The sequence below is a fragment of the Chenopodium album genome, chromosome 7 (genome assembly GCF_948465745.1).
Source record: "Chenopodium album chromosome 7, dcCheAlbu1.1, whole genome shotgun sequence".
In the NCBI taxonomy this organism is placed as follows: Eukaryota; Viridiplantae; Streptophyta; class Magnoliopsida; order Caryophyllales; family Amaranthaceae; genus Chenopodium; species Chenopodium album.
In genome coordinates this window covers 9,065,985-9,138,073 of record NC_137840.1, presented here as the reverse complement: position 1 = coordinate 9,138,073, position 72,089 = coordinate 9,065,985, and the positions used below count along the sequence as shown (strand labels likewise).

Genomic DNA, 72,089 nt, shown 5'->3' with positions numbered 1-72,089 from the left:
AAACCAGACCACAAACAGCACCAAAACTGACCTTAAGCGTTTTATTAAAAACCCAATTTTGTTACTTCATAAAGGACTCCGGAAAACCTGTTTAAATTGCTTGAGAACCGGCAGAAGGAACCAGAAATCGGACACGAAAAACGCACGAGAAGCAGCCTGAAATGAACCCCGAACTGCACCAGAATTCCGCCGAAATCCGCCGATATTTCGCCTAGAAATGAGTCGCCGCCAAAAGCCCTCTGAACGTCCTTAATCCAGCGTTACTTCGCCGTGAAACGCTGCCGGGAAATAACGTGGAAGCAGCCTACCGTTTACGCCTCTAAACGAGAGGATTTTTTTTAAATTGTTATTATTATTATTATTATTATTATTATTATTATTATTTCTCAAAAACAAAAGTCATACAACCTACAATAAATTAGTGGGAAGTCGAGATACAATCTAGTCCCCCACTCCTCTAGCTATAGAAAAGCCTACCCTAGTGAAAATATAAGATGTCGCACGAGCCCCAATTATTATTATTATTATTATTATTATTATTATTATTATTATTATTATTATTATTATTATTAGGAAAAATTGTTAAAAATAATACAAACTTTGAGCGATCCGCTAAAAACAAGTCAAACTTTTAATTATTTCTAAATAATACAAACTTTAAGGGATATCTGCTTTAAATAAGTTATTTTACCTAAAACTTATTTAACCTGTTATTTTTTTTATTTATCTTATAAATTTGTTGGCGGATAATCCTCAAAGTTTGTATTATTCAAAAATAATTAAAAATTTGACTTGTTTTTAGAGGATTGCTCAAAATTTGTATTATTTTTGACAAATTTTCCTTGTTATTATTATTATTATTATTATTATTATTATTATTATTATTATTATTATTATTATTATTATTATTACTACTACAACTACTACTACTATTACTATTACTATTATCTCATTATTATTACTATTACTATTATCTCATTATTATTACTATTATTATTATTATTATTATTATTATTATTATTATTATTATTATTATTATTATAATAATAATAATAATAATAATTATTATTATTATTATTATTATTATTATTATTATTATTATTATTATTATTATTATTATTATTATTATTATTATTACTACTACTACTACTACTATTACTATTAGTATTACTATTATCTCATTATTATTATTATTATCGCATTATTATTATTATTATTATTATTATTATTATTATTATTAATTTTTTTATTATTATTATTAAATATTAATTATTATAACTATTATTATTACTAGATGAAGCCCGTGCGATGCACGTTTTGTTTGTTTTTTGTAAATATTTTTTTTTTTATTAATGTGTTGAAATTTGTTATATATTTAGATAAAATTCCCATTATTAAAAGATAATATATAATAATTAATTAATTTAACCTTAAAAATTTCATTCGCCAATTTTGCCTCTGTGGCATTTGAATTATTTAATTCTAAAAGAAATTAATAATATCTTATTTAATTGGCTACGACAAAAATTTATAATCCTACATGGCGCGCTAAGGAAATTAAATCCTACATGGATCTTCAAAAACTCGGGAATATATATATATATATATATATATATATATATATATATATATATTAGATTATTATATATATTAGATTATTAAATATTATTTGTTTATTTATTATTATTATTATTATTAAAAATATTAATTTTTAATAATACTATTATTATTAATATTTATCATTTATTTTTGTTATTATTAAATATTAATTTTTAATATTATTATTATTAAATATTAATTATTTGTTATTATGATTAAATATTAATGATTATAATAATTCAATATTAAGTATTATTTTTAAGCAGAGTAGGGCAGAGCAGATTGAAGTAGAGCAGAGTATAGTATAGTAGAGCAGATTTCAGTAGATCAGAGCAGAGCAGATTTCAGCAGAACAAAGCAGCTCTAAAGAACGGGGCCATAGACTTCCTTATCTCTTGACATTTTTCAGTCCTAGTGTCCATATCTTTTTGCTTACCTATTTCCTTACAATATTCAGTCCCATTGACAATTTTAAGGTGCTAATGTAGGCAGCCTCCATTGGATGAAGTAATAGTTATCGTATTTAAAATCAGATATTTTCCCTCCTCAATTTATCAAAATAAGTTCATAGCCAAATCATAGAAGGTACCAAATAATATACAAACTTAGTGGTTTAAGGATAGGGAGTGTAACACCCCAATAATTCTCCCTTTTTCAAACCACTTACTTTAAATAAAATAGTGGAGAACCATTGACATGTTACCGCCACGTGTTAAAACGTTAAGGCTTTATCAAAGTATCGCAGCGGAAAAATCAAACTTAAGTATTTAAAATAACACAATTTAGAAAACGAATAAGTCAAAGCTTACAAATTGGAACCATATAAGGCCCTTATTTAAAACCAAACCAATATTAAAAATCCAAAACATAAACGAAATAGCAAAGCATAAATAAGTTCAACACAAGAATCGAATACTCTCAATCACACCAATCCCTTGACAATGCGTTTGTCAAATCCCTTAACTTCACATCATCAAGCTAACCTGTGCATACTGCTCCCCAATAATACAAGTGTAATAATTGGATCATCACAGGGTCATTGAAAGGCGAAGGCCATGACCAAAAGAAAACACACACAAAAGCACGCAATCAGCAAAGCTGAGTACATACAAGCTACAACGTACCAAACCTAGCATGCTCAATTAATTAAAGTAATTAAACATACAACACGAATTCATTAATCAAGTCTCCACACTTAGACAATTCAATTGACTCAACATACTTACTAACCAATTCCAAACACTTGACTCATCATATTCAATTTAATAAATTTAATTTAGTTTGGAGTAAGCAATAGACCAGGTTGTCCAATCCAGGTCCCAAATGACCATTTGAAATAAAAGTTTAGCGCGATGCAAGAATGGGCGCGACTCCATTCTCACAAAGTTAGTCTAGGATCCCATCTAACTTTCATTATAAAATAAAATGTAAATACCAAAAGAGAAGAGGACATGTTGATCAAACAAGCCTCGAAAAGCCACGGGCTACCACCGTGTACCCCAACCCATAATTGTCAATACTCTAGAAGTGCACGCTTTCCAGAGTTTTATTGCTCATCCATGTTTCACTTTACGTGATTACAATTTTAATTAATAGCCGACTCAATCAAGAAGACCATACATAACAATCATACATCAATTCGTTTTTAATCTTATTTAAGACAATGGTGATCACATCACAAATTAACCTTTAATTCCATTAAACTTCCAAATTATCCAAAATTGTTGAACATAGTCAACTCACCTAGCCATTTCGGCTTAATCCACCTTTACTCAACATACTAACAAGTTATGATTGAGTAATAAATAAATAATAATAACCTTGTGGAATAATTAATAAATTCATTCCACTTAAACCATTCAATTCCAATCCTTTAATAAACCAAATGTGGTTAACAAACCAATCCAATAAAATTATGCTTGTATCAACATTCCATACAAACATTTTATCCAATATAATTCAACATGTTTGCATCCATAATTCCATACAAACATAATCAATTCACCAAAACATGTTTCATAAACATAAGCACATGAATTAAATCAATGTGTAACCAAACAATTTCCATCCAAGTGTTCCCTAATCATGAAACTAAGTTCTTTCCTTTTGGTACCTAAACATGATACTACTTATAACGAAGTAGACATGTACGTACCTCATACAAACAATCCTTTTGAGCCACTTTTAATCACTTAAAATTCTCCTAGGGAATAATCACTTCCTAGAAAACAACCAACAATTAATATTACTATCCCAAGTAATTTCCAACAATATAATATGATGAAAAACTTATTAAAATAAATAAAACATATATTTATATGCTTAATTAACTTTAAAAATAATTAATTTTATTAATCAAACTCAAGGATAAAATTTTAAAAATAAAAAAACTTCGTTAAAAATGAAAAACTGCCCGAAAATCATATTTAGAGGCAGAATTTGGCCACGAGAGGGTGGTGCTCACTACCAAAGGTAGTGAGTCTTTCTTAAAACATAGTTTCCACATGGAAAACACTACTTTTTTGTCAAAATCGGATGAGTTCAGAACCTGATCGGGATTAAAACGAGATTAATATTAACGAACCGAAATCTAAACATTAAAACACGAATTTACGTGTTCAAAATAATCTGGAAACTGATTAGTAATATAATCACCAAAATTTCAAAACATCATTACTATAAAAGCCCTAAATCAATTGTTCATAAAAACCCTAAAATCATGATTTTCAATAAATTGAAACCCTAGGTTTATAATTCATAAAATATGAAATTTATAACATAAATATAATCTGAAATTTATAATCTTTATACCATTAAAATATAATTTAATACTAAAAATATAATCTTTATACTAAAATCAAAACCCAAAACAATTAAAATAACATTAAGCAAAATAATGAAACAAAGGAGGATGAAAATAAGACTAACCTTTTTGTGTGGGGAAATTTTGGGGATGTATGGGGTATTTATAGGAGAGAGAGTGGTGTAGGGTTAGTTTTAAGATTGGGCCTCATAAAATTAATGGGCCAATTAAGAAAAGAAAGTGGGTTTGGTTTGTTTGCTGGATATAAATTAGTGAAGAAAGGTTCATAAAAAGTTCTTTGTAATAAAATCGTTCATCAAACCCAAAAATAATTTGAAACTTTTGAAATTAAATCCGAAAAAAATACAAATAAATATTATGAATAAAATATAATTTCATTACTAATATATTTAAAAATACGGGGGATTACAGGGAGACTGAGATGGAGTGATCTCGTTAGCAGGTTGCATAGCTGCCATAAGAGTTCCATAAGACAAAAGAATATATTGGTAATAAACATTTACATTCAAGCACATATATCCAAATTCAAGTAATCAGACAAGCACCCTGCAAAATGTGGTTTACATTCGAATACACCCTGCAAAATTGGTTTATAGAACCATGCAGGGCATGAACTGTGACAAGAAATAACATTATGCTTAATCCCCAATTTACACTCTTAATCCCAAAATATTCATAGAAAATTAGATAAACCTTAAATTTAAATAGTGAATCATAAAATAGTAGGAAAAAGTTTAATTGAACCAGATTTATAGCAAAAAAAAAACAGTTAAAATTGAAATCATAATAATAGAAAAGTTCTTCAAAACCCACAAATTTCAGATGAAGAGTAAAACCCTAACTGTGAATATGTTTTCAAGGTTTCAATTTCTCGCTGTCGCCACTGATCTACCTACCCCCAGAAAACTGAAAAAGGGATTAAAAAAAGATTATTAAATATTAAACTTTATGATAAACTGACTTTCCAATTTAGGTTAATCAACCTGATTAGTGGAATCTCACTTACATTTTTACAATCAACATAACACTTCCGAAGGTAAAGTTCTTTGTTATAGTGGGCATGCACAACTCACCAAACAAGAAAAGTGTGACGAATTGATGAGCTCACAAAATTCATCACATTATGGTAAAGTATACAGCCAATTAAATCATCAACTATTTCTAAATCAACCATATCATCCAAAATTCCCTAATATAAACCAATCAATGAAAGAGAAATTATTGAATCAAGCACAAATTAAGTAAAGTACATATATCCTTTTTTTTAAAAAAAAAAAAAAAAAAAGTAAAGTACTAATATAGATGAGAATATTGACCAATTAAAGAACCCAGCGTCCCAGCCCATAGAAGTATCATCAACATATATGATTAAGAGCAGGAGCTTAAAGTGAAACCAATTACCAGACATCAATTGAGCACTAGATGAAGCGGAATTTGCAAACATGGGGTTCTTAAAAAAAATTTCAATTTTTACATCATAATTTCTTGCCTTAAATTGATACTAGCCTTCCAATAAGATGTTTTGTCATCTCACCCCTTAATTTCTAGATTAACTAACATATTAAGTTGGTTGGTGAAGAATATAAAAAAGTAAAAAAGCAAGAGAAGAAGACGAATAAAATGAGGAGAGGTTAAGTTGTCAAAAAAAATAATGGTGGATCTAATAATAACAAGTATAGTATGATGATTGATTATAACTTTAAACATAGAAAAAAAATGTAGGATCTATAAAGTCTCAAATTCTGCAACAATCGTGTTAAATTCCAACTAAAAGAAAAAAAAAACAAAAAAAAAAACATGAATTTCAGAATAAACAAGACTCAAATCCATCAAAACAAACACACAAAATATATAAATTCACTCAAAATAAACAAAATTACACACAAACACAAATAAAAACAAGATCCATTGGTAGATCGGCAGCAAAACCCTAAGGAAAACATAAATTTCACTTCAATAAAAGACCTAAAAATAAAAAATCATACACAGAACCAGAAATTTCACTTCAAATTCACATCAAAATATTCAAAGCTTTAGATACTTAAAATACAAATGTAGAAAAATCACCATAAATCTAAATATGCACTCAATTAAAATCCAGAAAATTCAACAAAAAATTAGAAGAGTGAGAAATTGGTACCTCGGCAGCGAGAAACTCAAGGACAGCCGAAAGATAGACAAGAGAACCAGAACCGGCCCTCTAAGCATCAATTTTTTTTTCATTTTCATATCTTGTAATCACTATATGAAAATCATCTTCCACTGCTGAGAGTTCAACAAAATATTTCATCAAAAAACAAATCAAAACCCTAAAAATCATGAAAATGTGCAAAAAAAAAAAACTAACATAATAGAGAGGCAATTGTCAAGAGGATGCGGTGGAAGCATGGGGAAGACGGGGTAAGCGACGGAGGCGGAATAACGGGAGCATGTGCAAAATATTTCAGTTAAATTCCTAGATTCGAATTTGACCCAAATTTGTAAAATCCCAACCAAAATTCAAAGTCGCCTAAAACATTGATTCTCCAGTGATCATTGGACTTCCACCATGAAAGATTCAGCGAAAATTCATCAATGATCTGAACTTTCTCTCTCCTTCCACAGCTACGACATTTTGTAGGAACGACAAGCCGCAACCGATCAATCTTGGTTCTTCAGATGTGGCTCTACTCTTGAATTTTTAGATCACACCATTGGGGTTGGAAATGATGTTAAGTTTCTTTATTAGAATTTAGAAGGTGAAGATTCATTTGTTGGCAACACAAGTCTCATTTGTCAACATCATTGATCAGGGAAGAGAAGAAAAGAGAAAAAACACAAAGTGGCTAATTTCAAGGTAAAAAATCAATGTTGCATAAATCATCAAAAGAAAGAAATAGAAGGGCATAAGGTTACAAGAAGAAGACATTTAGTTTTCTTGAAATTAAAAAAAAAAAAAAAAACACACACACACACACATGTCCCCCACACATGAGGGCACTGTTCATAAGGAAAACAAAAGAAACATTTAAAGGTTGAGGATTAATAATAAAAATAGTAACCATTGTTATGAGTACTCAAAAGTAAAACAAAAACCAACATTCTCTAATTTAGGTGAAGCAAATCCTAGGACTCCCATAAGCTCATACATGACTCCATCTGAAAATGTCAACACTGTTTACCATTAAGGTAAACGTGGAAAACCAATACAAATACAAAATTAAGATTTGCAAAAATATGCTAAGTACGATAAGTGCAAGATAAGTAAACTCAATTTATTAGCAAACATGCTTTTAAAACCAATTACAATAATTCCAAACTCATAATTCAAAGTCAATTCTCAAACTTCTCAATATATTTCCAATAATTCAATCATAGTGATTAATAAATGAATTCCTCTTTTTAAAATTCTAATTCCTCTCCAAAGTATGCACACCCCCAAGTTAGTATCTTTATATTGAAAGGCTATCCTTGAGGAAAGACTCGGTCACACAAAGTCCAAAGTTTTATCTACCAAATCCGCATAGTGGGATTAATATAATCATGCTTGTAAATCTGTAATAATTCAATAGCTCAATAGTTCAATAATTCCTCTTTAAGTCAATAATTCAATCCTTTATAATAATTCAACTCAACACTCCTTTTATTTTAAAATATAACATGCTTAATCATGATAAATAAATCAAACCATTCAAAACATGATATTAAAAACCCATTCTCAAACATAATTATTTTAAACATGAATCCTCAAGATTATTTCATAAATCATAATTTAATTATCCTTGAGGAAAGACTCGGTCACACAAAGTCCAAAGTTTTATCTACCAAACTCATAAATCATAATTTAATTCAATCATCATTAAAATCACACAAAACATGCTTATCCAATCCAATCAATTTCAAAGGTATCTAGCCACCTAAACATATCTACAAATAAGTTTAACTTTAATCAAAATAAGGTCATCAAATAATCACAACAATTAAAATAAACCCCCAATAATGAGTACTTGAACCGTATAAAATTCTTTTCATCAGCTTGAATAATAAATTGATTTTATTTAATTTTTAACCCTCATAGTAGTAGTAGTAGTAGTAGTAGTAGTAGTAGTAGTAGTAGTAGTAGTAGTAGTAGTAGTAGTAGTAGTCGTCATTGGCATCATTAATGATATAATTAACTGATTTCTTAACCATGGTTAGCTTTTAAAATATAAAAAAAAAATTCGATATGACTAAGAAGCCCCTAATTACTACCCTCAACCATTTACAAAAAAGTAAAATTATTTTATAAAAAAAAAAAAAATTAAAAACCCAAACTCCTCCCTGAACCCCTAACCACCGGCAGCCCTCTCCTTGCCGACGTCCAGGCACCCATCTCCCAGTTAGAGATGCCCGGCCTTCCCCACCCCGGCTGGCGACGTAGCCTCCCCCTCCCCTACCTAAAACCACCAAAAAAAACCCCCAAACCCCCAAATCCCCAACCCGAAACCCCTAAAAACCCCTCCCCTACCACTTTAAACTCCGAATGAAGACCTTCCCCACCCTCGAAACTTCGCCGCTCAAGGTGGGTGGGAAAGGTCGGATTTGGGTTTTAACATGGTGGGGGAGAGTTTATTGAGGTTTCGGGTTGGGTATTTGGGGATTTCAGGCGGTGGGTTTAGTGTGTGGGGGGAGAAGGAGGGGGGATGGGTCACTGGTGCAAGAAAAGGTCGTCTGGGCGCCGGCGGGGCGAGGGCGGGGGTTGGGCTATCGAAATGGTGGCGCGCTTGGCCCCACTGGTAGAAGGAGGAGCTGCTGGTGGCTAGGTGGGGTAAGGGAGGAGTTTGGTTTTTTATTTTTGTAATTATTTTTTAAAAAAAATTATTTAAATGATTTTATTTTATAAGGTTAGATTGGTCATTAGTGTTGCAGTTAACTAGGGTTAGCCAAATAATTACGTAAAATCAACAATAATGTTACCAATGCATTAGTAAAGCTAATTAAGGTTTACCGTTGACAATAAATTTTTAAAAATTTTACCACTTAGGGACAATTAAAAAGTTGGAGTTCACCAAAGAGAATTTTCCTATAATTAATTAAGAGAAGACAAGAAGAAGAAGAAAACCGAAGAAGAGGGAGGAAGAAAAGGCACGACCAACAGCAACATGCCGACAGGTGGTTGTTGGTGGCCAGATGAGGTGGATGGCGTCGGTGCAGTGGTTGGCCGAAGGTGGTTGGGGTGTTGGATTTTCACAAAAATCATGGGTGAAGGAGGAGAGAAATCGTGAGAGATCTGATTGAATTAAGAGATAAATTAAAGAGTTTTGGTGTGAGTTTTTAGCTTTAGTGCATGGGGTATTTATGCACTTCAGCATGCAAGAATTAATGTAAGAAATTTTAGGGAGAAATATGGTAAATATAGTATAGGAAATTACTTAATTAGAAAAGAGAGTTTAAGAATTTAGAAAAGTAATGAAGGAGTAAGGCAGGCGGCTTGATCATGAAATATAAAATGGTAAGTACGTATGTAGGCTTTGCTTGGGGAATAATCAAGAAAGATATAAGTTAAATATGGTGTGATCAACTCTTAGTGAGATGGAAAAAATGAATTAAGGAAATAATGGAATTTAAGTAAGATAATTAAAATAAAAAACTACCAAAATAAATTGCTTGAATATCACCCAAGGTAGCCGAAAATTTTTAGCATTCCTAAGCTCATATTTTCAGCCCTTATGATTAGACTTTAGGAATTATTTTAAAAATAAACTAATTAGAAAATATTAACTAATTAATTAATCATGAATAATCAGATTTTCTATGCTTAGAAAATTCAAAATTCCTAGTGTAATTCAATAGAATTTTTGGCCGTATTTAGAATAAATATGAAATTCAATTTTTGTTAAATTAAAATATATATACATACATACATATACATATATATACATATACATATATATATATTCAGTTGCGTTGCTATACTTGCGCTGGGATGTCGCGCGCAACCCATTCTGATGTGCGCGACACTTGATGCGGAATAATACTCAAAACCCTAAATGCATCCATTCCTTATTAATAGAGGCTTAATACGAGGCTATAACGGACAGAAATTAACCTAAAACTCTGGCAGAAACTTTGTAAACTTGTGTACTACCAACCCTCTTGTCCTAAACAATCACCCCTTTTAATACTTGTTACTACGGTGGAGGTTCTCGAACTAGAAGAAGTCCATAAGTGTTCTAAACGAAGATCTAGCAAGGAGAAGTGGTATATTCCCAAGCACTTAAATTAATCACCTTTGTTTTCTTGTTCAAATAACTTTTAATTACTTAATTAGTGTTGTTTGATCACTTTAAATGAATTTTTAATTATTTAATTCCACATAGTATCTTGCATTAGTAGAATTGAATAATTAATTGTTAATTGATCACTTAAGTCAAGGTGAATCTTGTTTATTTATTTTTCATTTCACGAATATTGATTAAATAAAAATAACGACTTTTGTAATGTAATTCCTACGTGATTGACGCGTGTAAATAAAATCAACTAACTTTGTTTGGCATCATTTTTTGTTTTCAGTTTCCTTTTTTTTTAAACTAAAAACCAAAAACAGGAAACAAGAAAAAGGTGTTTTCACTTTTCTGTTGCCAGTTTTCAAAATTATCATGATTTTAACAAGTCAAAATAATTTTTGATTCATTATGTGACATACATAATATACTTTTAAAAAACAAAAAAAACAGAAAACAGAAAACCGCAGTGATGCCAAACGAACCCTTAGTTTTTAGGTATCACGTTGCATATATTGTTTGATGATGAAATTGTGAAAAAGGAAGCTAGTAGAGGCCATCTTGGTACCCTCGCTCACGAACTCTACTTAGTAGAAAGGCATGAACGAGGTTTATGAGTTTTCCTAAAACTCCTTGGCGACCCCTTACTTGTTTCTTATAAAAAAGCGTGATGACAGGATCTACTTATAATACCCAGTATTTTCATACGTATTTTCCTAATTAATTAATTAATTATTATTTTCTAAAAAGGGTATTTTAGTAATTCAACTTACTATTTAAATCTTGGAGCAAAAATGATATTTGAATTTTGGCGCCAAAAGTATTTTAAAAACAAATTATTATTTTGGATAAGATTTATTATCCATTTATTTATTTAAAAAACCTGATTATTTACATATTTCGGATATTTTAATTAAGGCAAAAGCTATATTTTATTATTATTTTAATAAGGTCCAAAAATCCCATTTAATGGACTAATAATTTCGGATTTCCTAGTGTGAAAATCTTATTTTATTAGTTAAATTATTTGGTGAATAATTGATATTTTATTAATTAATTATTTTATACGATATTATTTACACAATTATATTTAATTCCTTAAAACTAGAAAAATAATTTCCTAAATACTAAAGAGGAGGGCCAAAAATAAGAGCTTAGGAAAGCTAAAATATTTCGGCCACCTCAAGTGGATTCTAGGAAAATTGTTTTGGTAATTTGTATTTTTAATTATCTTCTTTAAATCTCTAATTTATTTTTTTAAATTTTAATTCTCCATCTTTTTAGTATCTAATCCTCATATTTTCTTGCCATTCATTCTCCATGATTATTCTCCAAGTAATCCCTCTTACGATATTAATTTTCATGACATACATACCTTCCATATTCAATTAAACACAATCACCTTAATATTAAAACTTTCCTTAATTCTTTTATTCACCTCTCCAAGTAATTCTTAAACCCTACTTACCATAATTCATACACATGCTAGCCTATAAATACCCCTTTATTTCATGATCAAACATTCACACAATTCTCATAATTTTCCCTCAAATTCTCTAATCATTTTCTCTTCTTTTCTTTTCTTCTTTTCTCTATTTTCTTTCTCCTCCCTTGCGCCACCACCGAGCACCACCACAGCCACCACTCTCAGCGCCACCTGCCTCCGCCTCCGACCACCACCAGCCGTGGCAGCCACCTGCTGCCGCCACCTCCTTGCTCTTCTCTTCTTTGATTTTTATTTTCTTTTCTCCTTTCTTCTTATTTAATTAATATTTATATAATGGGGAGTTTATAAAATTATAATAAATGGTTTTAATTAAATAAAAATCGGATTTTTATTATGTTCTTGAGAAAAAATTTTTTAAGGTTCATGTTCATATAGTTGGGAGGTTTTAATTTAATTATTTGTGATTATTTGTTAACCTTATATTGATTAAGGTTATATTTATTTGTAGGGTGTTTTTGATCAAGCTACTTGAGGGTTCTTTTGAGGTGTTTTTGGCTAAATAAGAATCAAGGTACGTTAGGTGGCTAGATACCTTGAAAGTGATTGGTGGAATAAGCATGTTTGAATGGTTTTGTGATGTTGAATTGAATTGAATTAAATTATGATTTATGAAATAAAAGTATGTTTAAATGATTGGTTTTAATAGTTAAATTGAGGCATAAATTTTATATCATGTTTTGAATGATTAAAATTATTATTCATGTTTTATAAAGGTTTGATATTGGAAGCATGTTGAATTTAATAAAAGAGTTTGGATCATTTGGAATTATTGGATTTAAAAAAGGATTTATTGAATTAATTTATTATTTGTGCTTTATAAGCATGTTAGTAATCCCACTATGCGGATTTGGTTTATTGATAAGGCCTTGGAATTTTTATGACCGGGTCTTTCCTCAAGAATAGCCTTGTAACATAAGGAGACTAGCTTGGGGGGTGTGCACACTTGGGAGAGGAATTGGTTTAATTGGTGTATTATGAGGAATTTGTTTTAATATGAGGAATTGGTTTTAAATAATTGGTATTGGTTTTATTGGTTATGGATATTGGAATATTGAGATTCAGTTTTGAATCATGAGTTGGAATTATTGGAATTGATTTCAAAAGCATGTTTGCAAATAAATTGAGTTTAATTATCTTGGACTTACCGTACTTAGCATATTTTGCTAACCAGTACTTCTTATTTGTTTTGGTTCGCCCTGTTTACCGTAATGGTAAGCAGTGTTATTTCAGGTGGAGTGAATAAATTGATGCATTGGAGTCCCGGGATTTGGTTTCAACTAAATTAGGAGTATTTGGTCTTGTATTTAATTTGAGTACTCATGACATTGGTTTCTATTTATAGTTATTATTAATAAAGAAGAGTTTTGAAGTTTCCGCTGCAAAGTATTGATTTATTTAGTAAGTTTGAGTAGCCTTGTGTAATCACGCGGCGATAATACGCCTAAGTCTATCTCTACGGTACAATTATACGTATGATACTAGTATTTCCGTACAGGGAGATTTGGGAGTGTTACACAACTCTAATTCAAGGTCCCCCAAACAGCCAGGAATTCAAATCCTAATACACCCTAACAAGTGTACAATCTTAGGCTTTTAAAGGGCCATGGGCATTTAAGGAGAAGGATCCCCTACAATGGGCGGCACAGCATCCTTACAGAGCGAAACTGAACTAAACTGAATATTTATGAGAGAAGGAACTTAAGATAAGAATTAAACTTAACTGAAAATAAACTGAAGAGAACAGACTCTAAGTGTGCACACCCTCCAAGTTAGTATCTAAATGTAAAAAGATTATCCATGGGGAAAAACTAGATCATACAAGGTGCATAGTCTTATCATCCAAATTCACATAGTGGGATTACATGCTTTTAAAGTTTTAAAATATTAATTCAATAATTCCATTTGTCAAATCATCCTTTCATTAATTACTTGATAATTAAAACCCATATAAACAACTTTTCAAAAATCAATAATACTTCCTTTAAAAAAAAAATCAAAACCTCTTATTTAAATAAAACATGATACTTAAAATTGATTCCTCAAAACATGATATTCAAATATATACTTTAAAAAAATAAATATGGTATTCAAACATGTTTCAAAACACATTTTCACATAAACATATTTTATCATCAAAAAGAACTTTAATATTAAACGTATCTTGATTTAGAATTTCAAATCAATGTAGGAATTATGTCTTCGATAAGTGCAATTACTAGATATATCAAGGATTATGGAGATAATAGGTTCATTCTTGTGGGTCGTCATTGTCTATTGCTAGATTATGATAAATGATCTTTGGGCTAGTCAAATAGTTCAAAGCCCACTATAATGGATCCTATGAGGTCACACAACAAGGGTATTGGGTTAAACAAGTTAGGTCCCCACTATTGGGCCTCATGAGGATATGACTAACCATGAATGGGATTGGGCTAGCGTTGTCAGATTAGAGTTAGGATTTTGGGGTTGACATGGACTCTTATTTAGAGATATGATCTATAAATAAGATCCATGCCTATGGTTGCATTAAGTCACAATTAACTTACAGTGAAATTGACATCAAGGCAACTAATCCCAAAATCCTAAAGCTCTCTCTCTCTCTCACGTACGCCCTCCCCTCTCACCCTTCTGTACGGCCAGCTACCCTAGGTGGTGCGTTATGTTTATAGTGGTGGTTCTTGGTTGGTTCATTCATCTCCTCTTCGTAGAAGGGTGATTGAAAGATTCAATCACGAGTAACTAGCATTAGTGGAGGTTTAATCTATGCTTGTGGAGCAAGTAGAGGAATCGCGCTTGAGGTTCTTTGTCTACCTTGTTCTTGTTCGATCATACGTGGAATCACGCTTCAAAGGTATAATTACATATTATTTATGTGTTATGCAATGATCTTGGTTATTAAATGCTTATGAATATGATTCATGAAATTCCGCTTAGAGTATCTAAAGTCCTACAATCAATACTTCATAGTTCAATCATGAAAAAACCTTGTAACTAATATAACTTTAAGATTCTCACTACATCTCTAGACATCGCTATATACATCAATACATCACTATATATATATATTTATTTGCCAAATATAGTATTGTTATAAATTTATATATATATATATATATATATATATATATATATATATATATATATATATAAAGTTAAACTTTTAGCCAGGCGATGAGACAGCGACACTTGGCGTTTCAACTTTTCGCCAAGTGTCACGCCACGTAGGATAGAGTTATATAGAATTCAATCTGTATGATAAAAAGGTAGTTTAGAATTTTATTTTCAATCAAATTTGGATAGAATTTTAGGATAAAATTGTTAATTTAGAGTTTTATTTTTGATAAAGTACCAATATTTCATATTTACAAATTGAATTATAATTTTATTCAAAAAATAATTACATTATAACTCTCATAAATTATCATATAAATTTATATTTTGTATCATAATATTTTTTGGAGCAAAGGAATTAGTTCAAAACGTACCACATCCACGGTTTATAATATATTCTAATCAATTAAAATAATATACTTCACAATATAATATAATTTTATTACTGGGTGTAGACCTGTCAATCAGGTCGGGTCACGAGTCATTTCAGACAGGGTCAAAAAAAATATTTTTCACCAATATTATTATTATTATTAGTCATTACATGTCTACAAGTTTAAATCGTCACAAAAACACGCCAATTCCTAACTAATTTTGTATCAATGATATGTTTTAAAATTTGACATACAGATTAAAATATATATATATATATATATATATATATATATATATATATATATATATATATATATATATATATATATATATATATATATATATATATATATATATATATATATAAGCATGGACTGCTAAATCCTTTAAAAATTACTACTTTAATATAAAATTTCTAGCTAGAGGTTCAGGTTAACGGGTTATCATTTAACCCATTTAAATAATTGGGTTATGCTGCATGACGGTTTCGTTTTGAAACTTTCAACCCAAATCTAAACTGTTTAATTCGTGTCGACCAAATTATTTAAACGGATTGAGAAATTTTTACCCAAACCCATTTATTTCGTGTCGGGTTGTCAATGTATTAATATAATTTGTAATACAGTATTAAAAGATTATAATAATTCCAAAACAAACACCTATCCAAAAATCTTTAACAATAGTAATTACTGTTTAGGGTAATTTTACCCCGCCACGTGGTCCAATCAGCGGATGACACGTGTCAGCCTCAGGATGGCCCAAAGTGGACCAATCCCTGCTTAACACGTGTCACTCCAGAAAATAAGGGAAAAAGGCGGCCTTCAGGCCCAAATCCCGAGAAAGCCGCAAAACGGCGCAGCCCACCAATGATTAGGGTTCAGTGACCTAATCAAGGGCACAAATCCCAAAGACCCTATAAATAGGGAGATGTCCCTCGTTTTGAGGGCACGTTTTACCATTTATTACACCTGCATTCTCTCACATCAGAGAAAGACCTGAGCTTGGAATCCGAGCAGATATCCACCTAATTTTCTGTTCTCTTTATTCTTTTTCAAGTTACTAACTTGACCGTCGGAGGCGGAGCTCCAACCACCCGGAGTCTCCGTTATTTTGTAGGTACAGCTCAACCGGATCAGACTTCGTGTTGTAACTCTCCCGAGGGACAAAAACACCCAAAACATTTGGCGCCGTCTGTGGGGATAGTACCTCGAAGATGGTTCAAGAGTCTGTACCACCCCCTAACCGTCTGGGTGAAGACCCAGAAGTCTTTATAGACCATGAGGATGAAGATCCTCAAGTTGAAACCTTTACAGCCGAAGACGGCTCTCTCAGAATCAAGCGCATCCGGCCTAGAGACACTCTGGAGCGGGGTGCCTCCCAGGCGGGTACAAGCCGACCCTCTGGGCAGCCGGAAGGGGAAACCCAAACGGCCGCAGGATCAGCCCCTGTCACCCGAGACGAACTCATGAGATTCATGACAAGTTTCAAGGGTGAAATTAAAGAGTTGATCACCCAAAGCCGGGCTGGCCCAAGTAAAGGTCAGTCGGCGAAGAAGACTCCTCTGGAGAAGGGGAAGTCAGTCAGAGACCGGCAGCCCACTCCTCATCCAAAGGAGAAGGCAGCCGGGACCATTGATTGGTAAAAAATTCTCCTTCCTAAGAGGAACAACAACACCCGCCGGACTCAGCAGCCGGTGGGAAGCAAAAAATCAATTCTCGATGCCCGGGAGATCATAAACCGGAAGAGAAACCAATCGCTGTTTGAGTCAGCTTCAACGTCAAACTTTCCAGATAGCTTCAACAACATTTCTGCAGGGAGTGCACCCTCCTTACATGAGAGCCAGACAGGCGGTAATACCGTCCATTCTGGCCCTCACATGATTGGAGCTGTACCGTACGTGCCTACTCAGGTTTACGGACAGTATCCCCCTCACTTCATGCAGCCGACTCTCTTTGGAGGTCAGGCGGCATATCAAAATGTCCAGCCATTGGACTGACAGATCCGTATGCTACGCCTGGGTGAACAACCTTCTGCGTTCACCCGGGAGATAACCGAGGCGGCACAGCCGGCCAAGGTTAAGAATGTGTTGGTGGGTACCTATGATGGTACTACCAACCCGGAAGATCACCTTATGGCATACACCAACCTCATGTATTTACAGGGGTTGGATGATGCCACTTGGTGTCGATGCTTCCCGGCTACATTGAAGGGCATTTCCCAACAATGATTTGGCAACTTGCCAGCCGGGTCCATTGACAATTTTAGGAAACTTGCCTTCCTATTTGCTTCCAACTTCTCAATGAACATCCCTGCTAAGAAAACAAGCCTTGACTTGAGCACTGTTAAGCAGGGAGAGAGAGAAGGGATGCGCTCATATGTCAGGCGGTTCAATCTGATCAGAATTCAGATTCAAGGACTGTCTGACGAGGTAGCTTTTACAGACTTCTTCAAGGGTCTGAGAGACGGGTCGACTTTTAAGTTCGACCTAGTCAGAAAAGGGGCTTTCACCTTACAGGCGACCCTGAGGGAGGCGGAAAGTTACATTCAAGCTACCGACCTCTGCTCGCCTGGTAGCCAGTCGGACTCAAAGAAGTCCGACAGGCAGAAAGACAGCCGGTCTGCTCAGCCGGCCAAAAAGAAAGAAGAGAGCAAGAAAAGAAAAGAAATCTGGGCGGTTAATGATTCTGACCAGCCGTCCCAGAAGAAAAAGAAAGAGTTTAAACCGTACGTCCCCAAGTACGAGTTTAATAAAGACTGCAACTTCATCCTCATGGAGGTAAAGGACCGGCTGTCCATTGAAAAGCCGAATCCTATGAAGAGTTTTGTCCAGTCACGGAACAAAAATAAATTCTGTCAGTTCCATGAGGAGGTTGGCCATGATACCAACGACAACTTCAGTCTTCAGCGGGCGTTGGACTGTCTGGCTGACAAAGGGCTGTTGAAGTCCTACATTTCTAAGTCCACGGCCGGGGCAAAAAAGAAAAACAAGGGTCAGTCCTCCAAGACTACCCCCCAGCCTGCTAGTAGCTCGGATACCGACAAGGAGCCGGTCTACACAATAGCAGGCGGTTTCTCCTGTGGTGGCCCTACCATCCGGGGCACCAAGAGCCATCTTCGAAAGATGGACAAGGATGATGATGAGCAGACGTCTGCAAGCACCTCCTTCCCAGACGTCTTGATCACTGAGAAGGATAGGGGCAGCGTCCGCCGTCCGCATGATGACCCGGTTGTCATTGAATGTAAGGTTGTCAACCAACTGGTTGGAAGAATCCTTATTGACACCGGCAGCTCATCAGACATCATCAGCCTCCGGTGCTTGCAAAAGCTGAAATACAACGTCAGCAGCATGCATCCGTTCACCCACCCCTTGGTTGGTTTTGGGGGTAGGATGGTCTACCCAGCCGGAAGAATTGATTTACCCATCCGGCTGGGAGAGAAGGGCCAAGGACGACATATTGTCGTCAGGTTCTTGGTCGTTGAGGAGTTGACCACCTACAACATTATCCTTGGTCGACCTACCCTCAACGTAGCCAAGGCAGTAATCATCCCGTCTCTCATGCTCATCAAGTATGAGAGGGATGACGGCACTGTTGGTTCCCTGAATGGGGATCAAAAGACGGCCCGAGAGTGCTATCTCTCAGCCGTCAGAGACACTGTAGCCCTAGGCGGCCAGGAACCAATAGACCTTGACAATGTCAAGGATGCCGACCCAGCACCTGCCCCACCAGCAGCCGGGAAGAAAAGAAAGGCACCTCTGCTTGTGGAGGTGAAGAAAGAGAAAAAATAGCAATCACTGACCGGTGAACGGTCAGATGAGCTCCGCCCCCAACCGGCTGGTGAAAACATTGATCTCGTTCTGGATGACAGCCGTCCAGAACGTACTGTAAAGGTGGGGACGGTTGCTCATGCTACCTTGGGTGCAAGCTTGCACCTTCTGCTGAAAGAATTCAAAGACATTTTTGCCTTTGAAGTGGAAGAGATGCCAGGCGTTAGCCCGGATCTCGCTGTCCACAAACTCGCCGTGGACCCCAAAAAGAAGCCCATCCGGCAAAAGAAAAGAAACCACGATGAGAAAAGAAGTCAGGCGGCAGCCGCCGAAGTCAAAAAGCTGCTAGACGCCAGGTTCATTCGGCCCTGCAACTTTCCCGACTGGGTGGCCAATGTGGTCCTTGTTAAGAAACCGAATGGGACCTGGCGCATGTGTTTTGATTACACAGACCTCAACAAGGCGTGCCCAAAGGACAGTTACCCGCTCCCAAAGATCGACAGTCTGGTCGATTCTACAGCCGGTCACGCCTTGGTGAGCTTTATGGATGCCTACTCCGGCTTCCATCAAATACCCCTGTGGAAAAAGGATCAAGAGAAGAAGGCCTTCGTCACTGATCAGGGGTTATTCTGTTATACTGTGATGTCGTTTGGCTTGAAAAATGCGCCTGCCACTTTCCAACGGATGATTAATACGGTCTTCATTAATCAAATTGGGAGGAATGTGGAGGCGTACATTGATGACATGATAGTCAAATCCAAGCTACAGACGAATCACCTTGCTGATCTCCGAGAAACATTCACCACCCTCAGGCGGCATAAGGTCATGTTAAATTCAAAGAAATTCATCTTTGATGTTGAGTCTGGGAAGTTTCTCGGATTCCTGATTGATCAAAGGGGGATAGAGGCTAACCCTGAAAAGATACAGGCGGTGATAGACATGAAGTCACCCCGTTCTGTCTAGGAAGTGCAGAGACTCACCGGCTGTCTGGCCGCCTTGGGGAGGTTCCTCAGCCGGTCAGGCGACAAGTGCCTCTACTTCTTCCAAGCAATCAGAAAGAAGACCAAATTTGAATGGGGGATGATGCTGAGGCGGCATTCCAGAGGTAGAAAGAGCATTTACATTCTCTACCTAGGTTGGTCAGTCCTTTGCCTAGGGAGACGTTGTACATGTATTTAGCCGTCTCAGATCATGCCCTCAGTGCCGTTCTCCTTGCTGAGCGAGATGGCGTGTAGCTCCCGGTTTACTTCATTAGCCATGTTCTTAAAAATGCTGAACTCCGGTACCCCACAGTTGAAAAATTTGGCCTTGCTTTGTATATGGCATTCAAAAAACTGAAGCCTTACTTTTTGGCACATCCGGTGGTGATTTACACCGACCAGCCACTCAAGCGGCCAATGTCTACCTTAGACTCATCCGGGAGAATGTTGAAATGGGCTATTGAAATGCAAAGCCTTGAAATCACTTACGAACCAAGAAAGGCAGTGAAAGGTCAGGCGTTTGCCAACTTCATTGTTGAAATGACCCGTCCCGTGGCTCCGGATAATCTTGATCAGGTTTGGAAAGTGTATGTAGACGGGAGCTCTACAAAGAATGGTTGTGGTGCAGGCGTAATCTACGAGTCTCCTGAAAGGGACAGATTTGAGTATGCACTACGCTTCAGGTTTCAGGCCTCTAACAATGAGGCGGAATATGAAGCCCTGCTAGCCGGCATTCGCATGTGTAAGGCGGCAGGGGCCATGAAAATTGACGCCTACTCTGATTCCCAATTGGTTGTTAGCCAGTATGAGGGAAGCTACGAGGCTACTCATCCGGCTATGATCAAATATCTTCAGGCAGTCAAAGAAGAGGCCGGGGCACTTGGGGAATTCCGGCTGAATCAAGTGCCTAGGTCGAAAAACAACCAGGCGGATGCATTGTCAAAACTGGCGTCTTCCGCCTGCCATGATACGCCTCGGTCAATCTTTTGGGAAGTTCTTGAAAAGAGAAGCATCTATGAAGATCCCATAGGAATTCTAGACCGAAGCTCTACCTGGATGGATGACATCCAGGCCTATCTTTCAGACGGTACACTTCCTGATTTGCCACAGGAGGTAGCCGTCCTGAAGAAGCGAGCTGCAAGCTTCGAGTTGAAAAATGGAGAACTCTTCAAGGCGGGGTTTCTTAAGCCCCTGTTGAAGTGTGTCACCCCTGAAAAGGGGAAGGAAGTTCTCGAAGACCTGCATTCGGGATTCTGCGCCTCCCACATAGGCGGCAGGTCCCTAGCCGTCAGAGCCAGACGACATTATTTTTGGCCTACTCTTGAGGCAAACGCCAAGGAGTTGGTAAAGAAATGTGACAAGTGCCAAAAATTTGGCAAACTCATTCACTGTCCGGCTACTGATCTGACGGCCATCCACAGCCCAACCTCGTTTGCAAAATGGGGCATTGACATTCTAAGTCCTTACACGCCTGCTCCAGGCGGAAAGCGCTACATCTTGGTGGCTGTGGATTATTTCACCAAGTGGGTGGAGGCTGAGGCGGTTAAAAACATCAAGACCTCAGACGTAATTTCCTTCATTTGGAAGAACATTATCACCCAGTATGGGGTACCTATGTCTATGATGTTTGATAATGGTCCTCAGTTTGAGACGCCTCAGCTAAAAACCTAGTTGGGAGATCAGGGGATCTCAAGCTGTTTTGCATCCGTCGGCCGGCCCCAAGCAAACGGCCAAGTAGAAGCCTTCAACAAACTCATCTCGGACGGAATTAAGAAGAAAATAGAAAGAGCCGGTGGCTTGTGGGCAGAAGAGTTAATCCATGTCCTATGGGCCATCCGTACAACAGCAAAGGGGGCAACCGATGAAACCCCATTTCTCATGGTTTACGGTGCTGAAGTCGTCTTGCCCATCGAGCATTACGAACAGACTCTCAGAGTCATGCTATATGATGAAGAGGCAAACTGGGAAGCAATGCACCTGGCATTGGATTCACTCCCAGAACGCAGGGGCAATGCCGCCTTGCGTCATGAGATTTACCGTCTGAGAATGACTAGAGCCTACAACAAGAAAGTACACAAGCGTCCCTTGAAATTTGACGACTTAGTGTTACAAAAAATGGAGGCAACCGGCAGGGCCAATGAGCTGGGAAAGCTAACTCCAAATTGGGAAGGCCCCTACCGGATCTATGAGGAAGTAAGAGACGGCAGGCGCCTGCCTAGAACTTGGAATGTAGACAATTTGAAAAAGTACTACTTCTGAGAATGTAAGTTTTTTGTAAACAGTCAGTCAATTAATAAAGATTCAGACTTTGTTTGCAAAATTGTTTTGTTGTTTTTTTATTATCCGCCTGGGTAATACTCAGACGGATTCTTCATTTACCTAACTAAGTTTGATACTTAGTAAAGGTTACATTTGCTTGACCGCCTGGGTAATACTCAGACGGATCCTTTGTTTATTTACTTAAGTTTGATACTTGGTATGATTTAATAATTGCCCGTTCGTCTGGGTAATACCCAGATAGGCTTTTTGGTTTAACCAACTAAGTTCGACACTTAGTGTAAATTCACCGATTAAAAACTAAGCACAAAAACGCTTAGTGGCTATACAACCGGTCCTAAACAAGACCAAAGGCTAAAATGGCCGGATGGTTGCCCATTTTATAAAACCTCCTGTCCCAACATGGATAAAGGCGTCCGGCGACACCCCTCCGGGTGCAATCGTCGCAGAGAACAGACTATTTGTCGGTTCTACGTACCTATGCAGACGGCAAAAATTGAATGACCGAATCGGTCAACTCATAGCCATCTGACCAGAATGATTTGTGAAGAACGATCAAATTACCGAATACCGGATGCCCTGGGGCATCAGTCGGTCATCGGCTGAAGTTCTCACTTAGGTTATTTATTCCAAAATTGCACTCTCTATCCCAATTGGGGCAAAAGAGTTGTTCAATGGCTATGAAATCTCTACCAAGACGGACAAACGCCGTCTGAGTAGTGATTGAAACGCCTGTTGATGTACGGCTGTGCACTTGGTTTGGGGCAATCACTACTGTGATTGATTGACTTATAAACGCATCATGCTCTTTGCAGCATCAGATGTTACCAAGTCAATCAACCAACTCCACTTGAAACCAATCACACAGCCGTCCAGGGGCAAGGATAGCCGGGCTTTTGATAAGCTAGGCAAAAAATCGCCGCATGCTTTTGATAAGTTAGGCAAAAATGCAAAATTGAAATTCAAACGCAAACGCAAAATGATCAAAACCGACTCAGTCGGTGCATTCATTAAAGTCCACCCAACCAAACGGTTGTAGTGGATTAAATGTTAACCGGACCCCGTCCGGGAGAAGGAGAAATTGTTAATTAACTCGGCTCCCTAGCCGGTAAATACAAATATACTCGGCACGCAGGCCGGAAAAACAAGTTTTGGCATACTACCGCTGAATAAATAAAAGAAAAGATAAAAAACAGAGATTGGCATACTGCCGCTGAAATGTCACTTCTTGCCTGCAGACGGTGCCTCCTGGTCCTCCTCCTCATCATCTGAGGGTATATCTTGTGCTTCACCCGGACCAGGTAGCTGAGGCGCGGAAGGCTCGTTGTTGGAGTTGACCCAGGCTTCAAAAGAGTCAGGCTCTGGCTCGCCTCTATCCCTTAAGTACACCACGTACTCGGCATAGCTGTGAGCCAGTGCCCAGACGCTGTAATCCGCGTTTGGGTACAGGGCAGCCCAGGCGATCTTCATACAGGCGTCATTGTCAGCGTCACTTTCAGCAACTAGGCGGTTCTGCTCCGCCTCCAGGGTTGCTGCAAAGTTCTTCTGAGCCTGAGCAGCCTCCTTCTCTTGTTTCTCAACCTTGGTCTTCAGGTTGGTGTTCTCTTCAGAAACACCCTGAAGTTTGCCAAGGTCCGTCTGGGCCTTCTTGAGCGCCTCATCATCCTTTTTGGCGCTCTCATCCGCCTTCTTCCGGGCCTCCTCTGCCTTCTTCTGGGCCGTCTCAGCATCACTCGCCCGCTGTTTGGCCGTCTCTAGATCCGCCTCCAGCTGCTGGATTCTAGACGCCTGTGTCATTATGATTGCTTTAGTTTCAAGTTCATTTACGATAGTCGAGTATAAAGCAATATTATCAGCGTCTATGGCGGACTTCTTGGCCCTTTTTACCTCTTTCCGTTTGCGGGAATAAGGACGTTTGAGCCCGTCCACCCGCAGCATAGCCTGCAAAAAAGCAAGCGATGTGAGTATTGCAGGCGAAATAAAACACTTGGAAAAAATAAAATTGAATTGACAAGTTTCTTACCTCAGCCAGAAGGGATAGAATGCGTTCCAAATTGAACGTCTCTATCCCAGGGATGTTGTCTTTATCCCTCTTCCGGACGGCGTCAAGCATGGCCTTGGCATGTTTCTGGACGTCTGGCCAGCGGGGAGATTGATCTGCACCACAATCAATACGTGATGAGTGCGAAACTAAGGAAACACCTATTTGTTGCCAACCGTCTGAAGATGACGTCTATTGAGAGTGGGATTTCACCCGCAAAGGCCACCCCAGCTCAAGCGGGGATTCAAAAGGGTTCTTACCTTCAGAGCCGGCCAAGCGGGAACCGCTTGCAGGCGTGGTGAACCCCTCGGCTGCTGATAAGGGGTTGACGAGATCAAGGCACAGGCTGCCGCCTATCTTCTCGTTTTGCCCCGCTATCCGCATCTGTTGATTCCCGGCTAAGGCGCCAGGAGTTGAGGCGGAGGTGGATTTTTTGATTTTGTTGAGAACAGAGGGGGTCTCCTCCCTAGCCCGTTTGAGTTGTTTCTCAAACGTCTTTCCAACCTCTCCTCCTTGCGAAAATAACCAAGTTAAAGTTAGCATCCGGGAGAAATAATTTTTAAGATTAATTTACGAAAGGGTCAGGCGTTTATTACCTTGGCTTTGACCTCAGCCGCAGCTTTCTCCGCAAGCTCCTTGCGGATGACTGCAGAGGACCGCTTGGGAGTCTTCTCCGTCTACAACATTTTTAATGCTTCTTCTACAAAAAGAGAAATTGGTCAATATCATAAATCAATTCCGATAGAAAGATACTACAGACGAATATAAACTCAGGCGCATACGTTTGGTAAATATGTGTCCTAGCCCGCAGGCGGCTAGGAAACACTCGTCCCTGAACCAGGCGCTTTTGGGGATCCAGTTCTTAGAGACCTTTATTGTTTCCCCGGTTGACAAGGTTGCGTCTGTGAGGCCGAAAAAGTCTGCCCCAATGATCTTGTCAAAATCCTCTTCTAGGATCCGGGGAAGAGCACACTTCTGGCCCATCAAGTCGGGCTTCTTATTGTACAGACGGAATTCATAATTCTCCCGTCTGCTTGGAGCTGACATCAGGTAGAACCTGTGTTTCCAGCCGTCGAATTTAGAGACCTTGTCCAAGGTCATCATGTATTGGGGATGCGTGGTTAGAGTATACCACGCCCTCCAGCCGCCTGGGCTTCTGCTAAGATAATGCATGCTAGCAAAAGCCTCCTAGCCAGGGTTAAGCCCCTGAAACTCGCAGGCTGCAACATACCCCAGAATGTTTGTCCAAGAGTTGGGGGTAAGTTGCCAGACTCCGAGGCCGTAGCCTCTCAAAATTGCCTTCATCGCCTGGTGAAGGGGAAAGCGAAGACCAGCCTTGAACGCCGCCTCATAACAGCCGAAATAGCTGTTTGCGTTCTCTTGATCGTCCTCCCAAGCGATGGTGCCATTCTCAGGCGGCACCCGGATCCTATACCCGTCTCCTAGCGGGTGCATTTGAGTAAAATTCTTCAAGTTTTCCTCCATTTAGATCCGGTCCTTGGAGGAGAAGTGAATGTTGAAGGGATCGTCCTTCTCGTTCCATTTTTTCCTTTCTTCCTCCTCGTTATCCTGAAGCAGGGGTAAATCGTCACTGCTCTCAGAGGTAGAGGCGGAGCTGTCGCTCTCCGTCTCCTCCTCATTTTGGGTCAGGGGGGCAGAGACGGCCTCATCGCCGCCTTGGTCACATTCTTCCAAAAAGGAATCAGCGGGAGTTGAGGGGGCGCGCAGAGGGGATCTCTCCAGAGCCGTCTGGTCTCCCTGACCAGACGTTTCTCCCTCAGGCGTTAGGCCGCCTGAGCCTTCGTTTTTGTAATTTGGATCAGCTATCGTCTGCATTGTCCGAGCCATTGTGTCCTGCACAGACACATAACTGGTCGGAATCCAAGGCAAAGGGTGGTCCCAACACCCCGAGACGGCACTCCCAGTCCTAGACTCAGCCGTCCCTGGTGACCGGCTGGACTCTAACCTAGGTTGTGCCGTGTGTGTTGGTGATGCATCCATTTATTGCAATAAATATGTACAAGCGGTGAAAAAAGAAAAAGAGCTGAGAGAGGCAGAGACGGTACCTTTTGATGTAATATCTAGAACTAGGCGGGTCCGGCTGGGTCGATGGAAAACGAGCTTTCTTGCTTGCGCCTGACTCAAACGGATGACTTCTACACTCTCAAAGTTCTCTCTCTAGAAAATTTTTTGTAAACGTACAAAATTATGAGGGTAAACGGCTATATATAGAGGGTAAATATGGGGGCATTCTCGTAATTTACTCGGAAGGTGAACGGTTACTCTTTAATGGTAAAATTACCGCCAATAGGAGCGTGACACGTGTCACATATGCCACGTGGCGTGCCACGTCACATTTGTGAGGGGCAAATGTTTAGGGTAATTTTACCCCGCCACGTGGTCCAATCAGCGGATGACACGTGTCAGCCTCAAGATGGCCCAAAGTGGACCAATCCCTGCTTGACACGTGTCACTCCAGAAAATAAGGGAAAAAGGCGGCCTTTAGGCCCAAATCCCGAGAAAGCCGCAAAACGGAGCAGCCCACCAATGATTAGGGTTCAGTGACCTAATCAAGGGCACAAATCCCAAAGACCTTATAAATAGGGAGATGTCCCTCGTTTTGAGGGCACGTTTTACCATTTATTACACCTGCATTCTCTCACATCAGAGAAAGACCTGAGCTTGGAATCCGAGCAGATACCCACCTAATTTTCCGTTCTCTTTATTCTTTTTCAAGTTACTAACTTGACCGTCGGAGGTTGAGCTCCAACCACCCGGAGTCTCCGTTATTTCGCAGGTACAGCTCAACCGGATCAGACTTCGTGTTGTAACTCTCCGGAGGGACAAAAACACCCAAAAAAATTACAGTATTAAGTTTTTAGCCATACATTAATTAAACTATAATATAATCTTGAATTCCAAAATTATAATTTTAGGGTATTAATTTTGGGCCGCCTTCGTCTTCCACGCTTAGCCAAGTAATCAATTCCCATCTTACTTTTTTTGGTAATCAATTTGCACATCCAAAGTAACAATTGGATGGACTCTTATTCTTATTTGATTATGAATCACTTGAGAATTAGAAGTCATGCTTGATAAGATAAGATGACTAAGTCGCTTTTAGTTGCAAGGGTGAAGGAGCTAATAACCTTTTGGAACTCATACACATGAAGTGTGTGGACCAATAAGTTCAAGAATTAGCAAGAGATTTAATTATTTCATTGCTTTTACTAATGATTTGAGTAATTATATCGATAATTACTTAATGAAGTAAAGCTTGGGATCATTGAAATGTTCAAAATTCCAAAATGAAATGTAAAACAATTTGAGATAAACAAATTAACACCATAATATAATTGTTGTGAGAATTATTTAACTCAAAATAAATGGTCATCTAAGGGAATTGTTGAATTAGTTCACAATCCAGAAACATTACAATTAAAAAATGTATGTTGAAAGAAGGAATCAAACTTTGCTTGCAATAACTCGATCCTAGATTAGCTTTAATGATTTACAAATATCGTTTTGAGGATATATATTATAACAACAATTGCGAGCGTACTAAACATAAACTCAACCAAAGCAATTGAGAAGACGTCATAAGAGTTATGGATTGGAAATAGTCCAAAAATTGTCTTTTCTAAACAGGATTAAGGGTTATGGAAACATTTTAAAATGCTTACAAAGATGACATAATAAACCTTAAATCAAGTAATAGTTCTTCGTGGGTTTTCCCATGGAAACTAAGAGGTATTATTCCTATAATCGCGTAAATAACAAAGTGTTTGTTGCTCGCGATAGTGTCTTTATGGAAAGAAATCTCTTCCTACAAAGCCAAGTGGGATTAAAGTTAAATCTCCATGAGATTCGAGACGAGCAATTAATGGATGTGGATAACACTACATCAGAGACGAGGGCGCATGAAATCAACTAATTTGATAAATCATTTGTCGAAGCAAGCTAATTCAAATAGCAAGACTTCTATCGTCCTAGTTGAATGAAAGGCTTCAAAGAGTTGAAGAAAATGATTATATTGTTGCTTATACCTACCGTAGGTTACTTAGGATCAAAGCAAACAGTTTGTTGAAATTATGAGAAAAGATGGATTTTAAAATTTTCCTATTAAGAATGGTTGGAACCCATACCCTACAAGCAAGCTTTGGATAAATGCCAACTCAAGAAGTGGCTTAAGTCCATAATAGTCTTAAAAATGGGGGTCAAACCTATTAGATTCATAAGCGTATTCGGATTATTCTAGTGATTGCTAATTTTGATTACAAAGTTTAGCATTGGATATCAAAATCATCTTCTTGAAATGTTCTTGATGGAGGATACGTATATGATGAAATCTAAGAGTTTTGAAAATCCAAAAATTCCTAGAAAGTTTCGCAAACTTCGAAAATTCATTTAATGGATTGAAGTAAGCATCAAGGAGTTGGAACATTCGTTTCGACTAGGCAATCAAATAGTTTGATTTCCTCAAAGAGCGAAAAGGAATCTTGTAGCAATTTGTCTTCTTAGTCTTGTATGTAGATGACATACAGTTTATATAAAAGTGACATATCAATGCTTGAATAAGTCAAGCAGTGGTTAATGAGTTGTTTCCATATGAAAGACTTAGGAGATGTTAAGTGCATATAAGGAATCAAGATCCATGAAGTGAACCTTGAAGAATGATTGGACAACATCGAGAGACTTATGTTGATAAGGATCTTGACAAGTTCATGAAGCAAGACTCTAAGAGAGGATGTCTTCCTATGTTTTATGGTATTATGCTCAGTAAAACTCAATGCCTTCAAAAGCTAGTAGAGTTGAGTTGTATAGATAGTGTATCTTATGCTTCTGCAAAAGATTCCATTATATGTGCCATGATATGTACAAAGAAAGATGTTACATATGACTTGTGCATGTATAACAAGTTTCAAGTAAATTTAGAATAAGCATACTGAAAGTTACCAAGAGCAAATCCTTGAGTACCTAAGAAGGACTAAAGGAATGTTGGAATGTTTCTAGTTTATGGTGTTAAAAGTGAACAAGTTGTCAAAAGGTTATACGGTTGCAAGTTTCCAAACATGCAAGATGATTTTAGATGTTGATATGGACACATTTTGTGTCTGAATGGAAAAGTACAGTGAGCTTGAAAAGTTCAAAGTATAATGATGTCGCATACTCAATGTCAGAATATATGTAATTAGCTAAAGTAAGAGTAGTTAAGAAAGAAAGTTTGGATCAAATTATCCTGTGACTAAAAGGATACCTTTGCCAAAACAAAAAAGCCAGGGTCACATCACAAATCCAAACAAATAGATATGAGATATCACCTCATTTATGAGATCAATGACAAGCGGGATGTCGTGATCTGTAAAGTTTTATTATGAGTGAGAAATCACTAAACCCCTTGCATAGACTAAGATATGAGAGTCGTATTAAAAGACTTGGATTGAAGCAAGTTATGTAATTTAAGCTTGGATTGAAGCAAGTTATGTAATTTAAGTTGTATATGTTTTGAGAAAACATATTACATAAGTAATGCATCAATTTGCTAAGTTATGTTTAAAATAGAAATTTCATTTCTCTTATTTAACTATGGTTTTGGAAATTAAATAAAATGTCCAAAATAATTATGAACTGATGGGTTCATCAGGTTGATGACCTGGTGAATGAAACCCCATAGGTGAAAAAAATTCATATATTATTTAAGTTCCTAGTTCGAAATCATTAAAGTGGACATAAATGATTTCAATAAACGGACTAGCATGTAAGATTGATTGGTAGCGCAGTTTCATGGGCTATAGGGGCATAGTGATGTTCAGTCAGTCACTTGGATATGCATGAATGATGCATGATCAAACTATTGACCTACTTTGAAGTTCAAGTATAGAGCTTCCGTATATATTAGTGGATTCCTTTGATAGGAGTAGAACATTGATTTCATTCAATGGATGTTTGACTATGGTGCATTCAAACGTCTTTTCCCGTAACTAGAGGCTATAAAGGATGTTTCCCAGTTATTTCAAAAGTTGAGTGGGAGCCTTGTTGCCACAAGATTGGATTGAGTCTACCTATTAAATTAGGGAATGTGTCATGGCCGCTTGAAGAGGGAGAATTCAGAAAATACGTGACCGCGTTCAAATGTATTACTTAGTAATCGTTTGGTTTTGTAATTCGATCTCAGATTTCAAGAAACGATTTGTAGATTAATATGATCTCGACATGTGATGCAATCATATTATCAAATCGACACATATTGACTTAAGGAATTTGAATATTGCACACTTGTCTCAGACAAGTGGGAGATTGAAGGAATTATGTCTTCGTCGTGTGCAATTACTGGATATATAAAAATGGATCAAATCATGGAGATAATTGAGTTCGTACATTTAGGTTGTCATTTTATCATAGCTAGAGGTATTGACGATCTTTGGGCTAGTAAAATAGGCCAAAGCCTAATTGGACAGATTCTACAAGGTCACACAAAGGGCTTAGATTGAGCATTAGAGGACGAGGCCCATCATGGGCCTCATCACTCTAGGTGGCCAATCATATTGAGGATTAAAGGGGTTTTGGGCTTCGTGACTTAGTCTAATTATAATGGGATTATAAATAGACTAAGTGGCTAGAGTTTTCACACATTGAATTTAGTGATCAGTTTAATTAAACCCGAATTAGAAAACACGAAGCCAACCCTCTCAAACTCCTCTATCTCTCACGGCTCTCCCTTCCTCCTCGGTGCTGGTGGTGGTTCGTGGTGGTGGTGGTTCGTGTGGTGGTCAGTTGTCCATTAAAGGTGGTGATCGTGGTTCTTCCCTCTCACTCAACTAATCTAGTATTGGTGGACGGCTCATTCGAATCTCGTGGACCAAGTAGAGGAGCAACGCTTAAGGCTCTATTCTATCCCTGATTTGCCTATCGAATAGCTTTGTGGAATTCACGCTTCAAAGGTATAATTATATGTATTATGTGTTATGCATGTGATCTTGGGATTATGTGCTTTATGAATATGATTCATGATTATCCGCTTAATAGCACCTATACTCCTACAATAGCTACATAAATTTGATGCAAAATTAAGGCAAAAAAAATAATCAAGCTGACTTCTCAATTTCACCTGCCTGCACCTGAACAGCCCTCTCACTACACTCCCCCCTCCCTATAAAACCCCTCTCCCACCCCCATGCACCCCCTGCTTGAAGCTGTCCTCCACCTCCCTGCTCCCGCACGCACTCCCCTTCCCTGCACTCCCCCCTCACAACTGACAGGCTAAAGTCGTATCACCCAATCAAAAGTAATTCCTAAATCCTCTAGCTAATGCAGATAGGGAAGTAGGGTCGAATCCACAGGAAAACAAGTCTTTCTATTCCTAATTAGTTATTATAATCTAAATTATTAAGTAACCAAAATATTGTAATCGAAGGATAACTAAACTACTAAGAGTAAAAGTAGGGAAGAGTAAGAATAGAGAAAATCAATGAATAAAATACCTAGGGCATAGGTTCACCAATAAATAACGTTCCAGGGTAAAACATAATAATCAATTATCAATGCATCAATTAATCAGATCATAAAGGGCTTTCGCTACGTATTACAATCACAGAATTAATCTACCGGTATTAAATCTCATCTCTCGAATCTCGACTTCACCATTTATAAATTAACCTGCATATTGAAACAAGACCTAAACTTCAATTGTCATCTCTCGAATCTCGTATCAATATTGTCAAACTCATGCATAAAAGATCAGGCATAATCTAGTCACAGAGCATTAAATCATTCAATAGGAAATTATTCTAACATTGACAATCTACAACAATAAATTACCCCTTCATATTTTTTTATGGATCCCCACAACCCTAGAAATACTCGCACATAATTAAATCTTAACTAAACAAAACAATTAAAGGAGACATGATGATGATCAAAGCAAAGAAAATAAGTAATAAAGGAGAGAAGAGATAGTACCAAAAGAAAGAAATATAAAATTGCATAAATTAAGAGTTTTGGGAGAGAAAAATAAGAGAAAGTAATACTAAGAGTTTAATTAAGAGGAGAGAGAAAAGTTAGAGAGAAAAAGGGAAAAGAAAAACTAAACTAAAAACTGATTAATAAAACTAAACTAATACTAATGAAAAACAAAACAAATAAATCTAACTAAAACTAAATAATTAAAAAGCTCTCCCAAAGCCTACATAACTCCCTCCTTAAATAAGATAGGAAAAAGAAGTTTGACTCCTAATCAATTTCTAATCCCACTAGAAGTAGAGATGCGTTAATTCGGAGCCCAGCAGGATTCATGGCTTCTTGGGCTGCTCTATTTGGATGGGCTTCTCAAGCTTGGTCCAATTTTCTTCCTTGACTGGTCCGTAATAATAACTTGTAGAATGTTGGACCTCTTCAAATATCAAGCCCTTAATCATCGAACCAAATTTAATTAGCTCGATCTTGGGCTTAAAATATACGGTCATAAAATATGGTCCGACTCCAATATCTTTGTACCTATCAGGAATTATTATAAATTTGCAAATTCCTACAAAATAATACCAACTCTACAAAAACACTAAAAAAAACGTATATTGGTAATAAAAATAGCTCCGCACAGCTCAAATAAGCACAAATATGAACGTGGGATGGGGAATAATATATATATATATATATATATATATATAAGACTCATCAACAACCCCTCTTCTATTCCCTCCACCCTTGCTTGAAGATGCTTTGACTGTGTTTGGTTTATCTTCTAACATAATACTAACATTCTAAATTTGAGTTTATTTTTATTCTGTTTTGTACCATAAATTTACAAAGTCACAAAGAAGCAAAGGGCTTGTATCGAAAACCATTCCCATTGTTGGACGATCTTGAGGAAGTATTTGCAAAAGATTGAGCAACTAGAGTGAAAGTTGCAATGCCTCTTGATAGAGATGATCAAGTCATGAATGTCCAAGACATCACCTAAGATGATGCTACATCATTAAAAAAGACTGATGAAGTATCATCTACAAACCACAATGATGATGTGTAGACTGAAGGATCTAGTAAGAGGACTATAGATGAGGGTTCATCCAAGAGGCCAACTAAGAAAAAGATGCAAACAACCAACAAAGAAATTCAAAATGTTCAAAAAAATTTAGAGTCGATGATGGGAAAGATGTTGGAGAATAGCAATGCTCAGATTGATAAGTTGGTTAGTATTCTCGAAGGGCAAAAAAATATCAAGGTTGGATTGCGTGAAGAAATAGGAAAAGTTCTTGGTATTTCTACGGCTAATGCTCTTTCTTTGTTTATTAAGGTGAATGAAGATGAGATTGTGATATTTTGAGACTTGGTGGATGATTATGAGAAATATGATTTTCTAACTATGATTTTAGATAAATAAGGGTGGTGTTTGGGAGTCAATGTTGATGATACATCAAGTTTGAGCTTAAAAATTTGCTAATTTTGACATATGTACTAATAAAGTTGAAACTACTTTTTAGCTAATTGTCTTTTGGACTATTTCAAGGTACTTAAGTACTAATTATGAATTTATTAGAAAAAAAAATAGAAAAATAACTTTTCTTTCGACATAAAAAAAAAATAAATAAAACAAAACAAAACAAAAACAAAGTATGTTATTACAAATATTATGTAAGTTGCCTTGAACATAAAGTAGGGAAATATAGTCAAACTTGGTAATAAGTTATAATTTATAAACCCACTAAAATTCCTAAACCTGATAAATATTAGCTCCTAAAAACTCTGTCCACCATATCTCTTCCCCCTGAATAGTAAGTGCATGAATATCTACTCTCTAATGATTACTTGTAATTCAGGCATCCCCTAAGCATATTTAATCTATGTTGGTTGATTATTAATGCACAAATAAATCTAATATTGACAATCACTTGAGTTAAAATCACATAAGCCTAAATCAAATTATAAATAATCTTATTAAGCGTGATTTCAAGTACAAATTCTCTTTAATCCTACAAGAAAGGGCGTGATCAAACAATAACAATAAATTATGAGTAATCAAGCAACATAAAAGAGGAAGAAGACATATTAATAAATTATATATAAATTATTCGTAAATTAACAAATTATGTGAAACTGTATATATATTTTATCCTAAACATGGTACTAGAAATATACTAGAAATTAAAACTATAATAAAGAATAGAGTTTTCGAATTACTCTCTTCAAAGCCTCGTACCTCTCTCTATTAAAAGAATACACACTTTAGTAAATTTCAATAAATATTAAGTCAATACTAATTTAAAATCTAACAATAGTAAACATAATCTGACAGTAGTAAATATAAATCTGACAGTAGTGATCAATATTAAATTCATTTTCAGAAGCCGAAGAATTTGGAAAAGTCTATTATTGTTCGTTTCCGTATGGTGTGGAACATACATTCATAGTGGATGGAATTATATATAATTCTGATGTTATCAGTGCGGTATTTGATTATGACATTGCTTATGATTTATCGATAGCGTGAGGATTTTCTGGGGCATCCATTGTAAACAATTACACAATCAAAATTGTAGGTATACATATTTCATTGCATACATGTAGACACCTAAAAATGTCTCCCCAAAACCAAACCCGATGATGAACAACCTTTCACTGCCATTATTGGTTAGGTTGAGTATTTAATCTTGAAGTGCTTATATCCATGTTTCCATTCAATATATTTTATAAACCAATCCAATTCATAGCTAATTTCCCTAAACAATAACTTACTCTCCACTTTTCGTGTCAACATCAAAACACCGAGAGAAACTGATTTTTTTGGCCCTATAATTTTGATCCACTTATTATTTGTTTGGATATGCCTTGAAATAATCTTTCCAACAATATATCATAAGCCTAATTCCGATTTAAAACGAAGAAGATATGAGCAAAATACTAAACTCGGACCAACCGATACCCTTTTACTAAAACAACCACATCTTTAAATCTCCAAATGATTTTTACCTGATTCTAATTGGGTTAGAAAGTAGACTTGATAAGATTTCCAATGATATATTATATGCCTTATTCCAAGTTACGGATCAAAAGTTATCATAGTTTTAAAAATGCGTAAAAACTAGAAATACCGCACATTAGCTAAATTGTCGCGTCGCGGGGGATGATGACATGGCACGGGGCCTGGTACCGTGACACAGTATTTTTCACCGTGTCACGGTGCTTTCCTGTGTCTTTTCCGCGTTTCTTTCCCCACGCACTTAAGAACCTAGACGCAAAATTTGAAAAAATGTACAACGTGACACGACACCGCTTGCCACGCCACGGTGGACATTGACACGTCACGGAATCCTTTGCAGTGTCACGGTACACATGCCGTGACACGGGATTTTTCCGTGTTATCTCCGCGTACACAAATGCACGCGCTTTATCATTTTAGGGCAAAATAATGTACCGCGACACGACAATCTGTACCGTGTCGCGGCACCCTCTAACCGTGTCACAGTGCCCCAAATTAGGGTTTTTTTATCCTTTTTAGGGTTCCGTGTGTTCCCTCTACTCATTTTCCCTATAAATACCCCCCTCCTTTCTACAGTTTGGGGAACAAAATCATTCTCTTCCTCTCTTCTACACCAAAAAAAATCATTCTCTCCCTCTCACTCATACTCCAAGCCTTAAACCTATATTTCTAATTACATGATTTCTTCCTTAAGCACTCCAAGGAGTCCATACTTAACCCGAGGTTTCGTCCTTAAACCAAGGCGTGAAAGATATAATTGACTGAAGGTTTGGACCAAATCAACTCTACTTTTTATTTAATTTAATTGTTTTAATTTCATTTATATTTTTGTTGAAGTTACTAACAGTTTATTCATGATGTAGCAATTCAAGGAACACGGAAAGTGAGTAATTAATCACTTAATTACTCTTATTGCTAGTATCATGATTAGTTTTATTATTATTTGATTTGACTAACAATTTATTGTTGAATTGCTTCCAATATTAATGTTGATTCTATTATATATTTTATGATCACCATATTGCATGTTTAAAGGGAATATGTAATTGAAAATCACACCTAATAAGATAATTTGGACAATCGGTTTAGGTTCCTTTAATCTTGTTATAAAACGAAGTGATCACTATTATTTTAGAATTATGTGTTGCATTAATATTCAACCAATTTAGCTTAATAATAGTTTGAGCAAATTTAATATTTTGTTTGCATGCCTTTGAGATTGCATAAATCACTTTTCAATATAAGAATCGAGTAGAGGCCAATACATGCGAATGTGACTCCATGACTCACTTCGTACCATCATCCCTGATCCTCCTTTCGTGGTTCCGAACCATATGGAGTTAGTAATCTCATGGATTATGAATGGGGTATAACCTTCACGGGTCAATCGTTGTTGCCTTTCGTTGTCCCTTATCGTGGTTGCCTTTTATGATCCGTGAACGGTTTACAAGTTCCTTAAAAACTTGTTGGCAGCTCCCTAATTTCCTTGTCCTTAATCGTATATATCGATTCCCACTTCCTAAGAGTGCCAAGCATATTCACACATGCTTTAACGTAGGCAAACTACGAACAACGCCTACAATATAGCAACGGTAACAAACACTAGTAGAAAAATGTATCTTGACACCGGTTCAAATCCCCATAAGGCACCAGTTTTGAATCGCTGAGTATTTAAGGGATGTCATTTTATCCAAAAAAAGCCACCAGTTCAAAACCGGTGGCAATTTCTTAAATTGGCACCGATTAACCGGTGCTAATATTTATTTTTGGCACGGTTAGTGCCAAAAAAACCTTACTCCGTTTTTGTAAGGAGTTATTGGCACTGGTTCCTGTTTAGAATCGGTGCCCTTAATGGCCCAATTTTTTTTTTCATTTTTTTTTTGCTTAAATTGATATATAAACACTTACATATATATAAACTTACATATTTTCATTAATAAAGACAGTAATATTACAATTTTCGTCCAAAAAGTAAATTAAAATAAAATACAAGGTTACACACAAATAAACCAAAATACTGTACATGGGAAACTTTCATTTAAATTACCCATAGACTTCACCAAATCCACCTATAATAAAGAGCAACATATGCAGCTGCACAACTACACGGAAACAGCAGCACAACTACACAGAAGCAGCAGCACGACTGCATAGAAGCAGCAGCATAACAACACAGAAGCAAAATTAGCACCACCACCAGCTTATATGTGGCTCATTGCCTCTGCCACTCCTAACAGCTCCAAACTAGCACCACCACCAGCTCTTTGCCTTCTAACAGCTCCAAACTAGCACCACCACCAGTTGATATGTGGCTCATTGCCTCTGCCACTCCTACCTTCTCTACTGCTGTAATAGAGTCACCACCACCAATAATTGTGGTTGCACCCTTCTTACTAATCTCCTCCAGCTTCTTTACAATATCCTGCAAACGAGAAGCAAAATTTAGACGTTAATTTAAGAACATGATGTTCAATAATTATCAAAATAGAAAAAAGAGTTGTTTGTGTGGGTAGTTAGCAAAGCAAGAACTAAACAACATTAATAGCTCAGATCCCGAAGGACAAAGTTTCAAATTGGTTTTTCCCTAGCAATAAACAAATGACAAAGTGCCAAATTGCAGCAAAATCAAAACAAAAATGATTGGGATCATGACTCGCAGATCTTAAAAGCACATCTATCAGTGAAATAATTTATCAGGCACTTGTATAAAACTACATATCAATCACGATTCAGTAAAGTACCTCAAAATTTACTAAGGCATAAGCAAGCAAAGTCTTACCTCTACGCTAACAGCGAATTTGTCAAATTCAAAGACTCCCATGGGACCATTCCAGATGATTATCTGGTTAGTGTCCAAAGCATCACTAAATTTCTTAATAGAATCAGGTCCGATGTCCAGGCCAATCTCATCCAGCCATCTGGGATTCTAGCTGCAAGGACAATCTACAATGTGCCACACATCATACTAATTGTCAGTAACCAAAAAAAAAAAAAAAGAATAATGAAAAAATAGTAATTGCATCAGTAGCAAACTTGTCCGCCACAATAACATTAGAAGGCAACAAAAGAGACACACCCTTTGCCTTGGCCTTCTCGAGGAAAGAAATTGCAAGATCAAGCTTATCATTTTCCACCAGAGAAGATCCCGCTGATAAACCTTGAGCTTTGTAGAATGTAAAGATCATACCTCCTCCAAGGAGTAGAATATCACATTTCTCCAAAAGTGACTCTATGTAGGTAGAGAATGGGCAAACATGATTTAGGCTAGTCATTGGTGGTGTTGCTATACAGATTATCAATTATGCCTATAAAAAAATCAGTTATGTAACATATCAGATGAAGTAAAATAGCACAAGACAAGTTCCCAATATATATTATCCATAAAAATAGACAAAAGATAAACGATTAAGGACTAGTTTTTTTTTATTCTAGAAAAAAAACCGTATCAAACTCCAAATGAAAATCAGAGTAAATGTAAGCTTCTGGTAAGCTAGCAGTAAGGCAAGTTGTAAGCAAAGCTTCTTCAGCACCATCAATTAACCTATACTAAAAGCAAACCTAAAGTGACACTTGTCACTTATAAAAAAATTTCCTGCCTTTTTTTTCTTTCCTTTTTTTTTTTTGCCAAATTTTAATAACTTCCCTTTTATAACCTACCATAATACTTATTTCCATTTTGACAACACATTTAATCCAATAATACTCAATTAATTTATTTTTTTATTATTATTATTTTTCAACATATATTTTATATACTATAAATCTTTTAGTTACAAATATACTAACATAGTTTAAAATTAAGGTATTGACATATATCATCATCCAAGATTATCATAATATTATTATAATTTTTTTTCCTCCAACTTAAAATTTATTTTAATTAAAAATAGGAATAATAGTTTTGGTAGGATAATTTGTATAAATCTTACAAATACACATAACGTTTATAAGAACAACTTAACAAAATCATTTTATTATATTATACTCCTCCATTTTTTTATAAGTTATGGTTGGATTTGCACATTTGTTGAGACACAATTTTGACCATCAATATCTTTAATTAGAGACTATTATTTTGTTACAAATATTTTTATTTTTTTTGGATAAATTTGTTGAATTAACACCATTCTTTATAAATTTTGTTGTAAAGTTTAATTATAACCGTGCATGGCACGGGATTTAACCTAGTTTATATGAAAAGTTCAAACCTTTGCTTAATTCAAGTACATACATGACATTTCTTTTGGAGTTCATATATTCTAATATTTGAGCACAATTAGTATTAAACTCATACAAGCTAGGAATGGGTGTCATACTCGTAAAAAATAAAAATAAAAAAATAGGAATGGGTGTCATAAACATTTGTCCAGTGCCATTATGTAAATTCAAAGAAAGAAAATAAACTTGTAAAGATAAGGATATACAAATACAAATGGGCTCTTTTAGCTATACCTCATGGCTTGTAAAGATAAGGGTATACAAAGCCATGTAATCCATATGAGTTTACATAGATAAACCCATATAATTCCATAGGACATACATGTATTTCTTCATTAATATGAACTTATCACTCATCACATCTCTAAGAAAACATTAGGTTTGATGATACAAATGCAATACAATAGATATACACATGGGACATTTTGTGTCAAACTACACACAAACATACTTCTATCTAATTTATTTACCATATGGCTTATACCACACATATTTTAAATTATATGAACAAACAAATTCTATCAACCTAAAGTATAATTCAAATGATTTATAAAAAGGAAAAATACACTTTAATAATCCCAACTATGGGCGATTTACCTACAATAATCCCAACTAACGTTTATTTTCTAATAATCCTAACTATAAGGTCAGTTTTCCTCCAGCAGTCCCATAAATCGGTTACCTGTTGAAAGGGTAAACTTGTTTTTTTGGTTTTTTAAATGAAACATGTCAGCACATGATTGGCTTAATTTAAAAAAATAATAAAAAAAAAACAATCAGCCAACCACCGTACTCCTCTACCAAACCCAACCCAAAGTCGTCGCCAAACCGCCGAAACCCCGACCCACCCATACCCAAACCCACTAACTGCCCTACTCCTCTCACCCTCACCTTGAACCAAATCGGGGTTTGGGTTCTTTCGTGAGTACGTTTGGGCTGATTTCGACAGTCAAGGGTGGTCGGCTGGCTGATTTTGTGGGTCGAGGGTGGTCGGTTGGGATTGGGTGACGGCGGTGAAGGCTGGGTTGGAGAACGACGATAGGAACGACGGCGCCGATGGTGGCTGGGTATTTTAAGGGTTTTCCTTTTTTTTAAATTTTCTTTTTTTTTATTTATTTTAATCCAATGCATAATTGACACATGTACAATGTGGGACCCACTAGCGGTTTTTTGGATAAAAAAGTTAAGTGGTGGTGAAATCAAAATTTTTGATTTTTTGGTGGTGTTATAATCTAAGTTTTTTTTTTTGTGGTGTTATTATCAAAATCGTGACAATTTTTGGGTGTTATTTTCTAATTTTTCCTTAATTATAATACACACACAAACCATAAAATTATTTGTACTGTGTTGCTCCACAAATGTTTTCCACATATCTTCAGATAAGAAATCATAGAGTTCATACGACATTCTTTTGTCCTTCGGCATACTCCTTGTACATGTGATCCAACCACTGACCAATTTTGTTTTAAAATCTCTCCATAGCTTATCACAAGAGCGTATGACCTTTTTTTTCTTTATTTCATCTTCTTCGATTTGAAACTCTCTCTACATAAAACAAAAAAAGTAGTCTCACATTTAAATAATTTCAAAATGATCATATAATAGTATAACATTTAACATTTAATAGTGAATATTACCTTAGCATCTTCCCACAAAGTGTCTTTTATTCCTTGTGGAACTTCATTCCAATCTTTAAACAATATAGACACTTTTGCACGGCTTATTTCACCAAGATGATTTTTGTATGCTTTTGCCCACTTTCCAATGGGTCGACACAATTCATCCTATTCAATCACTCTAGGAACCCCTGACATGGATTTTAGGCCCTTTGAAGGACCTCTTGGCTTCTTTTTCTTCTTTTCAGAGTCGGTTGTTTGTTGCTCTGATTGTGAGGCTCATCTTCAAGTCTTTCCTCACCTCGCGAAGACACGGAACGATTATGCCTATCCTCATACTCCATTATTACTTACCTGAAAAACAGACATAAATCAATAGATCAATTAAAACATCGATTTGTATTATTTATAAATTATAAACTTGTACACATAATAATAATAATAATAATAATAATAATAATAATAATAATAATAATAATAATAATAATAATAATAATAATAATAATAACATCGATGTGTGTTGTGTTATCGGATGGGTGTTCCATTGTTCTCTGTCTCGACACCGTGCTCTGCTTGCTCTCGGGGTTTTACTGGGGATGTATTCGGCGACCATGTGGTGTCGTGTGCTGGCATTGTTGGTATTAAACATCGGCACAATGTTGTTCGGGATACATTTGTTGATATTTGCTACAGATCTAGGATTTCAGCAAGAAAGGAGGTTGACATAGGATTGTCTGGAGGGAATGACAGGGCCCTTAGACCTGCCGATGTGTTACTTTATTCATGGGATCGTGGTCGTGATGTATGTGTCGACTTCACAGGGTCTTCTCCTTTGACACATACAGGGCTATATGACTTTGTTCCGGGACGGGTTGTGGCTGATGCGGCTCATCGGAAACGAGTTAAGTATGAAGCTCGTTGTCTGGCGATTGGATATGGTTTCATTCCCTTCTCCTTTTCTTCGCTTGGGGATTTTGAGAAGGAGGTTGTTACGTTGCTGAAGCGGATTCTCAAAGGTTTTTAACGACGCAAGACATTGGGGCTCGTGCTGCAGCTCATATATTCACTAGGGTAGGCTTTGCTATAGCTAGAGGAGTGGGGGCCCAGATTGTATCTCGGCTTCCCACTAATTTATTGTAGGTTGTATGACTTTTGTTTTTGAGATATAACAATAACAATAACAATAATAATAATAATAATAATAATAATAATAATAATAATAATAATAATAATAATAATAATAATAATAATAATAATAATAATAATAATAATAATAATAATAATAATAACAATAACAATAACAATAACAATAACAATAACAATAACAATAACAATAACAACAACAATAACAATAATAATAATAACCATAAACAACAACAACAATAATAATAATAATAATAATAATAATAATAATAATAATAATAATAATAATAATAATAACCATAACAACAACAACAACAACAACAACAACAACAACAACAACAACAACAACAACAATAATAATAACAACAACAATAACAACAACAACAACAACAACAACAACAACAACAACAACAATAATAATATGCAATTTATGCAAATAGTAACACATAATGGAAAAATAAAAATCACAGAAAACATACCTACTTCATTATTCTCTTTTGCGACATAAAATCCTTCATTATGATCTTTAAGTTTCAACATTGTTTCAAAATCATCGACTATTGGAGGGATGCTCCAAACGGAAGGTGGTGACTCATTAAATTTCTCATCATATTCTTCCTCGTCCACCACATCTTCAATGCCAAGTATACTTCTATTACCTTCTAAAACAACGGACCATTTACAATCAGCTGGGTTAGCCATTTAAAAAACTTGCTTTTCTTGTGATGCTAATATAAATGGATCAGCTAGATTTCCTCGTCGACCAAGATTTACAAGGTTCAAGTTCCCTTGTTCATCTGTTTTTACACCACGGCTACTATCAGCCCACTTACATTGGAATAGAGGAATCTTGAAATCAACTATAACACCCCCAAATCTCCCTCTACGGAAATACTAGTATAATACGTATAATTATACCGTAGAGATAGACTTAGGTATTACCGCCGCGTGATTACGCAAGGCTACTCAACTTACTAAGAATAACAATACTTTGCAGCAGAAACTTCAATACTCTTCTTTATTAATAATAACTAGAAATAGCAACCAATGTTATGAGTACTCAAAATAGATACAAAACCAACATTCCTAATTTAGTGAAACCAAATCCCGGGACTCCAATGCATCACTTTATTCACTTCACCTGAAATAACACTGCTTACCATTACAATAAGCAGGGCAAACCAAAACAAATAAGAAGTACGGGTTAGCAAAATATGCTAAGTACGGTAAGTGCAAGATAATTAAACTCAATTTATTTGCAAACATGCTTTAAAACCAGTTCCAATAATTAATCCAATAATTCCAAACTCATGATTCAAAACCAATTCTCAATATTCCAATAACCAATAAAACCATTACCAATTATTTAAAACCAATTCCTCCATATTAAACCAATAAAACCAATTAAACCAATTCATCTCCCAAGTGTGCACACCCCCCAAGCTAGTCTCCTTATGTTACAAGGCTATTCTTGAGGAAAGACCCGGTCATACAAAGTCCAAGGCCTTATCAATAAACCAAATCCGCATAGTGGGATTACCAACATGTTTATAAAGCATAAAAAAATAATAAATCAATGATTCAATAAATCCTCTTTTAAATCCAATAATTCAACCTTTAATAATAATAATCCAAACTCCTTTTTAATAAATTCCACATGCTTTTAAAATCAATCCCTTTTTAAACATGAATAATAAATTAATTAATCAAAACATGTTACAAAAACCAATACTCCAATTCAATTATTAAAACCAATCTTTTAAACATACTTTTATTTCATAAACCATAATTCAAGTCAATTTAATTCAAGCAACATAAATCATTCAAATCGATCACTCTCAAGGTATCTAGCCACCTAACGTACCTTGATCCTTGCTTAGCCAAAAACACTTCAAAAGAACTCTCAAGTAGCTTGATCAAAAACACCCTAAGGTTATCAAATAATCACAAACAATTAAATTAAACCCTCCCAACTATATGTACATGAACCTTTTGAATTAAAACAACATAAACATCATTAAAATCTGATTTTATATAATTAAAACTACTCATAATAATTTTATATTAATCAAACATAATAATAATAATAATTAAATAAGAGAAAAGGAGAAGAAGTGTAAGAAACCAAGGAGAAGAGAGGGGAGGTGGTGGCAGCAGTGGCTGCTGGCGGCAGCAGGTGGTGCCGGAGGTTGGAGGGTGGCGGCAGGTGGAGGACGGAGTGGAGGTGATGTACGGTGGTGGTGGTGGCGCAAGGAAAGAAAAGAAAAAGAAAAGAATAAGGAATTGCTTAGAGAATTTGTGAGAGAGTTATGAAAATTTTGTGTGAGGTTTGAACATGAATTGAAGGGGTATTTATAGGCTAGTATGATCATGAATTAATGTAGGAAAATGTAGGAATAATTATGGTAAGTAGGGTTTAAGGGATTACTTGGAGAAGTGAGTAAAGATTTAAGGAAAGTTTTGATATTGAAGAGATTGTGTATAATTGAATATGGAAGGTATGTATGTCATGGAAAATATTAAGGAAATTGGAATTACTTGGGGAATAATTAAGAAGAATGAATGGCAAGAAAATATAATCATTGGATATTAAAAAGATGAAGAATTAGAATTAAGGAAAATAGGAGAATTTAAGAAGATAATTAAAAAATACAAATTACCAAAATATTTTTCCCAAAATCTACATGGAATGGCCAAATTTTTGAGCTTTCTTAAGCTCATATTTTCGGCCCTCCTATTTAGTATTTAGGAAATTATTTTGCTTGTTTTAAGGAATTAAAATAATTGTGTAAATAATATTTATTGTAATAAATAATTAAATAATAAATACCAAATATTCACCAAATAATTTAACTAATAAAATCAGATTTTCACATAGGAAAATCCGAAATTTATTAGTCAAATAAATGGGATTTTCGGACTTATTAAAATAATAATAAAATATAGCTTTTGCCTTAATTAAAATATCCGAAATATATAAATAATCCGATTTTTAAAATAGGATAAATGGATAATAAATCTGATCCAAAAAAATGATTAGTTTTCAAAATACTTTTGGCGCCAAAATTCAAATATTATTTTGGCTCCAAATAGTAAATTTACTAAAATACCCTTTTTTATAAAATAATTCCTAATTAATTAATTAGGAAAATACGTATGAAAATACGGGGTATTACATCAACATAGTCCATCTCTATTATTTCTGAGGAAGATGAAACCTAAGAAGGCGGTTGGCCCTGATGGGGTACCGATAGAGGTGTGGAGGTGTTTGGGTAAGATTGGTATTGATTGGTTAACAAACCTTTTCAACAAGATATGGACGGCTACAAGGATCCCACAAGATTGGAGGAAGAGCACCTTGGTCCCGGTTTATAAAAACAAAGGAGACGCTCAAGATTGTTCTAACTATCGAGGAATTAAGCTTATGAGCCATACTATGAAGTTGTGGGAAAGGGTGATTGAACAAAGGTTGAGGGCATGCACAAGCATTTCAGATAACCAATTTGGTTTTATGCCTGGGAGATCTACTATGGAGGCAATCCATTTGATAAGACAAATGATGGAGTTTTATAGGGTAAAGAAGAAAGATCTTCATATGGTCTTTATTGATTTAGAGAAGGCATATGACAAGGTGCCAAGAGAGATACTTTGGTGGGCAATGTTGAAGAAAGGTATCCCACGAAGGTATGTAGACCTAGTTAAGGATATGTATCGGGATGTGTCAACAAATGTGAGGACATGCGGAGGGTTGACAAAAGATTTCCCTATTACAATCGGATTGCATCAAGGGTCTGCATTAAGCCCTTTTCTTTTTGCAACGGTTCTAGACGAATTAACTAGACCAATTCAAGATGAGGTTCCATGGTGTATGCTGTTCGCAGATGATATCGTTTTGGTGGATGAGACTAAGGATGGGGTTAATGTCAAGTTGGAGCAATGGAGGCAAAGGTTGGAATCTAGAGGGTTTAAGCTAAGTCGGAGTAAGACTGAATATTTGGTATGTCGTTTTGGCACTCAGAGGGGGACAAGCAATGAAGTGGTGAGTTTGGATGGAAAGGATTTGACCATGAGTGAATGTTTTAAGTACCTAGGGTCGATCATCCAGAAGAATGGTGACATTGATCAAGACGTGACCCACAGGATTAAGTCAGGGTGGCTTAAATGGAGAGCGGCCACGGGAGTGCTATGCGACCGCAACATTCCCTTAAAGTTGAAGGGAAAATTCTACAGGACTGCCATAAGACCAGTGTTGCTCTATGGTACAGAATGTTGGGCTTCTAAGAAAGAGCATATTAAAAAGATGGAGGTTACGGAAATGCGCATGTTAAGGTGGATGTGTGGAAACACTTTAAGAGATAGAATCAGAAATGAGGTTATTCGCAAGAAAGTAGGTGTGGCGGGCATTGTAGATAAATTAAGGGAAAATCGTCTGCGTTGGTTTGGACATGTAAGACGGAGACCCGAGGGTGCACCGGTGCGAAGAGTGGAAGAGTGGGACCATGGAGGGATTAAACGAGGAAGAGGGAGACCAAAGATGACTTGGTTGGAAGGAGTGAGGAAGGATATGAAGTGCATGGATTTACGTGAGGATGAAGTTTTGGATCGTAAGGGATGGAGGAGAAAGATTTATGTTGATGACTACACGGAATAATCAAATTTGGTTCATGTTAGCCGACCCCACTTTTGGGATTAAGGCTTTGATTGATTGATTGAATGATTCCATAATAAAATTTCTTCTTATCCACAAGTGTTTTATCATGTGCACTAACATACTCATATGACAAACCTATCACTTTAACACCACTATTTTGCATTGTTGACTTGTCATCTTGTCGGCTAGTGTAAAAACAATACCCATTAATGTCGTATCCCTCATATGAAATGATTTGACATTTAACACCATATGCCAACCATCTCAATGTGTCAGATATATCGTTAAGTGTGGTGGACAACTGGGACATCACTCGTTCCTTAAACCATGCAACGAATGAACAATTATGGTCCTTTATTACCTGAAGATCACTTTTGGAAGGATATTTATTTTTAAGAAAAATCATGTGCTCGTCCAAGTAAGGATGAACTTCACTAAGATTTTGCAACACAAAAAGCTTGGCCTTAATTTTTCATATCAAAGCCCATGGATATCCTTTTCCTACCAATAGTGCCTTGACCTCCGAGCCTCCTATCGTGTCGAGACTTTGGCAACCCAATATTCTGTGAACGTGCAAGATATTGAGCAACCCATGTTGCCACTTCCTCGACAACTGTTCGTTGTACAATACTAGCTTCAGGTTTGGCCGGATTCATGACTTTTCCCTTTAAGTCACCCATTTCTCGTTCAAAAGGGTACATGTATCTCATACACACGGGTCTAAAAAGTTTGATTTCACGAACAAGATAAATAACCAAATGAGGCATCACGTCAAAAAAAATATGGGGGAAAATACATTTCAAATCGACACATTTTCTCAAGTATATCTGCTTGCAAGTCATCTAAAATACTTGGATTTATGACCTTGCTACATATACTGTTAAAAAAGACACATAATCTTGTAATCGTATACCTCACTTGAGGTGGCAAGATTCCTCGAATTGCAACTGGTAATAATTGGTGCATCAAGACATGACAATCATGAGATTTTATGTCACTCAATTTTAAGTCAGACATTGACACAAGTCTACGAAAATTAGAAGAATATCCAGCCGAGACCTTTAAACCATGCAATGGCTCACATAAGCTAGTTTTTTCCTTTTTAGACAAGGTAAAGCAGGCTGGGGGAAGATACCATTGTTTTTCTCGAGATTCGGGTGCCAACTCTGAACGACCCATAGCAGCCATGTCTTTTCTTACTTTAACTCCATCCTTTGTCTTTCTTGGCATATTAAATAAAGTTCCCACAATGGCATCACAGACATTTTTCTCAATATGCATTACATCTAGAGGTGTCAAAAGCACACCCGACCCGACCCAATCCGAAACCGACTCGAAAAATATCCGATTCAGATTTAGACTCGCGTGGACATAATAACTTAGTAAAACTCAACTTTAAAAATTTAGGGAGGGGTGATAACATAGAGTTCTAGAATGATAACTGGTTAAGATCCTCTACCATAAGAAACATCTTAATTGGACCAATTAATAATGATGCTAAGCATTTGATGCTGAATCAAGTAAATCTTGATGATAAACCTGCTCTTGAGAGGATGATTAGTTTCCAAATTGATGATGATACCTTTCATCTCATCAAGTCCATTGAGTTAAATCAGAATGATGATTTTAACTATACCAGCTGGACTAAGAGAGGAAAATTTCATATGAAAGCTGCTGCATCTTGTATCATATCCCTCAGATGCAACACTACCCCATACCCAAACATTGATGATCACCTTTGGCAAAAAATCTAGAAGGCTGACACATATCCAAAACTTATAGTCTTTCTCTGGCAAGCTGCCCTTGATAGGCTACCAACAAAGTCAAACCTTCACCACAGAAACCTAGCTCCCTCAAACACATGCCCTTTTTGCCCAAATTCACCAGAAACAACCTTGCATATCATTGCCTACTGCCCAAGAGCCCAGGAAATCTGGGATCTGCTTCCTGTTCCATCTTAGTGTCTGATAACACAGACTCAATCCCTTTCTGATTGGATACTGTCCAACCTTTCTTCCAATAACCTGTCTCTGCATAGTATTCCCTGGAAAGTTATCTTCTGTTTTGCCACTTGGGAAATTTGGATTAGAAGAAATAAATGGATCTTCAACAAAGTCAATCTCCCTTCCAAAACTCAGTGTCTATGGGCTGCATCTGAATGGTTCTTTTCAACAAAAACTACTCAGACCCTAGAGCCCATTCAAAAAACCTAGGTTCCACCTCCTCTTTCTTTCTTTAAACTTGATGTTGATGCTTCCTTTATCCCTTCAACCAAACAGATTGGGTGTGCAGGGGTCTGTAGAGACCATACTGGACTTTGGAAAGGAGGTTTTATGTGGAAAGGTGTAGACACCCATTTGTGTCTCCCCAAAACCAAACCCAGTGATGAGTGCCTTTCACGTCGAATCATAATCGAATGAAACGAAAGTGTGGAAAGGTCTAGTGTTGCGGAAAGTTTTATTTTTTATTTCTTTTCTTTTCTCTTCTCTCTGTTTTTGAAAACTTTTAAGAAAACAGCCAATCCAGTTTGGTTGGTCCATGATATGGGTCCAATAGTGGTGTAGTTGGATGGGGCTTGTAAAGACCTTTCCAACGATATATTATAAGCCCAATTCCGATGAATATTGAGGAATTTATGGCCAATTTACTAAACTGGGCCCAGTTTGAGTTTTAAGTACGGCCCAATGATCTAGGGGAGGGCCTAATATGATTTATCATTCCTAATGTAATTAGAAATGGTTTTTGTCTTCTAGAACATTCTAGAAGGTTCTTATCATTCTTAATTCAATTAAGATTCTTTAGAGTTTTAATTAGATCAAATAGCATTTTCGACTGAAATTATATTATTTTATCTTCCAGTACGGTAAGTTTATCAGTTTTTCGAAAACGCGTTGAAATCCAAATTGGCGTCCAACCCCAGGCCTTGGCGCCTGGAACCAGGATTGGCGCCAGACGCCAGCCATTGGCTCCTGGCGCTAGCCACTGGTCCTGGCGCCAATGAGCCAGGGCTGGCGCCAAGTTGTTTTTGCGATCTTCAGACTCTGTTTTGTTAAATTATCTTTTTTGGCTGATTTTCTCTATAAATATCGTATCAAAAACTCCGTTTTGGGGGGACGGATTATCATCTATCATTCACCACTTCTTTTATTCTTAAGTTTTAATAAATTCCGTTTTCATTCATTCATCTACGATCTTCAATCGTCAACAAATTAGTTTATGAATCATTAATCTTTCTTTCATTCTTTCTTTTCTAATACTTTATTCTTTAACACAAAATTTTGCATTCACAAGATCTTGATACACCTAGCCATATTCGAAGTTGCCTTCGCCCTAGACGTGAAAGGTTTTAATTTCTGAGGGTTTGGTCCCAAATCTCTCTTTCAATTATTTAATTTAATTGTTTTGATTATTATTTTCCTTGAAGTTACTAACGTGTGTATTTTGTTATTAGAAAGAGGTACGAGGCATCCAAGTAAGTACTTTAATTGTTTTAATTGATATTATGATGTAGATATCATGTTTATATTGTTATTATGATATTCCTAGTATCATGTCTAGGGTATTTTTAATATCAAATATGATTGTTATGATGCCTTTTATTTTCTTCCTAATATTAATTCATGTTAGTATCATGTTAGGGTTAAAGATTTGATTTTTAATGCTTAGTGACATGCTAGGGTTTGTTATTAATCTTGTTAGTATCATGCCTAGGATCTTGCTATGCTTTAATATGATTATGATTATGATTGATATTATTATTATTAATGATGTTGATTATTTATTATGTTGCTTGATACATATTATTTTATATTGTTATTGCTTGATCACCTTTTATGCATGTTTAAAGGGAATTGGTACTTGTAATCACGCTTAATAAGATAATTAATAATCTTGTTTAGGGTTAATATGATTATAATTCAAGTAAGCGCCAACAATAGTTTATTTGTGCATTAAATTCAACCAACATAGATTAAACAGGTTTAGGGTTAATCCTATTGATTGTATGTTAGTCAGAAAGCGCACATGAATACGAGCAGAATAAAGTAGAGGCCTATTATTAGGGCAGGTTCAATCTCTTTTAGGTTGGATTTGTACCATCATCCCCGAACCCTTATTTGGTTCATGACCTTATGGAGTTGACGATCTCTTGGATCGTTAAGGGGTGTAACCTTCACCTCGTGAACGGTTTACAAGTTCCTCAAAAACTTGTTGGCGACTCTTTTGCTCTATCTTCTTCCCTTTTGGACGCCACCGTACTTTAGTGTATGATCACAGTGGGGTTCAAGCTAGTGGGATTTTAAAGGCTTGAAAATATTCCCCACAGTTTTTGGCGACTCCACTTGGGAGGATTTCTATTTTAATTCCTGAATTTGTTTCGGCAATGATTTAGAATGAGTGGATGAGACTCGAAAAATTCTAAGTATTTCATGTGCGTAATTTTGATTAACATTGTGGCATATGCATAAAAAGGTTCTCATTGGAAAGACCATCCGTAATGAGTCAAAAACATAGGATTTTACACGTAGGAAATTTGAGAAATGTCTTTCACAACTAGGACTGAAATAACACCGCGCGAAACTGGATGATTTTATTGAGCACAGAAAGCTGCTGAGGCATGTGGGAAGTAGCGTCAGGGGCCAGAGCTTGGCGCCATACTTTTAGCCGTAGCGCCAGACGCCAGTATTGGCGCCAAGCGCTACAGTTAAAAGTTGGCGCCAGTCTCTGTTTGCTGGCGCCAATTTCCCCCAATACCGAGCCAGAAATATGCGTTCTAATTTCGACCGGTTTTTCGTATTGTTTGCTCGATCCTACTTCCTGATTGAAGTTTTTCTCATTTTTCTGAAACCCATATGTGTTCTACATATGGACATAACCCTCTGGGAATTCATGCTCTATCTACCCGATTGAACGCTCCTGGCAACAAAGGGTACATCTGAGATGTTGAATTCACCAAACCATGGAAGTGAGTTTTTTTTTTCTAAAAAAAAAACTCGCGGTGTTCTATCCACACGCGTTAACCCTTCACGGTTAGGCTTCTACGCGGTGCATCTGAACAATTAACCATGGACCCTATTTGACTAAACCATATCCCGAACTTTAGAGAACTAGAGCCATGGTTAGGTTGCGAACTCATTGCATCATATTGTGCCTACTTGACTAATTGTGCATTATTTGTTGTGCATATATATCCTATGCTCCTCCTAACCGTTTGTTGATTTGTGTTGAGATTTAAATTAATGACTTAAAGAACTTTGCCTAATTAATTAATTAATTAGTTAATGCGAGTCCATAACGTTTTTTCTTCTTTTAATCGGAATTGACCTAGTACGACTTTAGGCATACCCCAGTTGACTAATAATATCGAAAACAGTCCCAGACTGAGGCTCCAATGTTGGTGCCAAAATATGGGCTGTAGCGCCACTGTATGGTGTGTAGCGCCAGACATTTACTAAAAAGTCTGGCGCCAACCACCATATTGTGACGCCAGTCCTGTCGCTTGGCCGACAGTTCGGATTATTTGTCGAGTCATCACCTAATGTCTAATTATTCAGTTTCCTGTTTAATTCGGTTAATTATGCTTAATTGAATCAATATTCGAGTTTAGGCACTAAGTCCCATGGTCTTACACAAGAGTCCAAACATGTCACTTACACTCAATACACACACTATTACACATGTCTTGACCATGATTAAGGGAGTCTTGTGTGCGCGCGTTATTTTTCGTCATTTTTTTTAGGGGGGTAAGTCGGATATTAATCCTCCAAATAAATAATAATACTTAAGTTCCCTAAACACATGTACATTATTGCTCCCTAAAAATAAGCATACTTTTTTTTATATAAAAGCCATAAAGTCAAACTGATTCGAGTCAAGTAATTAAAACGCAAACTGGCTTAATTTACAGCGCGTGGTCAAGAAAGGAAGGACGATTAATCAAAGATAACCTCTTCGTACAAGTGCAACTTTTCGACAAACCTATAGCTCGCAAGAGGAAAGCAAGAGTTATAATGGCAACTCAAGAAGAAGTTAACGATCTCAAAAACCAATTGGCTACTGTAACTGAGACACTAAAGCTTCTCGCACTTAAGATCGAGGATCCCGCGAAGCAACAACAAATGGACCTCATGCAAGAAAGCCTAAGCAAGTTGTCCAGTGACTACAAGTTTCAAGAACTCACATCCCAAGGGGTCTCGGTGGATAAGGATCTTCTTCCGCAGAAGTTCAGTGCCAACGACATCCCAAAGTTTAAGGCAATCGACAACCCCTACTTCCATCTAAGGGCATTTGAAACAATAATGAGTATCAAGGGTATCAATAAGAAAATTTTCCCTTCTCTGTTCTCGCTATCTCTCGAGATCGTTTGCCAACAATGGTTCTTTTCTCTTGAAAAAGAAAAGACCTCTACCTGGGAATCCATAGCAAATGCTTTCGTTGATAGGTACAAGTGCAACGTTCAAGTCGAAACTGACCATAGAGAACTTGAAATTCTCAAGCAGAAGGAGAATGAAGGCTTCACATCTTTCTTTAACAAATGGAGAGAAACCTCAGCTAAAATGATTGAAGTACCAAGTGAAAAAGAGTCCGTGAGATTGTTCATTAAAAATCTCCAAGAAAAATATTCAAAACATCTTAAATATCAAAATAACCTTCATACCTTTAAGGCTGTTTATGATGTTGGGATTAATATTGAAGATGCCTTAGCTAAATCTAAAGCTGCCAGCAATAACTCCAACAGTGGCTGGAAAGGAAAGAAGAACGACAATCCTTCTTCTTCCAAAACCGCCCACTCAAATAATGTTAGCGCCTTTAATCTAGGAGAAGTCCTTGCCATGAACAACCAAGGACAAAAGAAACTTTTTAGGAGAAACTTCACTCCTATTGGCATGAGTTATGACACCGCGTTTGATCGGCTAAATGCAAAAGGTCTTATAACTCCCATTGGACCATTCGGAGATCCACCAGTCGAGAAAAGGTCGCCTAATTGGAACCCCAATGCACATTTCAAGTATCATCAAGGTAGGGGCCATTCTACTGAAAGTTGTTGGAAACTTAAGGAAGCTATCCAAGACCTGATTGACAGTAATAAGCTGTCGTTGCCTCCTGCCAGTAAGAAACCGAGTATTGATAATGCACCTCTAGCTCACACATTGGTTATCTCCGATGAAGAAAGCGAAGTTGACCCCTCATCTCTCATTAAGCCTGTCAAAGTGACCGAAGAAGAAGAAGAAGAGATCTTTTTCGATGTCGAGGATAATCCTCCAGAACTGGCAAATGAGGTAGAGATACGAATACTCACACTATATCTGAGGGAGACATCACAACTGTTACATGAAACTCTCAAAATTCTGAATGAACTTCGCAAGGAATATGATCAAGAACCTAAGAGAGAATTCACACCAGTAAAAACGACTTATGAGGCAAAACACTTTCCCTTACAAGTCACCGAAAGACCCAAGAACAGCAATAAAATTTATACTCCAATTGGGATCCCGTATGCACAAATGTTTAAAATGCTCTCCGAGAGTGGCAAGGTCAAACCTCTCGAACCGAGACCATTTGAATCATTAAAAAGAACAGATAGATATTACTGTCAATACCATCAGTCAGGAGGACACACCATAGAAAACTGCTTCAAATTCAAGGATTTGGTGCAGAAAATGATTTATAGAAAGGAATTAGTCCAAGTTCAACAAGAAGAGGATATAAATGTTAATGGAGTATGGGACAGTGATGAAGAAGATGTCTATATAAAAAAGACATATTAGAACCTTCACCTTCCATATCATACACCACAGACGACATTTGGGCTGAAGAAGATGCATCAATAGACGTCCTCACAAGATCCGGGAGAATACAACCTCCTGTTTCAACACAACCCATGCCTACAGTACAACAAGTTCCCATACCTATCATCGAAGACAATGACATTGTTAAACAATTTAAGAAGACAAAAGTTGAGATGAATGTATGGAAGCTTCTAGCAACATCTCGAGAACATAGGTTGGCTGTGATGAATGCCTTGGATAAAATCGGGATAGATTCTGACACCACTCCTGAGGGACTAGCTAACTTCCTCACGAGTGATCTCCCTAGTCAAATTAATCTAATCACCTTCTCTGATAAAGATTTACCCCCGGAAGGTGACAAACACTACAAAGCGTTAAACCTCACAGTAGTCTGTAAAAGAATGAATGTTCCCATGACGCTTGTAGACAATGGATCGACTATCAACGTCTATCCACTTAGGACTGCGAGGATGCTCGGCATAAAGAATGAGGATTTAACTCCGTCCACACAAGGAATAAGAGCTTACGATAATACTCGACGTCAAGCTCTTGGCAAAATAACCCTAAATGTGACGGCAGGAGCAATAGAACATGCTACTACTTTTCAAGTGGTAGACATCAAAGCCTCATTCAATTTGTTGTTAGGACGCCCTTGGCTCCATGATCTAAAGGTCGTCCCTTCATATCTCCACCAACAAGTGAAAGCTATAGTTGGAGGAATCCCCATCACCATTGATGCTTCGCCAATGAGGATCAAGTCAATAGAGAATCCAATCATCAACGTGGAGCACGACGAAGATGATGAAGACCTATGGGGCTTTAACTAAGAAGTCTCCTTAATCCAAGAGGATGAAAGGACATCTCTTTGCCACGACCCCCATTCCAACATGATTATCAACACTATGCTGAAAAAACAAGGACACTTCCCTGGGATGACCTTAGGAAAGAAGAAGGGGATAGCAAAATCGATAGAGTCACCTGGCCTCCCTAAACTAGATACTTTCGGACTTGGTTTCGAACCGACTCGGAAAGATCTCAAGCGAGCCCAGGACAAATTGAAAGCACGTAGGGACGCTCGCATTCAAAAGAAAGCAATTCCAATGGATCAGTACCCTCTTACGCTTAATGGTCAGTTTATAAAAGAAGGAGAGGACTATCCATGCCATGAATTTCCCGAACCATTTGTTGTAAATGGCATACGACAACCAGGATTCGAGATTTTCTTGGATTGCTATTTCACTGATGAAATCCCAATTCCCGTCCATAAAGAGAAAGCACCTCCATGCTTTGACTTTAACGTCATGGGATTACTGTTTGGGCGAGAAAAGAATGAGCCAGTTCATGAGGAAGACAATTCCTCACTCATTCAAACGGTCCTACAAAGCGAAAACTTCGATCCCTCGAAGCTAATTACTCCAGCTGAAGGATTACTGCAAGGGTGGCACAAGACTATCAAGGTGATTACTCCAAGTGGGAGGAAAATATCAATCACGACAGGACAAGGGCCAATGTTTGAAGAATCGTCAGGGTCAGAGTCAGAGTCTGAGTCAGAGTCTTTCCCTTTAGAATCTTCTAAGTCTTTAGTTATAACGCCTTCCCTTCCTGTTTCTTCTCCTAGGATAGTTAGTGATCCAGTCCCTGAGGACATATCACTCTTTGATGTAATGATCTCAGAGTATAATAATATCGCTCATTCTCCTTACTTCTCGTGTTCTTCCCTAACCCAAGATGACGAACATTGCTTAGCTAACGATGAAAAAGATAAAGAATTTATTAAAGCAATGGAAACACTTGAAAAGAAAACACTAGTAATTGAAGAGACTGAAACAGTTGACATCTCAAATGATTCAACTCATAAAAGAGAAGTTAAAATCGGACTAACATTGAATAAACAAGAAAGAACCGATTTAATTAACTTGCTTAAAGAATTTATCGACGTATTTGCTTGGTCATATGAAGATATGCCAGGCATTAACAGAGAAATAGCTCAACACACTATACCATTAATTCCAGGAATGAAACCTGTAAAACAAAAGCTACGTCGAATGAAACCCGACGTAGCACTTAAAATAAAAGAAGAAGTTCAAAAACAAATAATTGCAGGTTTCATCAAGGTATCCAAATACCCCGAATGGGTCGCTAACGTCGTCCCAGTTCCAAAGAAAGATGGAAGGGTAAGGATGTGTGTCGACTATCGAGATCTAAATAAGGCAAGTCCAAAGGACGACTTCCCTTTGCCACACATCGATATTCTAGTAGACAACACAGCAAATCACGCGCTCCTCTCATTCATGGACGGATACGCAGGGTACAATCAGATTCTCATGGCGGAAGAAGACATGGAGAAGACAACTTTTATCACACCATGGGGCACTTACTGTTACACGGTAATGCCATTTGGGTTGAAAAACGCAGGTGCTACTTACCAACGTGCAGCAACTGCCTTGCTCCATGACATGATGCACAAAGAAGTCGAGGTATATGTAGACGACATGATTGTGAAATCAAAAGACCATCCAGGCCATCAAGTAGCCTTAAGGAAATTTTTCGAAAGGCTAAGAAAATATAATATGAGGTTAAATCCCTCAAAATGCGCTTTTGGAGTTACCTCGGGCAAGCTCTTGGGATACGTCATAAGCTCTAGAGGAATAGAGATAGATCCAACCAAGATTAAAGCAATCATGTCAATGCCACTGCCCAAGAGCGAGAAACAGATTCGAGGATTCATTGGCCGGTTACAATACATAAGTAGGTTCATATCAAAACTAACAACGATATGTGAACCAATCTTCAAAAAGCTCAAGAAGAATGTACCAGTAATATGGGATGACGAGTGTCAAAAAGCCTTTGACCGGATCAAAGCCTATCTCGCAAATCCTCCCGTATTAGCGCCAGCACTTCCCGGAATACCTCTTAGGTTATATTTGACGGTTACCAAAGAGACAATGGGAGCCATGCTAGCACAAGAGGTAGAAAACAAAGAGAATGCAATCTATTACTTAAGTAAGAAGATGCTCGAATACGAAACACGCTATACACCACTCGAGAAGTTGTGCCTCGCTTTGGTGTGGGCCACAACTAAGTTGAGACATTACATGTTGGTGCATACCGTTTTCGTGGTATCTCGATTGGATCCACTCAAATACTTGTTCGAGAAATCAACGCTCAATGGACGTATTTCAAGATGGATAGTCAACTTAGCCCAGTTCGATGTACGGTTTATGCCACAAAAAGCTATTAAAGGATCCGTGGTGTCAGACTTTCCAATAGAAGACTCGACACCAATACAGGACAGTGAATTTCCAGAAGAAGATTTTATGGTCACTGAAGATGATACTTGGACCTTGTATTTTGACGGAGCCTCAAACCAAAAGGGATGTGGTGTAGGAGTGTTACTAGTATCACCTAAAGAATAACACGTCCCAATCTCAATAAAGCTTGATTTCGACGTTACCAACAATGCTGCTGAATATGAAGCATGTGTGGTAGGCCTTGAAACAGCCCTTGCATTGGGAGTAAAGAAGTTAAGGATATTCGGGGATTCCTCTCTAATCATCAATCAAATATCTAAAAGGTGGAAAGTAAGGAGTGAAAGCCTAGCTCTTTACCAAACTTATCTGGAAACTCTTACCGATCAGTTAGAGAAGGTAGAATACACATATCTACCTAGAGAAGAAAATCAATTTGCTGATGCCTTGGCAAGATTAGCCTCAATGGTTAGGATTCCCACGGATATCGAGCAAATGCCTCTAACTATCGAAAAAAGGCACAAACCGGCATATATACAGGCTATAGAAGATGACAATCCAGTCCAAGACAAAGATGAAGAACGAGAAGAAAAACCATGGTACACAGACATTCTCAACTATGTCACCAATGGAGAATACCCTCCTCATGCTGACAAAAGAGCTAAGCGAGCCTTGAGACTTTTGGCTTCTCAATATGTACTCATAGACAACGAGCTACATAAAAGGGTACCTAAAGGTCGAGCTCTCCTATGTGTAGGGAAGGTGGACGCACAAAGAATAATGAGAATGGTCCACGAAGGAATCTGTGGAACTCATATAAATGGCAAAATGTTAGTCCAAAAAATAATGCGAGAAGGGTATTATTGGACTACCATGAATAGGGATTGCCATCAATACGTAAAAAGATGCCCTAAGTGTCAAATTTATGCCAATTTACAGCACGTTCCTCCATCTTTGCTCTATACCTACACATCACCATGGCCATTCTCTACATGGGGAATTGACATAATTGGCAAGATCGCTCCTCCAGGGACAGGAGGCCATGAATTTATTCTAGTAGCGATTGATTACTTTACGAAGTGGGTTGAAGCACAATCATATGCTAAACTCACCGCAAAACATGTAGCACTTTTTATCGAGAGAAATATCATTTGTCGATATGGAGTCCCACATGAAATGATAAGTGACAATGGAACTCACTTTCAAGCCGAATGTGAAGAATTGCTACATAAATATGGTATCCAACATCATCATTGGTCCCCTTATAGACCTCAAGCAAACGGAGCAGTCGAGGCAGCTAATAAAAATTTAAAGACTATCATCGAGAAAATGACAGAAAATTACAAGGATTGGCCTGACAAGCTTCACTTTGCATTGTGGGGCTATCGTACGTCAATCCGTACGTCAACAGGAAATACACCATTTTCTTTGGTATATGGAATGGATGCCGTACAACCTGTTGTACTAGAAATACCATCTCTACGTATTGCGCTAGAAAGTAAACTCGATGAAGTCGAATGGACTAGGGCACGATATGAAGAATTGATCCTACTCGACGAAAAACGACTAGAAGTTCTACATCACACTCAGTGTTATCAAACTCGTATGGCTAGACATTTTAATAAGAAGGTCAAGACAAGAAATAACAAAATAGGAGATTTGGTATTAAAGGCACTAAGGAAAAATGTTTTAGATCCAAGGGGAAAGTTTAGACCTAATTGGTCTGGCCCCTACATTGTCAAAACAATCCTGTCAGGTGGTGCAGCAAAATTAACTGACATGGATGGCAATGAATTCTCAAACATGACCAATCTTGACCAACTTAAAAAATACTACCCATAATTACTTGAGTAGGACACTCAAGAGAGCTACGTTCGGCCTGATTCCTTAGGAAAGGATACGTAGGCAACCCATTACAGGTGCGGCCACTTTATTTTTCGACATATTCGCATTCCAGAATTAACAAAAAGTCAACAAAAGTCGGAAAAGCAACTGGCGTCGCAGAACAGAGCCTGGCGCCAGCAAAAGGCCATCAGCGCCAGACGACAGTATTGGCGCCTGGCACCAGACCTCAATATCTGGCGCCAATTCGCAATTATTGACGCCAATTCAGTAATAAAATCTGGGCGAATTTCGGCGTTTTTCGGAAAATTTTCGACTTCCGAAGAATTTCTGGAAAATCAATTTTTTCGGTTTTTCATTGCTTTAATAAAACAAATTTAAAGTAACAATTTAATTGAAAGCTGAAATTTCATTAATAAAATAAAATTGCATTATTAATGGAATTTAAATAAAGCTGAAATAAATTAACTTTAAATAAAAACTAAGAATCTAATAAATCGAAAGCTAAGCAATGTTCTAATCTTTCTTCTCCTTCTTTGCTCTTTTCCAATTCTTTTCTGCCTCCTCCTCTTCATCCATTACTTTAGCTAGTAGGCATCCTTTAGAGGACCTACATTCCATCTTAGAATAGATTGTCTCGCCTTCAGCTAGCACCTCATGCTTCTTTTCCACCCAAACCTTTTTGTCTGTAGTGGTAGCTTTCCTTTTCCCCTTGTCTTTAGTAGAATTCTTCTTCTTAGGCATTATAGGTGTCTTGAACTCAATTCTTGCACCTAAGCGTTCCTTGGCCGGTGTCACCCTGTCACCTAGACGATTCTTCACATCAGTTCTACCCTGATCAATTGAAGACTTCTTCAGCAACCACTTCTTTACATCATTAGGCAAAGAAGGGGGAACCTTTTGGGTAATCACTTCCCATAAAGGTCTAGCGCTCCAGTACGTGTCAAATTTATCTACTTCTTGAGATATGGGATACTCATAGGGAGGACGAAGATCCCCGGAAGGAATATTTTGAAGCAAGCCATATTGTCTCTTTACTCTGCAGGGATAATAATATGTCATGAGAGACAAGCTTGGAAGACGGCAGAAAGGTTGCTTGTTAACACCAACCATCCTTTTTATTTTCCACCATGGGATGACCCACTTGATAGCAAAGTCACGTGATTCAAAGACTTTCTTCCACCCATGGCGCCCAATTTTAGGGATGCGCTTCTTTCTTCTTACAAAGCAGGTGGGCGTATAACTTTCAATGTCGTCCGGAGGGCTAATTAATCCTAGCCTTTCCATTAGCCACATCTGAAAAAAAAAATAAAAAAAATAAAAAATAAAAAATAAAAAATTTCAATGCAAATAAATCAATATTACAATACAGAAATATATTTTTTAATTTCTGTAATTAAAAATATTATTTTTCTACCTGTAATAAAATTGGAGAACCGCGAAGAGGTGCTTTTGGGTCCCTTTTCAACTCATCTAGACTAATCATAGTCTCTCCAACTATTAAAGGCATCGGATTTCTCCCTGATTCAATTTGTTCTAGCACAGTGGTTATAATTGATCGACCCTCATTAATTTTACCACTGCTAAGACAATATTGATTAAGCATGCAGAATAAGAACGCCCTTCTTCTATATATGTGAAGAGATTCAGAAAGCGGTTTATCAAAATAATAGCGTGCGAATTCTTTTAAGTTCACCACGTTGCCATTCACTATCCTTGATAAATCCCTTTCCTTCAAATTAAAGAAGCGCTCAAAATCCTTATAGTAATATGCATCTACTCTAGGGATCACTACCAGGTCTATTGCAGGAAAGCCTAAAATAGCACCAAATTCCTCTGGCAAAGGGCTAATTTCATCATACCCTATTCTAAAACAATGTGTGTCAATGTTCCAATATTCTAAAGCGGTATGAATGAAGTCTATGTCTAAATCTACCCCTTTAATGCCATATATTCCCCCCAAGTGAAATAAATCCAATTCTTTTCTTTCTCTAGCATTGAGAGATCGACACCATTCATGAGAATATTAGGTGAAGGTTTTAGTGGCTAAAGACATGATTATTATTTCTAAAGAGAAGAATAATTTTTTCGCTGGAATTATGTGAATAATCGGCTGAGCAGGGGGCTATTTATGCACAAATCACGAGGAATTTCAACCTGACTGAATACGTAGTCAGCGTCAATTGGCGTCAAACACCCGAAATTGGCGCCACACAGCAGCTCTTGGCGCCACGCGCTAGCAACGCGCCACAGGCTGGCGCCAAGTCAGCAGGACAGCCGTGTGCGCTCAGTTTGCGTTTTGATATTAAATCGGAGTCGGTTAATGACTTTATGGCCCCGTTTTAGTTCCTTCTAAATATCTTTCTATCCTTTTCTAAATTAATTAAATATAGCAATTATGTTTAGTTAATTTTTTATTCTTTTTTTGGATTTTATATTAAAATTCAAAAATCAGTCTTTCTCTCCGTTTTTATTTTTCCTTTTTATTTTTTCCTTTTGGGGGAGAGAGTCGGATAATACCCTCCATCAATAATAAAAATGACGGAATTTTTGCGCACAATTGTTATCACATTTGCACACACTAACATACACTAACATAATAATAATACATAATAATAGATTTACATAACAGAGTGTCTAAATAACAAGTCAAAGGCAAAGTTCTATAAAAAGTCAAAATAAAATGCATATACAGAAATAAACTACGGCGCCGGAGGACGTAGGCCCATCATGCCATAAAACTGCGCCGTCCGAGGAGTCACCTCTCCACCAGCTCCAGCCTCAGCACCAGTCCCAGTCTCCGTAGGAGGAGGGAAACTCAAAACAGGACCGCTCCAGCCAAGGCCAACTTGAGGCTGAGACCGCGGAGGCTGCTGCGATGACGAGCCAACCTCGTACATCCCACCACCTCTGAAAGCCGAGGTAGCCTCTCCTAACGGTGCAGCCGGAACCTCCTCAGAAGAAGACCCTAAGCCCTCAGCAACGTCGGCTCGAGCAGCCTCAGAACGGCCACCTCTACCTCCTGACGAAGTGCGACGACGTCTCGAGCTAGACCTCACCGGCTCTCTTCGCCCCTCAGGCCTCGTACGGGTGTGAGAAGCGATCGGCTGACCCTACAAAAAGAAATAAATCAGAAACAAGGTGAAAACTGAAGCATAGTGCAGAAACAATAAGTAAAGAAAAGTTACCTCTCGGACAGCGTCGTCTCGACGACAGGTAGCTGTATTCCTCATCCGGACGAGTTGGCTCCGGAAGGCATCTATGCATCGTGTCATAACCGAAACCACCTCGCGTGAGAACTGTCAAGGAAAGTTAAGTCAGTAAAAATGCATGATAACTGAATACAAGATTCTGAATTAGAGCTAGACTTACCCTGGTTTGGTGACGAGGAATCGACCGCTCCACGAAGCGCTCGCCCTCAGGAGCCGGAGAAATCATCTCCTCGATCGGCCCGTACATCCCCTGGTAGTGGATGGACATACGGGGTGGCACAAACTCAGTGGGACCATCCTGATAAAACAGAAAAGAAATCAGTAAGGTGTTACTTGGGGGCTACTCAGCGAAAAACGAAAAGCCAAGAATCTTACCCTCACATCCTCGGCCGGCACGGGGGCTGGAGCTAACAAAGGAAGTAGCTCCTCAGCATAACTCCGCCCAAGGATCACATGGGACCGCCAAAGAGAACCAGGCTCCTCAGCCATGCTCGACAACTCTCTCTCGTCGAACATGTGGCGTGGTGGAGGAACAGGAACGACAAAGACATCGGAAGAGTGCTGTCTAGCAACTCTCTCTCCTAAATACGCAACTGCTCCGTAGGTCCCCAGAAAGTAACGGCGCTCAGCAGAGTACTGTGCAGCTAATCCAGGGACTTTCCAACCACCCCATGGCCGGTATAGTACCTCAGGTCCCTATAAAAAATATCAATCGGGTAAGAACATGTATAAAACGTCGTAGAAGAGCAAGATAGGCACCAAAAAAACACACCGAGATGATCCGACTCCGGACACGTGCAGTAGACAGGTCCACATGGTGGCCGCCCCAAGAGGCGCTCACCGGATACCCCCTCGGTGATGGTCTCGCCGGCGCAATGGAAGGAAAGTATTCATAGAACCAGATCTACAAAAGGCTAAAGCATGAGTAAATGCTAACTAAACATATAGGGCTAAATTTTATAGGGAATAATGTTTACCTCTACAACTTTCCAGAAAGCGGACAAAGCGACATTTGTCCTAAGGGACCGGTGGTGACACGAGTCCCTCAGTGCGCGAACGAAGTCAGTATAGGCCAAGCTGGCCCAGTCATAAGTCCCGATCCGCCGGAGATCGCGAACAGCAGGGAGATAGTAAAGCAATGCCCTACTACCCCTATCAGGGGAGAATGTCCCTGACAATAACATCAGCACAAAGATGCGTACCCGCTGCTCTCGGGTGGTCGCATCGTCATCAAGGGCCGCTGCCAGCGTCGAGCGGCGAATCCCTCTAGCACTAAACTGAGTCGTCTCGACCTCAGCTCGGGCCCGAACAGCAATCGGCCCCAGTAGTTCCTCGACCTCTGGAGAAAAGACGTCGATACCGCCGTCGAATGGCAGCGGCACGGAAGAGAACTCCAGTCCTGTGATAAGACTGAAGTCTGTAGGAGTGACCATCATCTCACCCCATGGAAAATGAAATGTGTTGGTGGTGTCCCAAAAGAACTCCACCAGAGCGCGTACTACGTGGTGACCCCCGCTGGAGGCAACCATAGCCTCGGAGTCTCAAACAGGGCAACCAACCCGCAAGACTCCCATAGGAGTCTCGTCTCTCGATCTCTGGCGATATGCATCCTATACAAATCGCCGAGACCATCGCAGCCAGAGCCGTGATGTCGCGTCCTTCCCGGCTCGGTTCCCCGTCTCACCCTCTCAGAAATATGGTGGACAGGGGCAAAGAACAAGGTCTGCTCACCCCACTCTGGGAACTGACCAAGCGAAGTGGACGGTGTAGTGTCGTCCTCCACGGGCTCATGCTCCCGTCTAGTGTTTCGGGACCGTGAACCGGAGCCTCGTTGTCTAGCCATGCTACATTGTACAGAATCATCATAAATCAAGGTTCTATAGAATCTAAAGGTTTGCCTAGCCGCATGATACTATGTTCGCAAAAACAGAGTACGTAGTACTAAAACAGAGCACAAATTCGAATTGAGCATGATAAGCATTTTTCAAGCAATCAAACAATTTCTTGCAACACTATAGTGATTATTGTGACAAATTGAACAAGAATTGCTAGCAAAAACATCAAGAACGAGCCACATTGTTTTTCACGACCTTAGGAGGTCCAACAATGGCGGATTGCTCATTTCTTCGCCAAATTGAGTCAAACAAGTCTCAAATTACTCCCAAGGCAATATGCAAACATAAACAAGCAATTTCATGGCATAAAACTTGATAAACAAAGCAAATTGAGCATCATAAGTTTCGAATTTTCATGAAATTCGTGAATGAACATGCCAATAATTCATAAAAACCGGTATGAGTTGGAAGGAAACTTACATAGATCGGGAATATGGATGAAAAGAGCTTGGATTTGCAACAAATTTGAGCAAATTCGGTTGAGAAACGAATAAGCAACAATCAATTGAAGTTTCGACTTCTTTCGAGCAGCGTTCGCAACAAACCAGAGCACGAAATGAACTGAAAACGGGAATTTAAGGTGATTCCCGTGCTGGCGCCAACCCCTAGGCATTGGCGTCACATTATGTGCTTGGCGCCAGACGCCAATATCAGCGCATGGCGCTAGTGCAATAAAGCTGGCGCTGATTGATTTTCAGCGACGCCAAAGCAGCCAGCCACCTTTTGGGGTAGTGCTAGCCTTCTGCAATATATTTTGGGTTCCTTGGTACGCCAGTTAGCCCCTCTGAGCAATTTGACATGATTAGGTAATCGGCTTGATTACATGAAGTGATCGACCTGATGAAAAGATCGTCTCACTTAGCTTAAAGCGCCTAAGAATTGGCTCATTAGCAAAAGGCACCGACATACAGGTTTATTAGAAAAAGGCACCGACATACAGGTTCATTAGCAAAAAAAAGGGCACCGACATATAGGTTCAAGAGCAAAAAGCGTCGACGTACAGGCATAGCAAAAAGCAAAGTTCAGGCGAACTTTTAAAGATCGACGGGCGTGGATCTTCGGTATTTTCCTTTGGGAGATTATCGCATCAAATGAGGATGACTTCAAGAGAAGATGTCTTCGGCATCATTCCCTAGATTGCGGAAAGTTGTCACAAACAACTGAAGGTAATTTCGGGCGAAATTGTCTTCGATCATAGTTCCTGAGGCATGGAACGTGATCATAATGCGGATGAGAATTATTTCAAGAGAAATAATTTTTGATGGTATTCCCTTGGACGTGGAATATTATCACAGCGGAGAGGATAGTTTCAGGCGAAGCAATCTTCTAATTTGGAAGCAGTTACAAGGCGTAGCAGTTTTCAAACGGGATGACATTCTCTAGCTTGCAGGAGGTCATCAAAGCAATCGGTTACTTTCAGAGACGTGTGCTCGACGGTGCAAGATACGCGTTTCTTAACTCTTTTATCTGTTTAACTAATGCTAGTTTTGCAGGTATCGGCGTTACAAGATTGATTTAGGATCGCAGAACGTTCTGAATCATTCTCCGTCCCTATCGATACTTTGACTTTCGTTTTTCGAAACTTGCGTTTCTCCAAACTCAGTCAAAGTGGGGGCTTCTGTAGACACCCATTTGTGTCTCCCCAAAACCAAACCCAGTGATGAGTGCCTTTCACGTCGAATCATAATCGAATGAAACGAAAGTGTGGAAAGGTCTAGTGTTGCGGAAAGTTTTATTTTTTATTTCTTTTCTTTTCTCTTCTCTCTGTTTTTGAAAACTTTTAAGAAAACAGCCAATCCAGTTTGGTTGGTCCATGATATGGGTCCAATAGGGGTGTAGTTGGATGGGGCTTGTAAAGACCTTTCCAACGATATATTATAAGCCCAATTCCAATGAATATTGAGGAATTTATGGCCAATTTACTAAACTGGGCCCGGTTTGAGTTTTAAGTACGGCCCAATGATCTAGGGGAGGGCCTAATATGATTTATCATTCCTAATGTAATTAGGAATGGTTTGGGTCTTCTAGAACATTCTAGAAGGTTCTTATCATTCTTAATTCAATTAAGATTCTTTAGAGTTTTAATTAGATCAAATAGCATTTTCGACTGAAATTATATTATTTTATCTTCCAGTACGGTAAGTTTATCAGTTTTTCAAAAACGCGTTGAAATCCAAATTGGCGTCCAACCCCAGGCCTTGGCGCCTGGAACCAGGATTGGCGCCAGACGCCAGCCATTGGCGCCAGACGCCAGCCATTGGCGCCTGGCGCTAGCCACTGGTCCTGGCGCCAATGAGCCAGGGCTGGCGCCAAGTTGTTTTTGCGATCTTCGGACTCTGTTTTGTTAAATTATCTTTTTTGGCTGATTTTCTCTATAAATATCGTATCAAAAACTCCGTTTTGGGGGGACGGATTATCATCTATCATTCACCACTTCTTTTATTCTTAAGTTTTAATAAATTCCGTTTTCATTCATTCATCTACGATCTTCAATCGTCAACAAATTAGTTTATGAATCATTAATCTTTCTTTCATTCTTTCTTTTCTTATACTTTATTCTTTAACACAAAATTCCGCATTCACAAGATCTTGATACACCTAGCCATATTCGAAGTTGCCTTCGCCCTAGACGTGAAAGGTTTTAATTTCTGAGGGTTTGGTCCCAAATCTCTCTTTCAATTATTTAATTTAATTGTTTTGATTATTATTTTCCTTGAAGTTACTAACGTGTGTATTTTGTTATTAGAAAGAGGTACGAGGCATCCAAGTAAGTACTTTAATTGTTTTAATTGATATTATGATGTAGATATCATGTTTATATTGTTATTATGATATTCCTAGTATCATGTTTAGGGTATTTTTAATATCAAATATGATTGTTATGATGCCTTTTATTTTCTTCCTAATATTAATTCATGTTAGTATCATGTTAGAGTTAAAGATTTGATTTTTAATGCTTAGTGACATGCTAGGGTTTGTTATTAATCTTGTTAGTATCATGCCTAGGATCTTGCTATGCTTTAATATGATTATGATTATGATTGATATTATTATTATTAATGATGTTGATTATTTATTATGTTGCTTGATACATATTATTTTATATTGTTATTGCTTGATCACCTTTTATGCATGTTTAAAGGGAATTGGTACTTGTAATCACGCTTAATAAGATAATTAATAATCTTGTTTAGGGTTAATATGATTATAATTCAAGTGATCGCCAATAATAGTTTATTTGTGCATTAAATTCAACCAACATAGATTAAACAGGTTTAGGGTTAATCCTATTGATTGTATGTTAGTCAGAAAGCGCACATGAATACGAGCAGAATAAAGTAGAGGCCTATTATTAGGGCAGGTTCAATCTCTTTTAGGTTGGATTTGTACCATCATCCCCGAACCCTTATTTGGTTCATGACCTTATGGAGTTGACGATCTCTTGGATCGTTAAGGGGTGTAACCTTCACCTCGTGAACGGTTTACAAGTTCCTCAAAAACTTGTTGGCGACTCTTTTGCTCTATCTTCTTTCCTTTTGGACGCCACCGTACTTTAGTGTATGATCACAGTGGGGTTCAAGCTAGTGGGATTTTAAAGGCTTGAAACTATTCCCTACAAAAGGATACTCTCCAAATTCAAAAGAAGCTGAAGTCAAAGCCATCACTTTGGGTCTCCAATGGATCAGGAGCAAAGGTTGGGACAGAGTCATAATTCAATCTGACAATAAGGAGGCTGTGGAGGAGATAACAACAACTTCTTATTCTAACCTTATCACTCCTTCAATTTTGAAATGCAGGGATCTGCTGCTACAGGTTTCTGAAGGGGAGCTCTCTCATCAAGGAAGGGATCAAAACAAAGTAGCTGACATCCTTGAAAAGCATGCTAGGGGAGAACCTATTATCATGTATCAGATTTGTAATTTGGATCACCTCCCCTGTTTGTATAAATGCACTAAGCAGTGACTTTGCGCTTTTTGAACAAACTCAAGTAGTTCTAGAAGAAACTAGCCTGATGGCTAGAAAAAACGATCCGTCTTTTGTAACTCTTAACTTTACTACTTAATTGATCGCTTCCTTTTTCTCAAAAAAAAAAAAATTTACCCGACCCGATCCAATTATCCGAACTGACACCCCTAATTACATCTAGACAATGTCTAACTTCTAAATGTCTCCAATATGGGAGAGACCACAGCTCAGACTTCTTCTTATAACCCCCATTTGATTTGCTTTTGTAGGGCTTACCAAACTCATTCTCAATGTTGTTGACTTGCTCATAAACCTCACTTGCACGTAAAGGGCCATGGGCTTCTCTCAGCTCCACTTTTCCATTAAATGTGTCCTTTTTCTTTCTAAAAGAGTGGTCTTCAGGAAGATTTCTGCGATTATCCATGTACACATTCTTGCCACAATTGTCCGCAATGCCTCCAAATCATCTCACAAATGGGGCAAGGATTTGTTCCCTTCACTGTGTACCTTGACAAATTCCCATAAGCTGGGAAGTCATTTATCGTACAAAAAATCATGGCACGTAAGGTGAAATTGGTCTTACTATAAGCATCAAACATCTGGACACCTTTACTCCACAACAATTTCAAATCTTCAATGAGAGGCGCTAGATACACATAAATGTCATTTCCATGTTGTTTAGGCCTGGATATTAGAAGGGACAACATAATGTATCTAGTCTTCATGCATAACCAAGGAGGCAAATTGTAATACTTAGAAGAACTGGCCAAGTACTATATTAGATACTAAGTGTCCTAGATGGGTTCATTCCATCTATACTAAGACAGAGCCTAAGATTTCGATCTTCTTGACCAAAATCCTTGAACTTTCGATCAATGTTCCTCCATTGCGGGGAATCAGCCGGATGCCTCATTAACCCATCTTTCTTCCTTCCATCAGCATGCCACCTCAATAATTTTGCATTTTTTTCATCTGAGAAAAGTCGCCTAAATCTCGGTATAATTGGAAGATACCACAATACCTTAGCCGAGACCCTTTCTTACACAACTCACCAATATCATTCATCTTGTAACGAGAAACTCCACACCTTGGACACTCATGCAAGTTAGCATACTCATTTCGATACAACACACAATCAATGGGACATGCATTTATCTTCACATACTCCATACCTAAAGGGCACATAAGTTTCTTGGCCTCATAGGTGGAGTTTGGAAGTTCATTCCCTTCAGAGAACATTTCCACTAATGCTTCCAACAACTGCGTAAACCCCTTGTCGGTCCAACAATTGCTCGCCTTTAATTTACTTCAAAATGGCACCAAGTTTAGTGAATTTTGTACAACCAGGATATAACGGTTTCTCTGCAGCTCTCAAAATACTATCATATTTACGCGGACACTCTGTGAAATTGTCTTCTACATCATGCATCATCTCATCTATCCTATCCTTCTCCACTCCATTCTCACTCTCAACACCAATATCAGCGGTATCGATATCCTCACCTTGATGTTCATTATCATCATCACAATGATTCTCATCTTCCATTGGGAAACAACTAGAACTTGCCTCATTGTATATGCTCTCACAATGCCATGTCCACCTTGTGTAGTTTTCTTTAAACCCACGACGAATTAGATGATTTTTAATATCATCTATATCACGATACCCCCTTGAATTATTACAGTCACAACAAGGACAAAGAATAATCTTTGATTTATTCTCTGTTTGGTCTTTTAAGGCAACATTACTAAACTCTTCAATTCCTTGTCTTTTAAGGCAACACTACTAAACTCTTCAATTCCTTGTAAAAATCTTGTAGAATTTCGTTTACGATACATCCAACTTCGATCCATTTTCAACCACTGAATAACAAAAATTAATTTTAAGAAAATGTGTATATTTTCAAACATATAAATGTTCTTAACCATAAACAAGATTATAAAGCACAAATCATTTTCATTCAAAATTTATCTCATGTAAATGTAATAACATGATCCAACTAGGTCCTTATCACTCCAACCTAACCCATTCTTCAATGTCCCATCTCACTAATAACTACCTGTAAAGTTTGGTTCTGAAGAAAATTTGGTAGCGTTTCCCTATAGTTCTCCAAGCACACGATGTAGACGATCGACTATCTACATATGTACCCAGAGAACGATCGGGAAATAGTGAGCTATGATCTTCTTAGACCCAAAAACAATTCAAGTACGTAGTTACAACCTAAATGAGATAGAACAGTTCCAAACCGGGGACTATTCAAGACTTACTCCTAATGAGTAAGCCCTGAACGGGTATCTAAGCCAATGATGCAAAGATTTTTGCAATTCCAATCAATAATATCACAATTACAAATCTCATACAATTCACAATCATTATACTAACCACAAAAAATAAGTTAATATTAAAAAGAATGGTCAAAATATATATACCACAAGTGAAGACAATGTCGTATGTGCACTACCGCCACAATCGTTTGTCCACAATCAAAAACTCGTGCAACTTGAGGAATTCACTTCCGTATAATTGAGAAATCTGCCATATAAAATTACATCTATTAAACCAACAAAATTCAATCACACTAAAAATTATTTTCTAATGAACTAACACTAAACCTAAAATTAAACTAAGTCCTTGTTCAAGTCAGTGGCTACATTCTATCTACCATGAAAAATTTGAACATTAAAACAAGAAGCAATCTTACCTTGGGTGAAATCGACTTCACAAATTCACCAATGTTGCTTTATAAATTATTGTTGCTTTAATTTGCTCGAATTTCCTAGGGTTTTTGGGGGCAAAATAAATCAAGTATTCAG

The 72,089-nt window shown here is 37.5% G+C and overlaps 1 pseudogene; it reads right to left on the bottom strand.

Annotated features, from left to right (window-relative positions):
• Nucleotides 1-37,907: 37,907 nt before the first annotated feature.
• Nucleotides 37,908-43,373, bottom strand: LOC145639975 (phosphoglycerate kinase, chloroplastic-like; annotated as a pseudogene).
• Nucleotides 43,374-72,089: the final 28,716 nt, after the last annotated feature.